The sequence below is a fragment of the Pleurodeles waltl genome, chromosome 12 (genome assembly GCF_031143425.1).
Source record: "Pleurodeles waltl isolate 20211129_DDA chromosome 12, aPleWal1.hap1.20221129, whole genome shotgun sequence".
In the NCBI taxonomy this organism is placed as follows: Eukaryota; Metazoa; Chordata; class Amphibia; order Caudata; family Salamandridae; genus Pleurodeles; species Pleurodeles waltl.
Genome location: NC_090451.1, coordinates 591,247,344 through 591,319,432, shown reverse-complemented (window position 1 = coordinate 591,319,432; position 72,089 = coordinate 591,247,344).

The following is a 72,089-nucleotide window of genomic DNA, read 5'->3' as shown; positions in this document are numbered from 1 at the left end:
CACTTTATGCACTATAGGTAAGTCACCCCTCCGGCAGGCCTTACAGCCCTAAGGTAAGGTGCACTATAATGCATGTGAGGGCATATTTTTACATGAGCAGATATGCTCCTCCTGTGTCTTTACAAAACATTAAGACATAGTAGATGTACAGGGAAGCCATAGCAAATACATGTGCTGGACACTGGTCATTAAGCGTTGCCCAGCTACATGATAGCCTTTCAGAATACCGGGTTGTTTGGTATCAAACAACTCAGAATAATAATACCACACTGGTGCCAGTGTTGCTTTTATTATTACATGTACCCAAAGGGCACCTTACAGACACCCCCTTCAAAACCCAACAGCCCTGGCATGGTTGCTGACTGTTTTTTACCAGTCTGCCACCACCAGACACAGATCTGGACTCCTGGGGTGAGAGCCTCTGCTCTCAGGAGCCAGAACACAAAGCCTTTCCTCGGTGGAGGTGTTATACCTCCTCCCCCAGGCAGACACCCAGGCCCAGCAGCCCGCTTCAAAGGCTTTACTGCCCCTGAAAACTGACCTCTGACTCTGCTTCTAGCAGCAGATGGTCACCAAAAGTTTTCCCCCACTTTGAGTGGGATACCTGGTGGGAAAAACGTAGTCAGAGTAGGAGGAGGGCCCCCCTCCGCCTGCACCACCCCTGAGGTGTGGCAGGCGAGGGGGCTACACCATTTCAGCTTCGTCCATCTTGGATGACAGGAAAATAGCCAATCAGAGTTTTAGATGTGAACTCTTCCCACCGGAAATGGTCACATAATAGGTGTAGCCACCCTAAGGTAGGTGGCACATTGGCCACTAAAGGTGCTCCCCTTAGCAACCACTAAATGCAGTGTTTAGTGACATTCTTAGACCTGCAGATCATATTCAGCGGACACAAGAAGGCCAGCGACAAAGAAGACCAAAGGCTCGATAACAGAAACTCCGCTGCAAGACCTAAAAGGTGCCAAACCCTGCCTGCTTCACACCTGACTCGACAATTGTGGAGGTCGACTGGACATCAAACAGACTCTAAGAAACCCCAGAAGAACTCCAGCCTTCTGAAAATTGCTGAGACCCTCTCTCCAGCGTGAAGGCATCACGCCCGCTCCCAGCAGGCAAGAACCAATGAAGTCCATTTCACTGACACGCTGCTGACCAACAAACCAGACAGAGAAACCAGATCCAATTCAACCAATCGGACCCAGAGGACAAACCCTGCAAATGTGCCAAGTTTGCTGGCACTTGAAACTCCAGTGGCTGCGACATGCCATTGCCCGGGATACTGGACCCCCAACATCGGACATCCAGACGAAAAGTCAACTCCGGACTCTCTTAGCACCAGAAGCAAGCACCAGTAAAGAGACTTCAGGACACCCAAGTACCACCCCCCAGAGTGGCCCTGCTGACATGCAAGCCATCCTCAAAGTGACCTGTACCTGGCTCCAAAGACTCCTCGACACACGGCCCTCGGCTGACCTACCTGCACTGCACCCGGCCTCCATGGCCCCTTCATCGGAAAACCATCTGTGATGCAGGGGTCCCTAACCCCTGGCAACCTCTACACTCCAAGGGAGACTACCGGACTTACCTTTAAGTACTCCTGTGCAGTGTGTTTCCAAGTGGTCCCCTTCTCCATTCTGCATCAGCTCCAAGACTTTCAGCTGCTGCCTCCGTTTCAACTGGGAACCATCCAAACTTCTCCGGCTGGCCCACAGGGCTTCTTGGTGACCTCAACCTAAAAATAGAAGGTGACACTTGTGAGATCATTGCCTGATGTTATATGTATTTTTAAAGATTTTTCCTATTCATTCCTATGTTGCATAATTATGCACAAAAAGACTATTTTTGCTAAAAATCATAACTTAAATAGTACTTACCCGATTTTGATGATCCTGGTCTTTTTGGACTGTCTGCACAGTGCACATCTTTTTCGTACACTATATAGAGAGCCAGCCTCCTATATTTGATGGTACAGTGGTGAGATACAAGACTTTGCATTTGCTAATACCACTTTGTCACTGAGGGGCAGATGTATGGAAAGTGGCGCTGCACCAAGTGCAGCACCACTTTCTCTGCGCCCCTTAGCACCTCATTACTGCCACCATGTGTGCGCCATATTTAAGATACGGCGTACCATGGTGCAGGGTAGGGGGCAATAGTGTCATTTCTCATGACGCTATTGATGTACTCTGCCGGAGTAGCACCAAAATATTGGCGCTACTCCTGCAGAGTACATAGGGTCACATTCTAGAGAATAGAAGTCCCCTTTTAATGCCTGCTCTTCAGTAGGCATTAAAAGTGCTGCAAAAAATGGTGCAAGGAAATCTCATAGTCTTCCTTACACCATTTTCTGGCTCCCCTAACGGGTAAAAGCCCCATTTGCATACATGATGCCTGGCACAGGCATAATGTAGCGCAAAGGGTTACAGAGTACGGCGCGGGGATTTCAGCCTCGTTGGGCCACATTAACGTAAAAAATAATGACGTTAATATGGCTCAAGGTGGCGCTAGGGATTATAAATATGCCCCTAAGTGAGCACACAAATAACTCCAAAAAAAATTCTATTTTTGCATTTTTTACCATTGGACTATTTTTAAAATTGTTTACATTAATTGCTAGGGCCCTGGCTAGGACCCTAAAATAATCGATTAGAATTGTAAAAGTATTTACTATAGTTAGGCCTTAGAAAAAGGTTACTATAGTTAGGCCTTAGAAAAAGTTTCCCAAAGTTTGAAAAAGTTTTTGGAAGTTTGCCAAAAGTTTTCAAAAAGTTTAAAAGGTCCCAACTTTACTAAGCAAAATGTCTGATGCAGAGACCCAGGCTCAGGAGCTCAACTTGGACCCTTGGATGGGATTGAGATACCCCCAACTAAGGGCTCTCTGCAAAGGTTACAAAATTCACACTGGTGCTCATGCTACCACATGAAAGCTTTTGGCAGAATGAGACTGCTAGCCAGGTGGAAGAGGGGGAACCCTCAACAACAGGGAATCAAGATAACTTAGAAGAAGCTGAGGAGGAGGAGGAAGTAGGGTCTTCTGTCTGAGAAGTAGGAGCCCCCTCAGAGAATGATGTGGCTCTGGCTAGGTTGACCAGAAGGCTCGATTTACAAGCTCAACTTTTGGGGATAGAGATAAAAAGAAGAGAGTTGGGCCTACGACCTATTGCTGGATGCAGCATTCAAGTAACTAGAGAGAAAGAGAAATCTTTCAATCTAAAACTTCTAAAAGGAGTTGTCCCACCGGTTACAGACGATGATAATATCACCAAGTGGTTTTGTGCCTATGAGAGAGCCTGCATAGCCAGGGAGGTAGATGGAAAAGATTGGGACTCTCTGTTGTGGGAACTGTTCTCAGGCAAGTGCAGGGATAGGCTCCTGACCTTGAATGAGGCAGATTCCAAGTACTTTGACCTCATGAAAGCTATCCAACCAAGCACTGATTGATTCAACTTAATCAGTACCCACCTGCTGCTGTTGACATGATTGAGGTACTTCTTTTCAACTTCTAAGACCCTGCAAACAGAAGGTGTGTGACTGGCAAAAAGTGCTGTTAGAAATGGCATCTCTAGTTGGCAGTGGTTTGCACCCTGTCCAAGTAGGGACCCTCACACTAGTCAGGGTAAGGGAGTCACACAGCTAAGATAACCCCTGCTCACCCTCCTGGTAGCTTGGCACGAGAAGACAGGCTCAGAGGCAGTGTGTAACGTATGTGTACACACACACACACATACACACACCCACACACACACACTAACACAATGAAAACACCACAAAAGTAGAAAAAAGTTTAGAAAATAGCCAATATGTGTCCATGAGTACAACCTGAATCAATCAGTGCTTGGTCTCTGCTCCACAGATTACAAATTGTAAGCAACTGCAGGCTTTAAGCCCACTGTAAGATACCAGAAGTCTTGAAAAGACAGTGCATGCACTGTCTAGTCGAGACCTAAAAATGACTTTGATTAATTAACTTTAAATCATTTTAGTTTTAGAAAGAAGCACAAGCCTAAACTAATGTGCAAGTTTCACCTCTCTTTCAAGGAACGACATTCGTTATCTGTTGAAGGAAGATCAAATCCAGAGAAGTACAAAAATTTTTTATCTCCTCTTGCAACAGCCAGTATAGGTGCTGGAAGTGGGGGTGCAGGAGGAAGGGGGGTGGGGCAGTGCTGCAGGACCTTCAGAAATAACCTTGGTGGGTCAGAAGGTGAATGAACAATAGGGATACCTTAAATTTTGTTTGTTGCGTTTCCTGGAGGTCAAATGTCATGCTATATATTCTGACAAATTGATGTTTACTTTATCTTTCTATAACTGCAATGTGAGATCTAGCAATCTTGGAGTACGGAAAGTGTGAAAGTAAAAGTTGCTGAATGATGTTTTTCCTCATGCAACAACATTTAAATACCTGTAAATGGACTGCATAAATATTCAGCAATTAAGAAAGCACAAATGAAGCACTTTTTTGTAATTCTGAATCAAGACGGAAACAAACCTTTTTAATATCAAATCAAGAAACTTTACTCAGAGATATGGAAATGATAATTATTCGCTGAAACCCGATTTCCACACATTTTCATTTGCACACAATATAGTTTCATCAGTAGAACGATCGGTGAATAATGTGCTGTCTGTAAATGACAGTATGCTACTATACCATGCTGTAGTAATATATCTGTGACCGTATGCTCTGAAGTACCACACCCTTACCACTCTCTTGCTGAACGGGTGTGGCTCGTTTACTGCACTTGTTTGTGAGATGCTTAGATTTTTCACATTACCTATGACTTCAGTAATATAACACTGATGGCAAGATCCCCACTCTGAAAATATTTCCAGCACCACTGTGCTTAATTTGAGCCAGTAAATTCCAGCACTCTGAACTGGCACTTAATTGTCAACAGTGGCACTTATGACAGTCTGCCACATGGTGGAGGTGTTTGTCTAATTTAGAGATAAACATAGTTGTTTAATAACTCAATATACATGAATACTGACTGCCACTCAAGCCATTCTCACAGCTTGGGTGCCATGGAATAGTCTGAATTGTCACGTTTGTAGGGGTGTGATAGTTAGTAGTCGTGTTGGGAGTGTCATTGGTAGCACTGGCGTTGTTAACGGGTGGTGCAAGCTGCAGAGGCCTCCTGACAAAGGCCCTGGCACTTATTGTTTTACAAATTAGGCACTGGAAACAGCACTTAGTTCTGCTCACGTTGTCAAGGAAAACCCATGGCTCCCAGTTTGTCCAAAAAGAACAAATTGAGCCAAGAATACAAAAAACAACAGCAGCACATTGGCAATGGATACAGATGATTTATTACTGATCTTCAAACTGTCCTGAATGCGGTCTTTGATGTATTTTCAAAGTTTGGCCTGGATTTAAAATGTTCTGTTTACTTTGGTAAAATCTAGTGATTCTCATGGCAGGGCTAAATGAGACGTTAATACGTCTTCACACATGACTATTCATGTTTGGACATGTGGTGCTTTTAACTGCTTACTACAAAAGCTGGCTTTGGCATACAACTCTAAAGCTATTAATGCACAACTCAAGAAGAAATAAAATCACAGCTGCAACAATAGAAAACAGTTGTTTGCTATTGCAGTTCACAAAATACTGACACAGGAAAAAAAAACATTAAAAAAACGATCCATCTCATTCATCTGACGATGCAGCTGTGCCATGCTTGCAGTTAAAGAGGAGGCTTGGAAGCCAAAAAGCCTCCCAACAAATTGATTCAACTGGCAGCCATAAAACTAAGGAAAGATGAGAATAGGTAAGTTAAGTACAGACATCCAGGCCCTGATTTACTAACCTTTTGCATTGTGGATGCGTCACTTTTTTGGCTGTGGCAACACAAAGTGTTATTTGTGAATTACAAAGCAACACAAATCAGATTTGTGTGATATTGTTCCCAAAAAGTGACACAAGGCAACACATTTAAGGATTGATTTTGTGCAGGAAGGCATTCCTTCCTGCAAAAAATCCAATCCTGCCTGTAACAAATGCACCCTTGCACCGTGGTGCATGGGTGCCATTGGTGGAGGGTCCGAGAGATGGCGCTATGCTGCCTCACGTGCGCCAGCACAAGGAGAGAGCAGAAACTGGCAATATCTGATTTGCGTGCTGCACTGTATAGCATGAATACTGAGTACATATCCCATCCCACCCCAAGTGTAAGAAGAAAGACGTCCATTTGGTGAGTGGGCGGAGCTTGGGTCTAAGGAGAACAATTTCATGTCTCAGAGAATCCTTCCAAGCATCACGGAAACAGAAGCAGAGACGCTGATACTGCTTTTGGAGCGAGTCTCTAATCAAGTCTTGGAGGACTGAAATTATTGGGAAGGTCCCTCATATAAATCTCACTACACATAAATTGAGACTGTGCTCTGTCCAGACTAAGTTTTTGCACCCTTTAATTTAATATATTGCTGGGAAACTTGAGAGCTTCTGTTGCTTCAAGATGGACTCCGTCCTTAGCTTCACTAACATACTATATTATTACTTGAATAATATAGTAATGGAGGACTAAGTTATGTGGCATAGTTGACTTCATTAAGTGACAAAAGAAGGTAAATTATGCAGCGAAATGCAGCACATTCTGTGGAAATAGTATTTCATAATTTTGTCATTTTAGCTTACAATAATACTGTTGGGGCAAACATTTCACGGCATTTCTACCAGTTTAATACACAATTAAAGCAACCAGCAACAAAAAGGTGGGCATAAAACTTTTGCAAACGGTCTGCCACTGTGCAGCACCAGGTGTGATATTTTGTAACTTTTGATCCATTTGATCTAGAAACATTTTTTATTGTATTGTATAGTATTGTAATCGTATTTATATAGCGCTTACTACCCCAGACGAGGCGTTGAAGCGCTTTTCGATGAGTAGCACGCTACTCTGGAACCCAACAAGAATTAGTGATGGATTAGTATCGGGAAATAATGAGTACAGTTTTAGTATTATTATGGGTTCATTTGAGCCGCGGATATGAGAGTTTATTAGTTAGATTGACTGGAGTAATATAGGGGTGGAGGAGGAAAGAAATCCAGAAGTGTTAATTGGGAGTATATCCTTCATTCACTCAACCCAAAGGCTTGTAAAGGGGGGTGGAGGAGGGTGGAGGAGGGAAGAGTATGTGGAAGGGTTAGGGAGAGCATAGTAGCAGGGTGAGATAAATGCGGGAGAATTTAGTAGGGTTTTGTGGGAGGTCACAGTAGTAGAGTGAGGTTTGGTGAGTTAGATGTGGAAGCGGAGGGAAGAGCTAAGGCAGAGTTATTTAGGAGATGAAAGTAGTAGAAGGGATTTGGGATGAGTCAGAGTGAGAATGGAGGATAGTTTGATAGAGACATGACATATGATGATGAGTAGATAAGTGTAATAAGATGAGAGCAGGAATTCATAGATATCTAGCATAACAAACCACCCAGGAGCCATGCAATGATCCACGAACATGCCAAGCACAGAAACAAAATATACACATACATACATATATATACACACACACACACACGTATGCACATACAATTCATAATTAGAACCATGGGTAAAAAATACTTAGTCAAACAGGTTTAAAGAGTGTGTGTGTATTTTATTGTTATGACATAGTAGCGATACATATTTTCTAAAGAAACTATAAATAAATAGAAATATACACATAATCTGAAAAAATATTTATAAACATAGGCATATGCAGTTCATAGTTGTTTGAATATGGTGGGTATGAAGGAAAGAGCCAACTCTTGAGTAGTTTTCTGAAGACAAGAAAGTTATCTGTGGCTCTTATAGTTGGGGGTAATGAATTCCATAGTTTGGCTGCTTGGACGGAGAAGGATGTACCACCTATAGTCTTTTTCTTGTATGGTGGTGTTCTAAGGCAGGGTGCCAATTGTGAGCGGAGGTTTCTTTGTTGGATGTATTTGTTAATTTTCTTTCTGATAAAAAGCGGTCCTGTTCCATGTATAGCTTTGTGGGTGATACAAAGCAGCTTGAAAGTGCATCTTCTGGCAACGGGTAACCAGTGTAGTGCTCTCAAGGCAGGGGAGATGTGGGCTTGCGACTTTACATGTAATAGTAGCCTGGCTGCGGAATTCTGGATACGTTGTAGTTTTTTCATAACAGATAGAGATGATCCATGGTAGAGGCCATTGGCATAATCCAGTTTGGATAGTACAAGTGAGATAGTAGCTTGCACCTTGTGTGGAAATCTGAAGTGGGGGAAGATGCGTCGTAAAGTCTTCAAGGTGATGAAGCTTGTTTGTGCTAATTTGTCTTTGTCACTTGGGCATTCATAGTTAACTTGGAATCCATGGTGATTCCTAGGTTTTTAACTTCCTTGGATAATTGAGGAGGTGGTCCAAGATCGTCAGGCCAGACGCACAGAGTGTCCTAACTTTTCCAGTCACCACATATGAGTATTTCTGTTTTGGAGGTATTTAGTTTGAGATGGCTCCAGGTCATCCACTGATCAACGGCTCTGAGGCAACTGAAGATTTGTGAGTTTTCAATGTTTTTGGGGCATTCTAATTTAAGTTGTATTTGTGTGTCATCTGCATAGTTGTAGCATGTGAGATGGAAATCATTGATCAGTTCTGGTAAAGATATGTAGATGTTGAAAAGCAAAGGTGAGATGATTGACCCTTGGGGGACCCCTGCTTTTGTGAGGTAGGGTTCGGACGAGAAGGGGGGCGAGTGGATGATATTAAATCTTTTTTGAAGATAGGAAGTAATCCAGTCGAGCGCAATCCCTTGTATGCCGGCTTTGTGGAGTCTTTGATTTAGGGTGTCATGGTCAACCGTATCAAAGGCAGCCGAGAGGACCAAGAGAAGTAGTGCAGCAACTCCATTGCGGTCGACTGTGTTTTTAAGATCATCCCAGATTGCTATGAGTGCCGATTCAGTGCTTCTTCCTGGGCGGAATCCAGTTTGGAAGTCTGAAAGTATAGAATTGTCTTCAATGAATTGTGACATCTGGGCGAATGCTGCTCTTTCTATCAGTTTGCCCAGGAAAGGTCAATTTGTGATTGGTCTGTAGATGTTGGGGCCTTGCGGGTCTAGGTTTGTTTTCTTTAATAAAGGTTGTATGTATGCCTTTTTCAGGTCTACAGGAAAAGTTCCTGAAGTTAAAGAGTTGCTGATGATTCTTCTTACAGGTGTGGCAGCAGAAGTAGATAGAAGAATGTTCTTGAAGATTTGTGGTGGGCAAGGGTCAGAAGGGCAACCAGAAGGTCTGCTTGCTTTGACCAAATCCATAAATTCATCCTGGGATATTTGTTTGAAGGACTGTAGAGGTTGGGTTGGTTTATTCTTAAAGGGTATTTTAGGAAAGGGGATGGTGCTGATGGTTTTATTCTGTTTTAAATAGGAGTCCAATGTGTCTGCCTTGGTTGTGTAGTAAGTTGCCAATTTGTTTGTGAAATCTTGAGTAGTGGGATGACTTCCTTCCATGCATGTAGGTTTTCGAAATTCATTGAGAATTTCATAAAATTCCTTGGTTGTAGATTGAGCATTTTGAATTCTGAGTGAGTAGTATATTTTTTTAGCTTTTTTGATTGATGATTTGTATATCCTGTTAAGTTTGTGTAGCTGCAGTTTGTCTTGACTGTTGTTTGTTTTGAGCCAGGTCCGCTGCAACTTTCTGATTTGTTGCTTTATCTTGTTAAGTTTTGTGTTTCTCCAAGGTGTTGGTTTTCTTTTGTTGTGTTTAGTTTTTCTGAGTGGTATTAGGATATCAAAAGCTTCCTGTAGCCACTCATAAAGTTTTAGCACAGAATTAATTGTATCTAGATCGGTGTTTGCTGTTAGTTGTGTTTCTAAGTGATCCAAATTGAGTTTGCTCCATGGTCGATAGGTGTATGTATGTAAGTAGCTGTGGGGTGTGTTGATTTGTGGAGTTGTATGTCGGAAAGTTATCATATGGTGGTCTGACCAAGTGATTGGCGTGATGCTATGAATAGTAACTAGTTCAGGCTTAGCAAAAATGACATCTAGGAAGTGATCAGTGATGTGTGTGGGATTGTGTACAATCTGATGTAGGTTCAATGCGACTAGGCCAGTGGTGATAGCTTTTGGATGAGGCATATTGGGTTTGTCAAACCAAATGTTTAGATCCCCAAGAATGCATAGATTGGAGTATAGAGTAATAGGGTTTGAGACTGTGTCTAGAAAAGCATCTGGGAATGTGGAGTTGTTAGGTGGAGGTCTGTAAAGGAGGAGAAAGTTACAGGAGGAAGTTGGAGTAGGGTGGCATCTGGTAAGGAGGGCTTCACAACCTTGTATGGAGATGTTGTCTGTTTTACTGAGGTTCATTACCTGTTTGAATATAATAGCTAGTCCACCTCCTCTCTTGCCTATACGGTTTTGAGTGATTGTTTCATAGCCCGGAGGAACGGCTTCGTGCAACACTGGTGCCATGTCATCTTCCAACCAGGATTCAGTTATGAATAGTAAGTCAGGTTGTGTTTCTGTGAGCAGGTCGTAGATGTGGTGCTTGTTTTTTTAGAGTGATCGAGCATTTATGAGCTAGCAGTTTAGAAAAGGTGTGTTAGTGGTAGTGTTGTTTTGTTTAGGAGAAGGGTAAGTAGTATAATGTGAGCTTGAAGCAGGAGTGTTGCTAGTTGTGATAACTGTTTGAGGCTCACAATAGTCTTGCTTTTCAATATAGTTTTCCTCTTCCAGCAGATTAAGGAGGCATTTTGTTGGGTCTGTGTGTGTGGGTGGTGGACTTGGTGGCTGAGAGAGACATGAGGAGTGTACTGTTTTTTGTCGGGTAGATGTATTATGTAACAGACAAGGGGATGCGAGGTTGCTATGAGTGGCATGTTTTTTATTTTGTTTGCGTTTGTTTAGTGTGGATGGAGTATGGGTTAGGGGTGGTGGAGGAGGATGTGGATCATGATGTAAGGCTCTAAATTGTGCAATGGAGGAGAGGCGACTGAATGAAAGATGCTGGGTTGGGGTGCTTGAAGTAGGTGTTTGTGAAGAGTGAGAAAGTAGGGGTGGAGATAGAATGGAATTTGTATTCTTTGTGTAGTCCTGAGGGTGGGAGTGGGTATGACGATAAGTGTAATGTAAGTTTGTGTTGCTTTGATGTGCTGAAGTTTGTGGTCGGTATTGTTTTTGTGGAATAGAGAGAGGGGATATTGGTGTAGTTGTTTTTGGTGAGGGATTTGTATGTGAGTTAGTGCTGGTAAGTGGAATTTGAGTGTTAGATGGGGTGTTGATGTGATTTGGAGATGAATGTACGAGGTGTGTAAGAGGTGATGGGTGTGTGTCAGGGGAGTTAGTATTAGTTGTGATGACTGGAAGAGGTAATATGTGTGGTGGAGTGAAATGTGGGGATTGTATGGTTGTGTGTAATTGGTGAGGAGAGGGGAAGAGTGTTTGTAGATGGTGTGTTTGAAGGCAGGGTTTGGGCATTGTTATGATGACAGGTGGCCTGTGTGGAGCAAACAGCGGATAGGGTTGTTGGTTAGTATGAGCAGAGAGTGTGTATCTGGAATGCTGAGACTTAGAGAAATGTATACTGTAGTTTTGTCTTGTGTGGGTGATGGCAGGTTGTGTTAGTGGGAGTGGACAGAGTAGTGTTGGCTGTAAGAATGCAGGTGTTTGACTGTAGTAGTTGTGGGGGATATGTGTATATGTGTTGTATATAGGGTATTGTGTTGGTTGATGGGGCAATGCAATCTATCTGTGGTCAGTTTGTGATGCATGAGTTGGATGTCTTTGTAGAATATGTGTTTGCATGTTGAGGGATGTGTAGGGGCTGAAACCATTCCCGGTCAATTGAGAATTGGGCAGCATTTCTGGCCATAGTCCCTAGTCCCTACCAGTCTAGAACAGGCCCAAACAGGCAGCTGCCCTTGTCCTCTCCGCCCATTGACAAGACGCCCGGGCTGAGACGTCCTGAATCCTAGCCTTTTATCGCCCTACTGGCCAATAAGAAGATGGTCCTAACCCTAGCCAATCCAATTTCAAGCCCTGATTCAAACAACTAATGGGAGACCCAGCCCTAAACACCAATCATAGCCCTATTCCTGACCACCAATCACAGCTCCAGCCCTAAAACCAGCAACCAATCAGGATCCCAGCCCTATCCACCAATCACAGCCCTAGAACCAACAGCCAATCAGAATCCCAGACCTATCCACCAATCACGGTCCTAGAACCAACAGCCAACCAGAAACCCAGACCTATCCACCAATCACGGCCCTAGAACCAACAGCCAATCAGAATCCCAGACCTATCCACCAATCACAGCCCTAAAACCAACAGCCAATCAGAATCCCAGACCTATCCACCAATCACGGCCCTAGAACCAACAGCAATCAGAATCCCAGACATATCCACCAATCACGGCCCTAGAACCAACAGCCAATCAGAATCCCAGACCTATCCACCAATCACGGCCCTAGAACCAACAGCCAATCAGAATCCCAGACCTATCCACCAATCACAGCCCTAGAACCAACAGCCAATCAGAATCCCAGACCTATCCACCAATCACAGCCCTAGAACCAACAGCCAATGAGAATATCAGCCCTAGAAAGCAACAGCCAATCAGAATCTCAGCCCTATCCACCAATCACAGCCCTAGAACCGACAGCCAATAAGAATATCAGCCCTAGAACCAACAGCCAATCGGATTCCCAGCCCTATCCTCCAATCATAACTGCAGCCCTTGAGCCAGCAACCAATGAAAGACCATCTCCCAACAACCTATCAAAACATCATATGCAACAACCAATAGAAACTTATATAAGGAGCAAGTTAACTGAAGTCCAGTCCCTGTGGTCAGGGGGAAAGGCAACTGCTGCTCTATTCAGAATCTCCTTGGATACATGGATACAGACAGGCTGAATCCACACTTCCAAGCCAGCAGAGTCTACTTTCCAGGTAAGGGAGAGATTATTTAAGAAACAAACACTGCAATAGTGCTGGGCGCGCACTCTAAAATCGGGCTTGTTTAAAGGCAAATATACAGGGGGGGCAGACAGTTTTTAAGCACAATTTAAATCACAGAAACAGATTAAAACTGTCTCCTAAAAACACACTCTGCAAGATGTATGTAGCCTTTTTAGTTAGAAGTGAAAAAAGGGAGGGGGGGGGGTGCCACAAACTAGCAAGGCAATTCACACAGTCACGGCAAAAACTAATAAAAAATAAAACACCACTTTAAAAGAGGCCAGGCTGCCTGAAACACAGAGAGTCCACAGTAAAAACAGACACAGATAGCTGAAACAAACACTTTTGAACAAATAATACTATTTACCCAGAAAAATATCAGGACTCCTTACCTAGGTCTTTTTCCAATCCTTGAACACTGGGCTGTATCAGGACACAGGGGAGATGCACAGAGGCTCACAAAATGGAGGTGGCGGTCTTGAGCTTCCCTCCACAAACTTAAGGGGCCAGAGCAGTTGGGGGGGGGTCTCATGTGCAGCAGGGACTCAGGGAGCCAATCAGCTAAGTCCAGTCGCTGTGGTCAGGGGGACAGACAACTGCTGCTCTATTCAGAATCTCCTTGGATACAGACAGGCTGAATCCACACTTCCAAGCTAGCAGAGTCTGCTTTCCAGGTAAGGGAGAGATTATTTAAGAAACAAACACTGCAATAGTGCTGGGCGCGCACTCTAAAATCGGGCTTTTTTAAAGGCAAAAATACAGGGGGGCAGACAGTTTTTAAGCACAATTTAAATCACAGAAACATATTAAAACAGTCTCCTAAAAACACACTCTGCAAGATGTATGTAGCCTTTTTACTTAGAAGTGAGAAAAGGGAGGGAGGGGGGGGGGGGTGCCACAAACTAGCAAGGCAATTCACACAGTCACGGCAAAAACAAATTAAAAAAAAACACCACTTTAAAAGAGACCAGGCTGCCTGAAACACAGAGAGTCCACAGTAAAACAGACACAGGTAGCTGAAACAAACACTTTTGAACAAATAATACTATTTACCCAGAAAAATCTCAGGGCTCCTTACCTAGGTCTTTTTGCAATCCTTGAACACTGGGCTGTATCAGGACACAGGGGAGATGCACAGAGGCTCACAAAATGGAGGTGGCAATCTGCAATTTATCTAGCAGTGGGTAATTATAAGGCATGCGTGATGAATCCATAATTATATGGAAAACACAGAGTCCTTGGAACTGCATATGAGTAGTTCCAGCAGCCCTGACTTTAAATACCCTGACACTGAACACTGATTGAGCTATTAAAAAATGTATCAAGGTTTTCTAACCAAGTGCAATTATAGTGAATGAAAGAATCATGAGCACTGCCTAAACGTTTAGCATCCACACTGTTACAACTTGAAGTTCTCAAGCATCTGGCAACCTAACAGAAACATTAAATGGTTATGTGGTTGATTGTCCATGTGAACCTCTTATCCAAATAACCATAACCTGTTCAGAACGGGGTCACACATTTACATAAAGAAGCAATTCAGTTCATTGTATTAAATAAGCATTTTGATAGTGATGCAAGTACCACCATACCCATTTCCTATTGGTATTTTACAGCAGGTTTCTTATTTGCCCAGGGGCGTCTCCTTCTCAATGGTGAAGGAGTGTTGCTCCGCTCCGCTAGCTAAGAGCCAGCAGCTGAAAACTAAAACAATAGTTTACTATGGCTTTACTTTTCAAGTGCTGGCTCAGCCGGTGTGTGAAGGGAGGGGTGAAGCTGGGCCATGGGAGAGGAGAGGAAGATTGGAGTGAGTGCGCCGGTCAGTTTGGCCGGTACTCTGGGAACTGGCATGCACATTTAGGTTTCTTTAACCTGACTGTGTTTCACAGCCGGGTTGGAGAAAGTGCACAGACTCCCATGCAGTGTCTGAGCGGCAGACCAAGCCTCTCAGACCAATCCTGACAGTGCATCATGCTAGGTTTAGCAGTAGAGCAGTGCCAGAATTACGTGGGGAGCCTGTGCTGGTGCCCCATAGACTGCTGGGACACAAACACCATTGGAAGAGGAGCGTGAGGTGAGTGGCGGCAGGAACAGTTAAGTTCATTTTTTAATTTATCTTTTATTTGTTTTAAGCCCTCCCGCCACCGCTCCCCCTTGAGATTTGTGGCAGCCGCCACTGCATTTGCCTAGATTTAAGACACGTTACATGGAGAATGCTGTGGTTATCAGGAAAGTTATGGATTGCCATGCTCTGTTTTCTTCCCACAAGTCGTTTTAAAGGTGCGTATTTTATTCCAGGATCATTTATAATCTATTTGTTGAGAGTGACAATGTATTAGAATAAACCTTTTCCTCTGTGCCAGGCCAGCTGGGTCCAGGAGACATAAAAACAATGCAGTGCTGCAGCAGGTCTACTATGAAGACAGGAAGAGAGCCAGGTCTCCTTTAGCTTGATGGAAAGCTCAAGGCAGTTGGAGTATGCCTGTCTGCCAGTATGCTTAATGGTTATATTGATGACTCGTTGGATGATGAATTGGGTGATTGATTTTTTTGACAGAATCAGAGGAAAGAGGCTGTTGCCAAGTGGGAGCTGAACATTGGCAACCCTTAGGGGCAGATATGCACATGCGTCATGGACAGTCAAGAGGTGGCTGAACAGAAAACCAATGACCAGTTAGCATAATTACCTACACAGATACAGGCCCTTGACATATTTGCCATGTAGGAGAAGTGGCCTAGAACCTTGGCTGTCTTTGAGAAGGTTGGGAAATGCAATGAAAGTAGTAAGAGGCCATCCTGTTGGGACCATCAATCCATCAATAATAAGACAGTGTTCAATGTCCATGAAGTGTTAATGGGAAGGGCCACAAGAAATAAAGAAATACTATCTGCAGCTGTTGTGAATAGTAATGATTTTGATCTTAGATTACTGCAAGCGTCTAGCGAATACAGTATGCTCTATCTCTTACCAGATGCAACTTCATACACACTTTGAAAGCCAGGTGAATGGATCCTCATAAAAAAAGTATTTGAGAGTCTGTGGGGCTAGGTTTCCATTCCACACAATGAACAGGCCTTGAATACCTAGTGCTGAATTACATGATACCCACATACACCCAATTCTGTTCACCTTCACAGGCGCACCCTTCTGTGTTGCACTCATAAAGAATTGGAATTTATTCCTCAACATGGTTCATATAATCACTTAGGGAACAAGAACAACAAAAGGCTGCAGTTTTCTAGACACCTTACAGAAGTATTTCTGAAAGGGTGGGATACAAAAAGGGTGAGTGTTGTATTTATGGTGTCTAGGAAAATGCCTGTTTTTGCATTAATGCTTCCATTCTTTTGGACTGATGCTGCTGTTTTTGACTCTGTGCACCGGGGCCCTGCTAATCAGGTCCCAGTGCATTTACTTCGACAATTAAAACATTGAAATAGTTTTCACTACTGATTATCTATTTAACCAATTTCCTGATTCCTGATGCATTTAAGTCCTCAGCATATTGTACAACGTGTACCCAGGACATACAAGTTAAATGTCACTGGTGGACTGAAGCACACATAGTGCTATTGCTGGAGTGACAGGTCAAAACCTGACTATAGGCCTGCCACCAGTACAATGGCTGTGCAGGTATAAACTGCAAATGTAGTCTGTCAAAATAACGAATTTTCATAGGCTTAAACCTTCCTTTTAAATATTAATAAGTAACCCCCAAGTGAGCCTTAATGTCCAGTAAGGCACAACGCATGGTATTTAAAAGTATGACATGAAAGTTCAATAAAAAATATGTCCTCAAAGTGACAAGTCCCCTAAGCTGTTTACACTGTAGCAGGGTTAGCCATGCCATGGAAAGCATAGAGAGTTAATATTAACATTTAATTACAAGATCTTCACCTAGGAACCAGCTGAAAATGTAAATTATTGGACTTTTCAAAATATTTATTACAAATCCAATTCATTGGGAAAGTGAGATTTGCACTAAATATTTGACAAAAGGTACTTTTAGAAAAGTCACCTTTTGCCTGCCCAAATGCTCTTAAAGCCTATTTGCATGAATGTTAAACTGCCACCCAGGAGCTGAATAGCACTGTGCTACGATGTAAACTTTCTCCCAAAGCGGAGACAAATGTCTTGGTTGTGGGAAAGTGTTCTGCTCCTCTAACTTGATGGCCACCTGAGCAGAGCCTAGGAACTTAATTATCCTCAAAGAGGTATACCCTGTCATAGGCAGATGTAGGTAACACCTGTGCATGCCCTGGCTTTTGTCTTTCTAGCCAGCCAGGACCAAAGCCCGGTGGGAGAGGAGCTGCTCGAGAAACAGTTTTGGGTGATCACAGAAGAGGGGTCACTCATTTCCTTGGACACATCCCTAGGGTGGACACAAGAGCTCTGCATAAAGGAAAAATGTTTTTGCATTAATACTTCCATTCTTTTGGACTGATGCTGCTGTTTTTTACTCTGTGCACCGGGGCCCTGCTAATCAGGTCCCAGTGCATTTACTTTGACCTTTAAAACATTGAAATTGTTTTTACTCCTGACTAGCTATTTAACCAATAGCTATATTGGTTTTAGGTAGGGACGGCCACTGTGAGGTTGTTTGCAGTACAGCACACTGGAAAGAAACTGTTGCAAAAATGAGTAGGATTACCTCTGGGAACTTTATCTTATTGGTTAGGGAGGATCTTGGATTCATCCCACCACAGGCTCCTGCCTGGCATAAATGTGGCACCCCTGGGCATCTTCTTCAGAGCACTGTTGGACCTGTGGAAAACAGAAGAAGGATTGCACCTGTTGTTGAGACCTGTGAGGAGACCCCTTAGGGCTGAACCTGCTTCCACTGGCTCCTGCTATGTTATTCACCAGGACAGACGCTGAAGCTGTATTTATGATGTTGAAATCTTCGTGAGCTCCAGCCTGTAGCCTTGCCCTCACTAGGTTGTTGAAGACCAACCACAGAACTGACGTTGAATGACCCCCGATCGACTTCAAAGTCATTTTAGGCACAAATCAAGAACTTCTCCCTCTTGAATCCTTCCCACGTCCTCCTGCAATTCGTCACTGTTTACTTTTGGTAATTACCAATAAAAGCCGTCCTTTATTTAAAGATAGTTTTTTCTCAAAGGTCCCCTTTTGACTTTGCTAGTGATTTTTTAAGTAAATGATTTTCCCCTTGCTGTGCTCTGTTTTATGTGAGCTTATTGATACTGCTCAGAGCAGGTGTTAAAATGAGGCTCCCATTGATTACAATGGGCCTTTGATTAGCGGCAACATTTTTAATGCTAATCTTGCAAAGCGCAGATCTAGCGTATATTAAATACGGCGCACACATGGTGGCTTTAAGGGGGCGCTAAGGGGCTCACAAAAAGTGGTGCCATAAATATGCCCCTTTGTTTCATGATATCTAAAAGATCATTTCTGACCTGAATCCTCCTCCTTGGCAGAATGGCCACTCCCAGATCCATAAGCATCCGAGCTCTAATGTATTCTATATTCCGGGCTGATAATAATCAATACTTTTTTCCAATTAATCATAAAGCCAGGATCTCGTAAAGCCTTCAGTACTATCTTCATACCTTCAAATAGTAGCCACGTAGTGGGACGCAAATATGCAAGGGCGCATATGGCAATGTAGGTAAACTACTGACTGGAACTCTTGACAGAAGTGTTATTGCAAAGGTGGTCAGTTACGCACCCTCTGGGGCCAATATATATCTGAAGCTGGGATGGCTTAATGTGGCCTCACACCTATGTATGTTTGTATGAGAGTGTGCATGTTTGTGAATGTTTAGCATTAAAACAACTGGCAACTACAAAGGGAATCCCTAGAGGATTCAGATGCATATTGTTTAGGCACTTTATAGTCCTGATGAAGGATGTATGACTTGTTTGGGCCATCATAGACGGCCTAAACATGTAGACCACAGCAGAGACATAGAGGTCATTATTACCCTCAGTCGTTTCAAACAGTACTACATTAGTAGTAACATTTTTAATCTTTTTCAGGTTGACCATCATTAAATTGTGTCCACATTGTTATATCCTAGATAATTTTAGATTCCCTCATCCCTGAAGTATCAAAGAGCTTCCAGATGTCTGGTTGAGCCCACCCTAATGCACAGAAATTCTAGGGTGAGGGTCAATGATGAAGCATGATATGTTATTCCATGGGTAAGGACCCTTTTATGACTTTACTGGTTATGCATGCAGGGTCTAGGAATTAGAGTCTCTTGACTCACTCCTCCTGGGGGTACTTTTCCTTGCTTTATGACTGTATAAATGTATACATTAACACATATGTTCAATTTGAGTGAAATGAAAGATTATCACTTTGCCCAGAATTACACTAGCCTACTATAATAAATGTTTTGGGAGAAAAGAATCGATAACGATGGCTTGTTGATGCAACTAATCACTGTGGCTTTATGGAAGAAAATCTGGCTGCAGGTGGATGAATGTATAATTCGGTTAGGGGGGCGATGGACAGATGGGCAATGGTGACTGAATGCAACTAGGAGTAATTAGGTTCAGGATTAAGTAGGAGTAAAGGCAAATAGAAGTAAGTAGGAGTAAAGTAAGAATAAGGTATATTTGAAGAAAGAGTAGAAGGAAACAAATATAGAAGCAAAATGAGGAATAAGAAGGGGTAACAGTAAAAGCAAGGAGGTGTAAGGGTAAAACTAAGAGCAAAGGTAGAAGAACAGATGTAAGTAATTGTAACAGAAGCAGAAATGAGAAGCAGATGTAGGAGCAAGAGTAGGCTGAACCCTGCCACCACTCTGGTTGCGTTGTTTTGAACCCGCTTTAGGTGCTCCAAAGGTTTCTTAGAGGTGGCCACTATAATGGAACAACAAGAATTCAGGTGAAAATACATTATAGCCAAAGCCTCCATAGCTTACTTTTCCTCTGACATCTTTGACAACAAATGGGGTGCAGGCAGGTATAATAATCACAAGGTCAAATAGAAATGGTCAGCCTGGCTCTCCAGACTTGTAAAATCATAAAAATTACCTCAGGGTTTTTACTTTCCAAGAGAGAGATAGAGTGAATTCTGGTAGCATCACATAAATCCCATTTGCTCAGGCATAGACAAAGGGCCCGATGTACAAAGCAATTCTGAGGTCGCAAAAGATGAATTTTACAGTTTGCAACTGCAAAATGGCCTTCTACAATGTACCATCCTTATTTTGCAAATCAGTATCCTGTTACCGACTCACAAAATAGGGATTATGACTCGCAATTACAAAGAGGCGTTGCAAGGGCGTCCCTTCCTAATTGCAATTCGTGCGCCCATGTATGATTGTTTTGTGACTGTGAATACAGTCGCAAAACAATCGCAGTTAACACCAATTTTAAATAGGTGTTAAACCGTTTGTGAATGGTAGCAAAAAAATTTTTTCAGAGCTGACAGTGGTCCCACGGACTGACCATTGCCTACTCTAAAAAAAAATTTAAAAAAAGAAAGAAAAGACCTGCCTCATGAGTATTAATGAGGCAGGTCCTTTGCAACCCCTTTGGGAAACGCTAACAGTGTCTCAGACACTGTTGTACATTACAAATTGTGACTCGCAAAAAAATGCAAATTAAAAATCGCAATCTGTAATGGTCGTACATCGGGCCTAAAGACTTATCACCCCGTATGTTGTAGGTTTTTGCATTTAAAACAAGCCAGCTAGTATACATACAGTTATGAATGTTTTCTAGCAAGCATACTTAAATAATGGTGTCTACTGCAAAGTCCTCACTCAGTTGAAGATAGAGATGAGTGTCATCAGCCTATGCATGGAACCCTACCCCCAGTCTTGTAGCAAATCATTCAATGACTTCATATGCATGTTGATCTGTTTTTGGGAAAGGGGGAAAGAGGAGGACGCCATATGTCAATGGCACTTAGATGGTTACACAATAGCTGAACCAACTCGTCCTGTGTGGAAAGATTGAATACACTGTAGCACAGTGGTAGAGACATAAGTAGCTTGTTAAAGCCAACTACAGGAGGGTTCTATGACTATCTGTATAAAACGTGGCCTATAGGTTGAGAAGCACTAGCATTGCTGCCAGCCACTTGTCCACCACTTGAAGCATTCTTTCACAGATGTCTGACAAAGTTGTTTCTGCGCTTGGGTGTGGGGGAAAACTAGACCGCATGTGCTTCGCCTCAAAATGATTTCACAGTTGCCTGACAACCACATTGCCAAGGATTCTTGTCAAGAACGAGTTCTGGCAATAGGCCTATACTCACAGCCTCACCCACAATAAGTAATGGTGGTTTGAGTAACAAAGTGACATAAATGTGATTGCGGCAGTAAAGAATCCTTCCTAGGAGAAGAGAACGGTTGGTAATTCCCGTAGTAAATGGGAGGACCACTTTTTTAAGCTCTTTCAATAAGGAAGAAATACAAGTTTCTTCATCCCTCCAATTAGTTGCTCTGTTTCCAATTCTTTCCTCTATCTTGGTAACAGTGCCTTAAGTAACGCGAAGTTAGGCTATGGTAGATTAGGGGACTTGTAATTTTAATCTAGTTTTAGATCTCGGAAAAATCTGTGATGCAAAATAATTCCTCTTGGTTTTTATTCTATCACAAATGTGGTGGAGGCGACAGTCTGTGGGATATGGGAGATATGTCTATATCTCCTAAATCCTATGTCTATAAAACATATGTCCCTAATACAAGGGACCCAAGGATATGAAAAAGTTTGTAGAAGCCACCAGCAACCTTGCCTCAGCGGTAAGGATCAAGGAGGTAGGGGTGGGGTGAAATCTGACACCCTTACCACCTGAACCACCAACATGCCATATGCAACAGACTTTCTTGTGGGCAGGAGTGACGTTAAGTAGGCCTTGTGTTTGTCAAGTCTGTTATTTAATGCTGTTTTTGTTTAGCCCTACAAATCACAGGCATGTGTTGAAATTCACCTAAAATTGCCTTATTTGTCTCTAGCGAGCAAAAGATCTTTAAACCAATGTTTTTTCAAGCGTTCGCTCACGTTATCGCTCATGAGTTCATTGTTTGGCGTGTGTGCTGTGACGGCCTTGTGGCTTAAACCATGGCATGAAAGCATGTTTAAAGAAGATCCCGATTTCTGTCGGACCACATTAAGTTCCACAGTTCATTATGATAAACTGTCTGATGGGAGATTCGGGTGCCTTTTAAGTGGATTGTATCAGATAAGCCACCATTGAAATTCTCCAGATGACGAGTGACGCATCTAATTTTCTCCCTCCTTCTATAAGAATGGCTTCTAAAAGCAGATACTCTGAAAAAAGAAAACTCACCCTTCAGTGATATAGGAAACCTAAAACGGCGACTTGAGCTACACAATGTCAGCACACAGGTCACATTCGAACTTTCTGACTGGTTTTAAAGCATTCAAGGGTAAATTTATTAAAAATAGTGCACTGCAGAGCCACATTTACTAAACATGGCTTGCTGCTGCCCTTTTCCCCATCTTTTTTATAGACAGACTCATAACCAGTACAAAACAAACCCGTTGCAATTTCCAGGGAAGGCCAAATGCTGCACCAAAAGTACTTCACAAGTGTTTTTTTCACAGTGGACCTCAAGAACGAAAGTGATCATGTGAGGCAGAGGTAGAAAGCACTTTGAATGTCATTTTTTAACTAGACAGAGTTAATTAAACAAATGTGACAAATTAAAAAAATAGTCTATACAAAGCTATAGTAAAATCAGAGGGAAACACAATAACGTTGATGAAACCCACTGCAAAAACACAACATTAATTTTAAGGAGCCACATAATTTCCAACTGGCTGCTGAACGAAACATGATATCAAACTGCAATTTAGCCTTGCTGTGAAGCAAGGATAGAAATATGTCAGACCCAAACATAGGCAATTTTTTCAGTTTAGTACCCAGTGAAAGTATTTAGCCCATCGGTATGAGAAAAGATTGTTTAGACTGGAATGCTTGCTTGTGTTTGATTAGATAAAACAAGGACATTTAGTAACACTGTAAACAGGCTCCCCTCTCAGAGTCTGCACCCTTTACAACTATAGTGAATGGTGGGTGTGTAGGGAGAAAATTATGATTGCTTTAGAGGAATGTATAAAGCATTTACAGCAATTATTTAGGATAATAATAAAATGTTTTCTTTGAGGATGTTACTTTTTATTGTATTACTTTTGCTGAGCTTCAGAAACAGCAAACAAGCATTGCCAAAGACAACAGGGTTCACTTTGTAATTGCATTTATATTTATATAGCGCTTATTACCTCTGGCGTGGCGTCTTTAGTATATGCAGGTACACAGATGCACGCATACACACCCCAACACATCTATAAGATATACATACTTTCACACACACTGAAAGACATTAAGGAATTTAATGAACACTGACCAATAATCTTAAAGACACCAATCCACAGAATCAAATGTTCGTATGTGAACTTGGGTAGCATGAGAGCATGTGTGATGTGCAGCAAAAAAACTGTCAGTGCGTCTCCTGATGGCAGCCGTCTGGAGGGGGTGAAGGGGTTCCTATGGACCCCCCAGGCATCCCCTTGCAGTACAGTGACACACGGGGAGTCTGCTTCAAAGCCACTCTGTATTTCACTTGAATCTGCTGCCCCCAAGTTAGCATAAGTTCGCAGCTGCCCTAGGGATAGCGCATTCAACCTAATAGAGGACATTTTTTCTTTTTGTAGAGGGCACACCTTTTGAAAGGTGCTCCCAGCTGATACAAGGAAAATGCACCGTATGTGTAATATGGCACCTGGTGAAAATGATTTTTTTGTAATCAGAACATAACATATAATAATACTAATAGTAATAGTAATACATATTTCTTTGGGGGCTTTGGGTCAGCCATTATATTTTGGATTACCACACTGTACTACGTGCTTAGAGTGGGACAATGAAACAGAGCCTTCCATTATTGGCTTTGGTGCCATTCTTATTCACATTTAGATAAGCCCACTGGCTAAGCATTTGGTTGGAGAAGGGGTTGAATAAAATTTGATATGACCTGTATGCCCAGATAAAAGCCTGCAAACATTTTCACAGGTCAGTTATGAGGTTATAATTCCTAATTGTCATTATAGTGGCAAAATGAAAGCCTAAAATAGTCCTGTGCCTTATCGGAAGCCAGTCAATGAACCTCCGTGCAATAGTTAATGACTAACTCTTTATAAAGTCACATACAAGATGCACTGCGGCAAGCTGCACTAATTGTTGTATTTGGTGCACCACAGTATTACAAAACAATTCCTAATTGGTATATTTAACTTAACTATAAGCCCCTAGTATGTGGTACAAAATGTACACAGGGGCTTTAAGTTAAAAGTCACTAGTGGACTGGAGCACCTATTGTGCCATTCACTACAAGTTAAAACATGGATTCAGGTCTACGATTGTTACCTGACTGTGGCAGTTTAAACACTGCTATTCAATCCCTTTTAAATGCTAATTAGTGACTGCTATGTAGGCTTTCGCGTTCCCAAGGCAGGGTGCATCGTATTTAAAATAAAGACACTTCGAAAATTAATGTTAACACGCCCATACAGTGACTGACACCCAAAAGCTATTTTGACAGTGGAAGGCCTACCTCTCCTATGTACAAAACTAGAGTAGCGATTGAAATGGTAATGCTGTATCTCTGGAATTGTACTAGCTAGAAAAATAATTAAACATCTATTTTTAGTACCTGTTGAAACCTGAATTCATTGGTGAGGTCAGATTTTTAACAAATATTAAGGACAAGTCACTTTTAGAAAGCTACCTCTCCCCTACCTGAAGGCGTTTGAGCCTTAATTTGCATTTGTAATCACAATTCTGCCAGCCAGGGATTAGCATTTGAAATATGTGTGAAATGTTTACCATATGGAAATAATATGCTGACCTAAATGGGAAGAGATGACTCATCTGAACCTCACCTATATATGCAGGGTAGGGGACCTGAGCATCCTTTTTGACATTAAAGTATCAAATCCTGCTTCACAGGTCTGTAGAGTTTGCATAGAAACATTTTGGGGCACTCACGAAAGGCAGCAAACAGGATGCCAAGATAATGTTTGTGCACACATTTTGTGGTTGCCGAAGGACCTGCTTTGTTCCCCTGGCTTCTGTCTCAAACAATTCTTGTATATCCACTGTTGCTGGAAGGCCCTAATTTGTTCTACTAGCCTTCTCTCTCTGGTTTAGTTGAGGGTACAGTGGCTGCTTCGAATTGGATTTTGGTGTTAGATGTGGGAGGACAATAGGATTACCATATTACACTCCCACCTGTACACCCAGTCTTCAGAGCCCATATTTAGCTGGGTTGAAGGCTTTCACCATCTTGAAAATGCCCAAAATGTGTTAGCGTGGCTCTGAGAACTTTTACCTCATAGGTTAGGGTGTTACCAGGATTTTGTCTTTAGTGTCCCCTTTGTTTTTTAATTTTTACTTTATTTTTATATTTCAGTTTGGGATTTTTATTATTTTGCATTTCAACTTTATTACTGTTTTTGTGCTGCATAAATACTTTATACATTGCCCTAAAAGAAGCATGACTGCTCTGTGCCATAGCTACCAGTGCATTGAGGTCAGGTTAATTTAGTGACTTTGAGGGTTCATCCAGACAAGAGGTGTGATTATCCTTTGAGGTAGATAGTCACCCCCCCTGCACCCCCCACCCCAAAAACAACAATCCAGTATCTTCAGTAAGGCAATAAGAATGGGATCCACATAAAATTCTCTTTGGAACATAGAAAGAAAATTTGTCAGCTAAAAACTCCAGAGAGTGCTCATACAATGCCCTCTCCTTTCGGCAGTGGTCATTGCTTTAAACATAATCCTGATTTTTACGGGCAGTCAGTGAAGCTGGCTCAAGATAGATGATATAGGAGCTCTTTTGGAGGTGTGACTAGTTAGTCTTCAAGCAGCATTCTGTATCAAATTCAATGTTTTGATAAAAGTCTTCTGAAGCAGCCAGATAAATGGCATTCCCATACTTCATCTTTGACTCAATCAAGGCATTTATTATAGTGACATAGTGAACTGACTCAAAGGATGTCAGTAATCATTTTAATATTTTTAGATGCCAGAAACATGTTTTTGCTTCATAGTTTACATGGCACATCAAAAAGAGTTTAGAATGAATCAAAATATCTGGTGAGCGAACAGATTGCGAACCACCTCCAGAGGTGAAGGACAGCGACCTATCATTTCCGGCCATGACAGAGAAATTGAAGATGCTGGTTTATTGGATACCAGAAACACCTACGTTTTGTCGGGGTTCAATTTCATGCAGTTGACAGGCATCCACCAGGGAATGATAGATAAGGAATAGGCCAGGGTGGCTATGCTGTCGGACAAAGAAGAAGCTAGATTAAAAAAATAAACGATCAACTGGATGTTACATGCAAAAATATAAACAGGGGCACCAGCAGCAGAAAATACTTTTGCTAAGGATAGTATATAGATGTTAAATAGTGAAGCTGATAATATGGTGCCTTGAGGGACAAAATAACTGATAGTTCTTGAATTTAATCGAAAAGGTAGAGTAGCCATAATCTGCTTTTGATCTGAGAAGAATGATACCAGCCAGCCTAAAACCTTGCCTAGAACTCCTATGTTGGCCAGCCTTACCTTCAAGATGTACCAAAGACTGAGGACAGATCTAGTAATATTTGGGCGCTGAGTCCTCCTTTGCCTACAATTAGATTAAAGTTGTCAAGTAGCTGAGACTATGAGAAGTTCAGTGCTTCAGCCTTAACAGAAATCAGTTTGTGATGGATTAACCATCTCAGCCAAACTCTAAATCAGGCCCTTAGTATTTCCGAATTAAGCATAGACGTTTTCAAAAGAGGTTTGAATATTGCTGATTTCCAGGTGGTAAATACTATTCCTGCTTCCAAGGACCTATTAAAGATGCAAAGAAAAATATTTGGGCTAAGGAGCATAAGCTGCTACATCCAACTTGCAGGAGAAATGTCATCTGGGAGCATGAGGCATGTGCATTTTTAGACTAGTCTGTGACCGGCAGCAATTGATCAAACATATGTCTGCACCACCTATTAATCTCTTTGATGGCTTGATTGAAGGAGAACCCCATTGCAGGTGATTGGAGTTCATTTATGACCCTAAAAAGTTATTTGGATTAATTTGGATTAATTTAGTGCTTTTAATAAATGTCACGAATAATATACTGATTTTGCTGCCGTAATGCTTTCTTCATAAAGCTGGATAAAAGGAGTCTTTTCAATATTAAGAGATGTTGCATAATTTTTGTGCCACTTATGCTCAAAGTTTTTGCTTGCAGCTTAAATTGACATTGTATCTGGGTTGACCAGGGTTTTTGGGGCTTCACATTAGACGTCTTTAAAAATGCCTAAAGGGGTTGGGTTTCAGACAACTAGCCTTTCTGGCCATTTGCCAGGCCAGGGCTTGGACAGGCACAGACAGGCTTGACTTGAACATGCCTTTGTCTCTATGCCAGTGCACCCAATTTGTGCACTTGCTACATGGGCATGCAGCAGCCCATCTTTTACTTTCACAGTGAGTCCAATTGTAGGTAATCTCATACTTAATGTATTTTATTTTTGTATTACAGTTGATGTGTCAACGGAGTTGCCAGGCGGAGACCAAACCCAGGTGAATTTCTGTCTGGGGACTCATGCATGGGAGAACACTGATTTTATTAAGTGGGTAGCAGCCAGTCGAATGAGAGGTTGTGTGACACCGAAGTACATTTATGGACTAATATATCCCTCAGACAAGTCCCCTTTTAAAAACAAATAAAGGTTTCTCTAGTTGGTATAAGCCTGTATTAAGTATGCACCAATGTTTAGTGATGATTATCTTTATACTAAATCTAGCCAAATATGTGGTTAGTCCTCCAGGATAACATTAGGTTTATTGTTGCATGATTTGTTCCTTCTCATTTTGATAATTCTGGTGGGATACTGTGTTTCAGATAACTTTTTAAGTAGATTCTCAGACTGACCATCGTAACAGCTTCTCTAGGTGCAGTGAGGCCTAAGATATTGACCACATGGGAAAATTACTTATAATGCTGCATGAATGGAAGCTCTCTATTCTCAGCAGTCTTTTACAATCTGTGGTTCATAAAATACTTCTGCAATCAAACCACCATGCTTACGCCTGATTTTGAGATCCAAAAAAGTGAGGTCATGTCTGCTCAACATGTGTATGAATGCCAAATATTGATCTTTGGTATTTATACGTTAGATGAAACCCAAGGCTTCCTTTTTACTGCCAGTCCAAATCATAAAGATCATAAAGATGATGTAAATATAACAATAGCACATCTTTAGATTTTCTTTTTATAGGATGAAGTGAGATAGATTTTTTGTACTCAAAGCTATGCATGTAGAGACTACTAAGATTTGAAGCAAGATTGCTCTCTATAGATGCCCCTTGTATCCGAGGACTGTAAATTTCTTTCAGTTGATTATGGACGATGTAGTTTTGGATGACATTGTTGAACAGACTAATTTGCATGCTGAACAGTATTCGAGGGACAAAAGTGCCAGACTTAAGCCCGCTCTAGAGTTACCCGGTGCACTCACACATATCTAGATGAGTTGAAGAGATTTTTGGGTTTAACTTTTTTGATGGGCTTGATTAGGAAGCCATCGCTGTCTTCATATTGGTCTACCAGTCCCTTGATGCCAACGGCCATATTTCCTGCAATCATGAGTCTTGCTCAGTATTTGCTTCTGCTTCGGGTGCTGCATTTTGTTGGTAATGCTTCAGTTTTACCACAAGATCACCCTGATTGTGACCATTTTGTTTAATATTCAGCCTGTCCTTGATCACTTTGTAGATTGACTTTCAGAGATCTTTGTTACAGGGAAAGAAAAAGATGTGGATGATTCTTTAGGCAGTATGTTCCTACCAAGAGTGTATGTTATGGAATTAAGATGTATATGGTCTCTGAGACTAGTACAGGATATACCTATAGTTTCAGGGTGTTCACTTGTAGGGATTCCACTATTGCATCCCCTGGTTGCCTGTCCACGTTTGGAGTTAGTGAGAAAATTGTGTAGGAACTTGGTAAAGGACATTTTAAGAACGGTCACCATTTATGCGTAGATAACTTCTACAATTGTGTGCAGTTGTTCAGGGCACAGTTAGCTCTAACCTGAATTGTTATCCAAAGGAACTTGTTTGTAAAGAAAACTTAAGAGGGGACAATGCAGTGCCTTGTGTAGTGATGAACTGCTAGCAGTGAAATTTGCAGACAGGAGAGATGTCTACATGCTGACTACCGTTCATGATGAAACTACTTCTCCTGTGACTGTTTGGGATCTGGTTGCTAAAGTGTGCAAATCTGTGTCCATTTTAGACTACAATAAGCACATGGGTGGTGTAGATCGAGTAGATCAGAGGTTGGAATCTTACACTGCTGTTCGTAAGGCGTACATTTGGTATAAAAAGTTGGTTATCAATTTGTTTAATATAGCAACCTTAAATACTTTTGTTCTATTTAAATACTGTTCTCCAGAGTAAAAGATGACATTTGTTTGGTTTCAGCAGTCTGTGATAGGCAGTCTTGTTGTAGTGGAACAGACAAACGCTAGTCCACACTCTCCCTCAGCCACCTGCCAGTGTGATGACTGTGTAGGTCATGTGGGCGTATGAAAGTGATGAACCCTTGAAATGAGCTATCTGTTGATGTGAGTGTTGTAATGTCCTGGGCCCGCAGCTGGCAGCATGAATGCTATTGTGAGTGTCCCTTATGAAAGGACTGTAAAGCGGTTGGTGTTATAACGTGGCTTTACAGCTCACAAGCTGTGAGTCATTGGTTCCGTTTTTTAATCTTTCAGTTATGAACATTGCATTACATTTTTGAGAAACCTCTTGTTAATAAAATTTGACATTTTGAACCATCACTCACTCTTGTGCTAAATCCAACTAGTATGTGTGTGTGTACTTGTGGAATAGATGGTTGTGTGGTAATCTTTGTCTTTTTCTGTCATTCTGTGCCAGGGTGTAAATTGTCTCTTGATGTGAGTTTTGCAATGTTCTGGTGGTGTGAATGGCCTTGGGTGAGTCATATATGAAAGGTGTGTGAATGGCCTGTAAAGCGGTTGGTGCCGTGACTCGGCTTCACAGCTCACAAGCTGTGAGTCATTGGCTCAGTATTTTAACCTTTCAATTCTTAACAGTGTATGTGTCTGTACTTGATAAACAAATTGTTGTGAAGTAATATTTGTATTTTCTATTTTTCTCTGCCAGGGTGTACATTGTCTCTAGGGGAAATCTACCAACTCTAGATATTTTCATAAACTAGACACCCAGGGGAGTACAGAGTGGTATGCTTCTCATGGAGCCCAACAAGTTTTCGTACCCACAATACCCTGCAAACCTCAAAATGTGATTGAAATCACACATTTTCCTTGCATTTCTGTGCCATATTCCTCTGGAATCAGAAGGAAACCACAAAATTCCTACAACCCAGAGTTTCCCCACTTGTCCCAATAAAAATGCTGCCTCACTTGTGTGGCTGGGTCTAGTGCCTGTGAAAGGAACTGCTCAAACTAGCATCAATGGGAGTCCTTGCAAAGGGACCCCTCCATGACCTTGTTCCGATTTGTTTTGGTGCAGGCACTATGCCCAGCTACACAAGTGAGGTACCATTTTTATCAGGAGACTTGGAGCAATGCTGAATTGAAGAAAGTGTGTGGCTCCCTGCGGATTCTAGAACGTTCAATCACAGAAATGTGAGGAAAATGTGATTTTAGTCAAAGTTTAGGATTTGCAAGGGATTCTGGGTAACAAAACGATGTGTGAGCCACACAAGTCAGCCCATCTCGGATACCCCTAGGTGTCCAGTTTTCACAAATGAACAGGTTGGCTAGGTTTCCCTAAGTGGAAGCTAAGCTAGGGTCCAAAATCTAGTGCTACCCACACTGGGAAACGAGGGTCAGTTTTGAGTGGAAAGATGTGCAGCATCCGTGTCGGGTTTTTTATCAGGAGACTTGTGGAAGCAAAGAATAGTAGAACATTTGATATTAGCAATTAGATTTGTTTGCATCTGTGCCTTTCAATTGTAAACCAGTGTATTAGAAAGATAACATTTTGAAAAATACCCTCCAAATCATTTGCTAGTACAGGTACCCACAATTTCAGAAATGTAGAAATAACTACTCCTCCTAAACTCTATATCTTGTGTCATGTCAGAAATACAAAAGTTTCCTTGATACATTTCTTTCACTCTGCCTATCTTGCTACAAGAATTGGTCAATACTTGGTACTCAATGAAAACCCATTGTATAGTGCAGCTTAGATGTTTGCTCTGGGTACCTTGTGTTCTTGGAGAACCTACAAATGCTGTATATCCCTACAACCAGAGGGGCCTAGGGGACGTAATGGGATTTTGCTTTTGTCAATCTGCCATTGTGACAAAAAGTTATAGATGAAAATGTTGTCACAAATGGCCATTTTTTCCTACTAATTTTCAATATTTCTTTATTGCAGCAGTTATTTTCCTTGGGAAAACCTTGAGGGACCCACACTTGCTGAATTTTGTCAAGTTTTCACAAATGTGTAGCTTTTCTGAATCACCCATGGTTTTCACACTGGTTTTCACCCCAAATTAGATGTAGGTTGAAAGCACAAAAAATAGGGAAAAAAGCCAAAACTGCGGTCCAAAATTAGGTTTTTTGATTCAGCTCTGCATGTTCCTGAAAGCTGGGAAGGTAGTGCCTTCAGTACAGTAAACCGTTTGTGGATGCAATTTTTACTGAAAAACGACACTTTTTCGGGAGCCTTTTTCCCTATCTTTTTTTAAATTTTGATATATTTACTAGGTCTTGTCTAGGGGAATCCACAAACACTTGGTATTTTTAGATTCCCCAGGATATTGTAAAAAAGGACTCAAATTTAGCATGGGTACCTAGAAAAAAAAATAGTTTTGGAGCCCTAAGTGCGAACTACCCAAAATAGCCAAAAAAGGGCTCAGCTTGGGGTGGTCGCAGCTAAGGGGGTTAAGTCTTCCATCATATCCAGCTCCTTAATGATAGCCTGCTCAAAAGTGATTGCCTCATGTGTGTAGAATGTAGAGAGTTTTACAAATAGGACTTGTTTCTGGACCGCATTTTGGTTGTTTCTGGCACATCATTCTCAGCAGTCAAAAGCAACTAGCCCAGGAGCCCATAAGAAGAACGACAAGAAACTTTTGTGACTCATGACGCATTGGGCGGAACATTACAACCAAGCAATAAGCTTTGCAGCCCACAGCGTTTATGACTGTCCTAAGTCTGTTTGTGCTTGCCTTAATTGATGATGAGGTGACGCCATATTCGTGCATGTGACATCATTCGCTTCTGCTCGGTTGCCTGTATTGAAGCAGAAGGTACTGGCCAGCTCCTGGCTGTCTTCTGGAAGTTAGGATACTATTTTCGAAAAGTTAAAATCACCCGGAAGCACTTCCTGATCAGGGAAGATTTTCCATTACGTGTTCTTGTTAGCACTCTTGCCTTTGGTCGCGCTGTTGGGGTCAATCTTCTTGAATTACTCCATTAGAGTTTTCTCAGAGGGTTACCCAGGCACCCTTTCAATCTGGTCTTTACCAGTATCGGGAAAGAGGAAGCCTAGTTATTTTTGCCATTGCCAGGTAAAGGTATGCTACAGAAGTTTTATATTCACTGCATGCGTTGTTGCTTGTGCCTTCTGCATTTAGGATTTGGACTGAGTATAAAGTGTATTGGGTTCTTGTGATCGTCATTTATGTGATCCATACAGTATTTCCAGTTGTTCAGTTAAGAAGTTGCCAATGCCTATTGGCAGTTTACACTACTCTTATAAAGCCAATGGTCATAGTATTGCTACAGACATTAGCCTAAGCATACAGGAATGGTTTAGTACAACCTCAGGTATACCTAAATATATTTTTTTGTTGTGCGTAAATCTGCATGTTCCCACACCTACACACCTCATTCAGCTGTAAAAGGAAGAATCAACAGGGTAGGGGAAGTGACCATAGGGATCCTAGGTCTTGATAGACCCAGTAGTGTGCTTCGTAGTAGGTGGCTGAAATATGTTAAATATTGGATGAGAGGACCAGTTGTTATTCTTGGCCTCCCCAATGTTTCTTTTTTAACTTTACCATAGGAAACTACAGTAAATCTTTTTAGTTTACTCAAAGGTAATTATAGAAGCCTCATCCGATACCAGAAGTCCACTACAAAAGGATTTCCATCAAGGGCCTCTACAACCGGAGTCACCCAGTTGACAGGTCGCACTGGATAGGCAAGGACGAGAGCCGATTATGAATTAGGAAACCTTGGTGGGTGAGGGTCTTGCTTCCTTTTAATAGGCTTCTTACAGAGTTAGGTCGAACTACCTTCTCTGTTTAGATTCAACAAATACTTATCATTTTTGCATTCTTCTTTGCCTCTGGTCTCGTTGTAATATAAATATTGTGTCTGTATGTACTACGGAGAATATACAACAGATCAATAACAATTCCTCTCACTCCCCCCCATTATTTATGATTAATGTAGTGATGTCAACGCCCATTTAACCCTTAACCTTTCTAGACGAAATCACTATGAGGGAGCCCTCGATTATCTAATGCTAAACCATATCAATCACTATCAATGACTAACCTGGATGCAAACATTCAAAGTTAAATCAAGGAGAATAGGTTAGTAAAGGTGGTAGAGCAGCTAGTTCATACTGCTACAGCAATCTATATCTAGTGATAGTACATTGCACAATTTACGTTTCCTTACCTATGGCATGCACAGCTTGTCAGTATACTTTGGTGTGGGCATTAAGACATTTAGGCCCATATTTATACTTTTTGACGCAAGCCGGCGCTGGTTTGCGTCAAAAATTTTACAGCCTGCTAACGCCATTCCTACGCACCATGCGGGCGCCTTATTTAAGGAATTACGTTAGCCGGCACTGCGGACTGGTCAGAGTAAAAAACAATGACTCAAACCAGGCAGCGCCGGATAAGGGGAAAATAGGGGTTGTGCGTCAAAAAATGGTGCGAGTCAGGTTTGAGGCAAAAATCATGCCTCAAACCGGACTTGCGCTATTTTTTGACGCACAACCCCCATTGAAATGACTCCTGTCTTAGCAAAGACAGGAGTCCAATGGCCATACCCAGGGGACTTCTGTCCCCCGGGAATGGTCATTGGGCACAGTGGCATGTAGGGGGGGCCAAATTAGGCCCCCCTATGCCACTTAAAAAAATGTAAAAAATACTTTCCTCAACTTACCTATACTTACCTGGGATGGGTCCCCCCATCCATGAGTGTCCTCCAGGTGTGGGCGAAGGTGGCAGGGGGTGTCCCTGGGGGCAGGGAAGGGCACCTCTGGACTCCTTCCATGGTCAGAGACCATAGAAGTGAGCCCACAGGTCCCTTAACGCCTGCCCTCACCCAGGCGTTCATAAACGGCGCACATCAGGCTGTGCGCCGTTTTTTAAGGCCTGCCCCTTCCTGTGCGTCAAAATGACGCTGGAGTGTAAATAAGGCGCACAGGCCTTAAAGTAATTTTTTGGGCGGGAACGCCTACCTTGCATGTCATTAACGCAAGGCAGTTTCCCGCATCCAAAAAATTCCGCATACGGAGGAATTTTGACGTCTGCGGGCTTGGGTGTCACAGTTTAAATATGGTGCACGGTTTGTGCCGAATGTGCGTCAAAATGTTTGACGCACATTCGGCGCAAACAGAGTATAAATATGCCCCTTAGGCCCATATTTATACTTTTTAGCGCCGCATTTGCGTCATTTTTTGATGCAAAAATGGCGCAAACTTGCAAAATACAATAGTATTTTGTAAGTTTGTGCCATTTTTGCGTCAAAAAGTGGCGCTAAAAAAGTATAAATATGGGCCTTAATACTATTGGTTGAGTTATGTGTGGAAACTTCTAGAATAAAGTTTTATAAAAGTTCTATAAAGTTCTAGGATAACTGGGTACTGGGCAAATGTATTTGAATTGGGATACATTGCGATACACAGAGCCTAAAGTTAAGATGCTGTTTAGATTTCTGTAATCTGGAACCCTGAAAGGGGAAACAAGACAAGGCTGCCCCCTCTCACCCTTATGTTTGTGCTGGCAGTGAAACCACTGAGCTGTTGCATGGGAGTGGTCTTCCAGTGCTGAAGTATAACAGTTGGAGACATGAATCATACAGATCATAACCCTCTTCCCCAAAAAGGGAACTTGTGCAGTCGGTACCAGCACTGCTAAAAGCACTGCTTTGCTTTGGAGTAATTTTGGGTGAACTCCAGTTCTTCCAATGGCCCATGGTTCCGGAAGCCAAAAGCAGAGTTTGTCCACATGACATAGCACAGACATCAATCACAAACATACAGGTGAGAAGTTGCAACCAATCACAGGGGGCTTACCTATATTAACCCACAAACAATGTGTGTTGGGGTTTATACCAGATAACAAGAAAGGCAAGATGACCCACAAATGTGCAACACTCTAGGCAGCATTGGCACCAATACTTCATACTTGGGTCAGAAAAATGATAGTCAGGGCCAAGGTGGAAGAGGATGTGATGAAAGCTGCGAGAATCAGAGATACATTTACTGAAGTCCTGGTAAAATGAAGTTTATGGATCTCCCAGATCATTTACAAAGATTTGGAATAGGGCAGAGCCACAAGAATGCACTGCCCTACACCAAAATCGAAAGGGCAGGAATGCACAATATTTACAGGATACAGTGCATTCCTGTCGTTTCAGCCAGCGCTGGTGCACAATTTGGTGCCTAGCACCAATGCAGGGACCCTTGCACAATGGTGCAAGGGTGTATGCATTGTTGGCAGGACACCTTCCTGCACAAAAACAATCCATGGAGGCATTCACATGGAAAGAGGAAAAAACTAGGAGAAATAGAAACATTTCTCCTTGTTATGCTACTCAGGATAGGTGTAAGGCTTTGGCGCTGCCCCAGGTTTTGTAAATCTGGGTATAGGAAAGTGCCTCTTTTTGACATGGTTACCCCCCACTTTGTGCCTGGTATCTGATAGAATTTTGACTGAAAGATTTATTTTCCAAAAACTGCAGTTGTTTCCTCAACTGGGCAAAACCTTTAGCACCTCCTGTAAGTCCCTAGCAAATGGTACCCTTGGTACCTAGGGCTTGGGGTACTAAGTAGGGTCCCTAAGGGCTACAGCCCAAATTGTGCCACCATAAGTGACCCCTCACCAAGTACATGACATGCTGCCATTGCAGGCAGTGTGTCTTGGTGCAGACAAAGCAAAAAGATGACATGGTACCCAGCCTGTCTGACGTGTCCACTAATATTGAGATTTAGCAAGGCAATTAAGCAAGTTTATGGGGTGGGTTTCTCTGCATGAAGATATGGGTTTAGAAGGTCATCCATGAAAGTAAAAAAATCATAAGGTAAGGTATTAATGGGTTATATCTCGCTGACCAGTCTTTGTCAGCCTGCCACCTGAGACACCGTTCTAGGTCCGTAGGGTGAGAGCCCACTGCTCTCAGGAGGTCCAGAATAAATGCCTGTCTGGAAAGAGGGTGTAACAACCCCTACAACAGGATGATCTGTTGATTAGCCTTCCTAAAGTGGCAAGCCTCAAGGGGCTGCAGCCTTTGAAATGCAAATCTGCCTCCCCTCACAGGAGAGGATGCCCCTCCCCCTGTCCAGACCCCAGCAGACAGGCAGAAAAATTAGCTAGTGAGGTAGGCATGCCACCCCCAGGCTAGTACCACCCCCTAAGGTGGGTTACTGCCAAGTGGGTGTGGTTTTTCAGAAGTAGCCATCTTGGTGATTGCATACTTTGGAATTCTGGGACAGGGTTATGCTCACTTCTCACAGGAAGTGGTCATATAGGGGGTGTAGTGACCCCAAGGGTTAGTATCCCATTGGCTACTACCTTACACACTCCTAATGCCCATAACTTCAGTATTTAGGGGAGCCCCCAGCACCAGGGAAGCAGATCCCTGCTGACCTGAAGAAGAAGGACACTCCAGAGATGCAAAAGGCAAGAACTGAAGATCCATGATGGACTCAGTGCATCCCTGCCAGCCTGCCTGTGGACTTTGACATTTGTGAGAAAGGCGCCTCATCCTCCAGCTGCTGAAACTTCCAAAAGCCCAGGAAGACTGCCAGCCTTCACCCCAGGACAAGGAACTCCCGTGGAGTACTGGAACTGCACCCCTGCATTCTTGCAGGCACACAAGAACCCCTGAAGAGGATTCCTGACTGCCAGAACCTCCAGCAGACAGCTTCACTGCACAATAGCCTCCCAGCCAGTGTTGAAGTGGGTCAGTGGTACCAACCTGGTCCCCAGCCACTCCAGAAACAATTTTCATCGTGAGTTCCTCCACTGCAACCTTCACACCAATGCTGCTGCTTCTTTGTGCAGGCCTCCCCTCAACTGCAAGCACCTCCGGTGACAGCAACCCTTATGGTCCTCTGCACCTGGATGCCCTGGACTGAGGAGAAGAGGACCACTGGCGTCTCTGCATCTCCCTGGCTTGTGAGGCTTGAGTCCACTTGGTGGCACACCCACACTGGTTCCTGAGTCCAGGCCTGCAGTCTGTTCTGTGGCACCTCCTTCAGTGCCACCAATGACAGACACCAAATGGTCCAAGAATCCTCTGCACGCGGACATCACAGACCAAGGAGAAGAGGACCACTGGTGTCCCTATGTCCCTGAGCATCGGAAGACCTGAGACTACTTGGTGGCTCACCCTTTTCCTCCCACAGATAACATTGCAAAAATCAAAAAATGCACTCTGTGCACTTTTAAAGTGAAAATAATTAATATTTAAAAACATAGTTACCTAGATGATTTTTCTCTGATGCCTTAACATGTATTAGGATACTTACTATTTTTATAAATTGGCGTGGATCTCCTCCTTGAGTCGTGTGTCTCATTTATTAACCAATGTGTGTATTTGTAGTAATCTTGCACTTCCCTGTGTTAAGCCTAAGGCTGTTTGACCACACTACCCCTAAATAGAGCACTTTGGGATTGCATAGCAAGCCCTATTCACTCGCTTGGATGGATACCACATAAAGGGCCATCTTCCTACACTGGGGCAGCGTCACAATCCACCGGTGTTGGGTGGGAACACCCTCTGCAATGCCCATGGAATGCCTCATTGACGTAGAGTAAGGCAACATAGCCCTTTGCCCTGTATTTCCTTACTTCATATCTATGAGGCAATGGAAAGCCACTCAGGGTGGTTTTGCAGTTCCTCATAGATATGATTGAGAGACCTGCACCATCAGAGCATCTAAAAAAAAAAAAGTGACGCTTCTGCGGCGCAGGCCTCTTGGAAATAAGCCCCTAGACCTGTACGAACGCGTGTATTGTGTGCATTGACAGGATAACATAAACTATAGTATTAATATTATGATTGTAGAAGTGGAATTGAGTATGGATGGCTTGCAGGGCATGGACTATACAGGAAGCAAAGTCCTCTCACACACTACTAGTGGAGACAGTACAAAAAAATACACAAAGCTCAACAGACACACTCAGGCTTGGTGATAGGAATGGTCTTCGGTGGGCTATATAACTGTGAACTATAGCATGCACAGGACCTATTTTGATGGAAGGGGATTATCTTTTGATCTAGCAGATATTAATAAAATATGTGTTAAGGCCTGTACTGTCATCCCTCCATATGTTATTCTTTCGGGAATGGTGTTGTGTTCATGATAGAAAATTCCATTACAGACCACTATATTATCTGATTGCCTTACTGTCTGATGAGAGCAGTCGCCACTTGGATGGAGGCCAGCGGCATCAAACGTAACACGGACAAAACAGAGATCTTCATAATCGGCTCCACCCCTTCTGCCTGGAACGATTCCTGGTGAGCCTCCGCTCTGAGAAACGCCCCTGCCCCCACGGACCACGCACGCAGCCTGGGCATCATCCTGGACTCTTCTCTCTCCATGACCGCCAAGGCAACGCCGTCTCTTCATCATGCTTTCACACCCTCTGACTCCTGCGGAAGATTTTCAAGTGGGTTCTCTCCGACACAGGAGAAAGACAGTCACCCACACACTTGTCACCAGCAAACTGGACTACGGAAACCCACTCTATGCCGGCATCACCAAGAAACTTCAATCAAGACTACAAAGATTCCAGTATGCAGCAGCCAGACTCATCCTCGACATCCCCCGACACAGCTGCATCTCTTCCCACATCAGAGACCTACACTGCCTCCCAGTCAACAAGTGCATCACATACAAACTCCTGATCCACACTTGCAAGGCACTGCACGACATAGGACCTGCATACCTCAACCACCACCTTGCCTTCTACGTACCCAACAGACATCTGTGTTCCTTCCAGCTTGTCCTTGCAGCCATCCCCAAGATCAGGAAAAACACAGCAGGAGGAAGATCCTTCTCCTACCTGGCAGCCCGGACATGGAACACGCTACCTCTCAAGCTCAGGCAGATTACATCACTGAAGCAGTTCAGGAAGGACCTCAAGGCCTGCCTCTTCGACTGAGCAGCACGGCCAAAACCAGCGCCTTGAGACCCTATGGGTGATTAGCTACGCTCTACAAATCTATGATTGATTGAATATCTCATCCTGGTGCATTTCGTTTGGAGATGTGCACACCTTGTGAGTTCTCCATGTAATATTGTTTAAATGTACAACTTGATATTTTAGTGGCTTAGCTGCATATTTCTAAGCGGTTTGCACCATGCTTGCACCAGGCAACATGGTATATGTGTGGCGCAAACCACTTAGTCATATTTTTTAAGCCAGGCAAAGCCGCTTTGCCTGGCTTCAAAAATATGGAGTAAGGCAAGGCAGCGCAAATCTCTTCATTGCCTTACTTTGCACAAGGAAGGCGTTGTGTGAGTGTTCCAATGCAACTCCCATGGTTTTTTACGCATTTCCAGATTTATCAAACCTGGTAAACCTGGGATTGTGCCAAAAGGATACACCTCCCAGAAAAGGAGTAACGAAGGGAAATATTTTTATTTCTCTTCGTTTGTTTTACTCTTGCTATGTGTGCTTCATTCTACAGCACGCACACAAAGAGGAAAAAGTCTCTCAGGATTGTTTTTGTGCAGGAAGATGTCCCTTCCTGTACAAAAACAATCCTGCATACAATGCAGGCACCATTGCAGCTTGGTGCAGGGGTACCCATGTTGACACTAGGCTGGCAAAAGGGTGCCAGAACAGGGGGAAAGGAATGCACTGTATTGAATAAATACTCTGCATTTCTGCCCTTTCCGTGTGATGCAGGCAGTGCGGCAAGGTGACTTGCTGCAATGCTCAGTGCCACAAAACCCATAAACATGGGCCTTAGTTATTACTTCTGTATTAAATCATAACAATATGCAACAAGCAACACTACCTCCATCTCCCTTCTTGTCAACACCAGGAAATCCGCTGGTGGACTAGGAACTATGGTTTGAAGGGTTTGAGGCCTATGTAGAGGCCATTGATGGGGAAATGTTTACCCAAAAGCTAAAAACGACCATTAATGCACCACTCTTTGTGCATAGAAGGGTGGAAGGTACTGAAACACTTACCTGTGTCTGTTGTTATGAGTAGGGTGATGCTTTGGACAAATATGCCTCTGCCATTAAAACGATGGATACGCGGTTTAAGAAAAAACTCAACATCATTATAAAGAGGCACAAATTCTACATGAGGAAAAAACTTCCAGAGAAACCAGTGTATAGTTTCATGAGTGATCTCAGATATTAGCTGCAACTTTTGAATACAAAAGCTTTAAGGACAAAATGTTAAGGGATCAACTAGTAGAAAAAACAAATAGCTAGGAGATCCAGGAGACCTTATTAATGATGGAGAACTTTACTTTGGACAAGGTGCTCGAGATAGCCAAAAGTATGGAGACTACGGCATTGCACATGGGTCAAATAGCGTTGGAAATGCGAATCATGCAGTGGTTTCAGACAGTGCAGTAAAGAAAGGGCAAAGAAAAGTGGGTGCTAAACGGAAAGCGTTAGAATGCTGTAGATCTAGCAGCAGAAATCATTTGGGCAATGCCTCCCCTTGTCCAGCTGTGAATAAAAATTGTGCCAAATGCAAGAGGATGGGGTCACTTTGCAAGAGTGTGCAAATCAAAACCAACTAATGTTAAACCCAAACCAAAGAAAATTCTCTCAGTTGAGAGTGATATAGAAGGGAACTCAGATTCTGATATCGAGGAAGAAAACGTAGTCATGATGATAATAGATTCAGTTGAAGCAAGCACTCCACAAAAGCCCCATGGCAAAGCAATGTGTTAAAATTAGATCTGAATAGTATTCAGAGGCCATTTTGTCAAATTGGGATTTTGGGTGTTCCCATTTCCATGATGGCAGAGTCTGGATACTTTTTTTACTCTTATTGGTCCAGATGAGTGGGACAAATTTGAGCGTGTCACATTGAGGAAATCTCAGGTCAAGGCCATGGTCTACAGGGGTAAACCAGTGGATGTTTTAGGTGAAGTTTATGGCATTTTGAGTTTTAAAACGAGCAGTACCCAGCCAGAATTTATGTACCAAAGGATGGATCTTGCCTATTAGCATAGTTGGAGCAAAGTAGTTTGGGAATCATCTTGGACCCGAACAGTTCAGAGGAAGTTTTGCTTAAAGATGAATGCAAGTTTATGTGTACGGTGGAGGAGGGTGTTTGAGAAACAGCCTTTCCTAAAGTCTTTGGTGAAAAATTTGAGAGAATCAAGGTTTTTTTCATATTGCATAATGTTGAAAGAGGGTGCAAAGCCAGTGCTTCATAAACCGGGATGTGTGCCTTTTGCCATGAGGAAGGAATTGGAACAAAAGTTGGAGTCCTTAAGTCAGCACGGTCTCATAGAGCCCATTGAAAGTTCAGAACGGTTGTCGTCTGTAGTGTTAGTCAGAAAGGGGAATGGAACTCTAACAATTTGTATATATTTGAGAGACTTGAATGAGGGCATATGGGTGAATAGATATCCATTGCCCAACATCACTGAAATGTTAGGTTCATTGAAGAGGGCAAGAGTTTTCACAATGCTTGACATGTCATCTGCCAACCATCAAATCACCACGTAGAAGGAAAGTTGCCATTTGACATCTTTTGTCACCCCTATTGGTGTGTATAGGTTTGTAGTGAATCCTAGTTTGTTTTAACGGGATAGCAGGAGTTAGCTTAGCCGTAAGCTTGTAAACTTGTGCCCCCGTCACCTAGTGACTTTTAACCTACTTAGCTTGCTCTGTCTTAGCCCATTTAATTATTTATTTCCCCTAAGATGGCTGCCTTGTTTATAGTTAGGCCACTTGTTATGAGTTTTATTATCAGTGTCACTGCGCCAAGGCGTCAAGATCAAGCACGAAAGACAAACAAACAGTAGGTGTTCACACTTAGGGATTTTCCCTCTCTATACTTTCGAGGGATTGTTGATATTAATTGCCGTCCCAAGCATGCCTGTTATCTATTGTTTTGGAATACACCTACGTCAGGGGACCTTGTAGATCTGTATAAATACATCACACTTTAGACAGATAATGAGAGGGATTCCGACCAGAGGGCATCGCCACCATCGCTGATACCGATGCTGCAGTCGTCTTGACGCTGACCCAGTCTTCGTGTCCCTACGGAGTCTGAGATAGAGACCTCATTCCAAGGTAACGAGGGTTGGGGGCTCCTCTCATGGACACAGCTTTGGCAGATTAGGTTTAGCGAACCAAGCTCTCCTTTAGGTAGGAGGTTAGGGTTATTCACATGAGGGTAATAGGGCATATTCCATCTTATATATCTTTTTTATGTATTGCAAAATGGTGGGGGTCTTCATAACAATGACTCTCTTCTTCAAAATACTGTTACTAGCTATATTCATTATCCTAATCATTGCAGTCCATGCAACTTATCGCAAATTGCAGTTATGGTAAATAAAAAGCTATTATAACTTTACTGCATCTGTGTCATTGCCTGTGTTTGTATGAGACATAATATATCTGTGAGAAAAGGGTAATCTCCGTTTAACCACGACATACCCTGAGATATCTTACTTTGAGTCCATGCGTAAGCGACTGCCATAAATCACCTTTTACTATTGTGTTTCTGGTGAGGTACTGCTAGTGAGCCGGTAAGGTTGGGACAACAGTTGCGACTTGTTGTAGGAAAGACTCAGTCGCCTACAAACAAAAGTACTGTTATCCTTAAACCAGCAGTCTTGCTCAGAGCAAGAGTCCAAACTATGACATGGCGCCACCAACGATGGTGTTTAGGCACTAATTTACGGATACCCTGACTATCACTGTCTCACAGACAACAGGTACCCTAAGTACCATTATACGGAGATGTCCGTGGTCTTTGTGAGATTCCTCCTCAGCTGAACAGGTAACACCTAATTAAGCTGTAGGTTGTTCGAGCTCAAACTCATAAAAAGGAAACAATTTCCCCTATTTGGTGTTTCGTTTCACTAAACAACTATGGCTAATACCGTAGACATTCCTGCATATGCTAGACATGAACTTCCACAACATTTATTAGCGCATGGCCTTACAGAAGACGGTGGGGATGTTACTCTGATAACAGAGGCAACTGAAGCATATCAGACAGAAACATTTTACTGTTGGGTCACCTTTCCTGAGGCAGACCAAAGAACGCACACATTTCACACATATGAAATTGCAAACGTACCTGTACGGTACGAAGCATACCAGTATCATGAAATATCGCTCACATATCAAGAGCATCAGAACTGGTTTGAAGGCGCCCTACCACATGTACTACAGAGAGTGAGGCTAGGTCCTTTAAGTATTGAGGGACCTACATGGCCTATGTTTGCCACATATACACCTCACCCAGGCATACAGAATATGCCGATAGCAGATTTAAGAGTTTTGTATAATGAATTAGTGGCATTATATAGACGATTGGTTCAGTTCGTAATGCGAACATTGAACACAACACCAGCGCGTCCTGCACCGCCAGTAGCTGGGGGTTATCAATTGGCTACTGGGATTAATCCACAAACAGTGCATACTATTATGGGTAAAGTACCCACGGAGCGGGAAAAAATACCGTTCTGGATAGCCCAGAAAACTAATCAGCTGGAAGCTGTGTTTCCCCATACAGGACCACAGGAAAAACATAGATTGCTCACTATGTGCTTGCCGTTTGGGATGGTTCCCTCGGTGAATGACTGTGCCACATGGGGTACAGTCTTCGCTGCCGTGTATACTACCACACATGGTACCTCGACACTTGCCAATTTACCGGAAGTGCTAAAACAAATACAAAATGAACGTGGGGCTGCACCAGCCCTGGATCTGGGGATCAAATTGATGCGTAACTTTGACGCCGTCTCCTCGATAATACTGAGTAATATTAAAGGGGAAGCGGTGGCACTGGCAATACGCCAGCGTCTCCGGGAAACTCCAAATGTGGAACAAGAGAGACAGCTACCGAAAATAATTTCTGATACCTATACTAGTGTATAGGACGGGATAGTTTGGGAGCCAAACCTAAAAAATTGGAGTTACAAAGTACTGCCCATAAGGAAGGTACGAAGCAGGCACAAGAGGGCTCTAAGAAGCGCTGGGACAAACAAAAAGATTTCAGAGAAAGAAGAAATAAGAGGGCTGATTCTCCACATCCAGAGTACTCCGAAAGGAGGTATAATCTCAGAAATAGGGAACACATTAGACCTCCTGACAGATATACCGATTCACGTCCCTCTCGTTCCTTTCAGGACGCACCGGATAAACGTAGCGAGAGAGGGGGCCGTCCAGATCGACGTCCGGAATACGTGAAAGAGAAGAAAGACTCACCACAGTCTACCATTAAAAAGGGAGAAAAGGCTCCTCAACAAAAGCAACAGTTTAAAAAGAAGAAGGTGGCAGCACTGACAGTTAAAAATGCCAGTAGTATTGAGAACACTGTTGAGGAACAAGAAGTGGGTCGTGACTCTGTTGGACAGTGCGGCAGAGGTCACGATATGTTGCCGGAGTCTGAAAGATCATCTGGATGCGACAGCAACTAGCGATTACATCGCGGTTGAGACAGCGGATGGCCACGTTCTCCCACCCAATAGGGTTTATGATTTAACAATTCAGATAGAGGGAGACGTGGAATGAATTATTAGTGTAATATTTTGGGATGAACTTACTAGTGATATCCTGTTGGCTGAGAGAGACTGGCCACCTGAACACGTCTGCAAGCTCCCACATGGGGAAGATGTCATTTTGCCTTCTTTTTCCGATCTTGTTCCCGAAGCAGCCAAAGAAGCCTATGCTGCTGAATGGGCTTTAGCGCAGGCACCTGGACTATACCGTAATCATGTAGGTTGGGACAAGGACTCTCCTTGTCATGTTATTCCCGTTCGGTCTACACCCCAACCACAGCCTCAATACCCTGTTAAACATGAAGCGAAAGCTCCAGTGAAGGAGATACTATCACAACTTGAATACCAGGGAGTAATTGAGCCCTGTACATCGGCAATGAATAATCCACTATTCCCCGTTGCAAAGCCAGATCATTCATATAGAATAGTGGTTGATTATAGGCATTTAAATAGTCATACACGCACATATGCTATACAAAATTCACACAGCACAGCACTGATAAATAATATAGTGCGTAAGAAATATAAAACTACATTGGATATATCTAATGGATTTTTCTGCCAAAATTTAGCACATGAAAGTAGGGACCTAAGTGCATTTCATTGGGCTCTCAGAAACGCTTTTGTCGTTTACCTCAAGGCTATAAAAATAGCCCAGGCCTGTTTTCAGCCCATGTAACATCAATTTTGCACAAGCTTGATTCCGATGCATTGTCCTATGTGGATGAAAACTATCTCACTGACGACACCCTCGACATTCATCTTGCGAGGGTCGATCGGATCATTTCGGGATTTGCAGACCTCAGTTATAAATTAAATTTTAAGAAAAGCAAGATAGCCTTTCTTAGCGTATTGTTCCTGGGATATGAGCTATCGAACGAGGGGAAGAGCCTGGCCCGCACTTCCTAGAAAAGTGTGCTCAACTAAAGCCTCCGACCACACTTAAGAAATTACAGTCATTACTGGGTTTCTTTAATTTTGGCAGAACATACATTCCAGATTATGCAGAACGCATCAAGCCACTTTATGACTTAATTCAGCCCATTTTTTCTAGCAGACGATGGACGATTGAACACACACACATCCTTAGGGACATGCAACGGGATATGATAGAAGCTAAATATTTACACACACATGACAATAAAACAAATTTGGTCATCAGAATAATTGCTGGTGCCCTTGGATTTACTTATGTCACCTTTAATGAGGATGACACAGTGCCGATAGCTTATAAATCACATTTATATTCAAACGCTGAGAAACGTTTTGCACCTACAGAAAAGATTCTGACAGCAGTTCAAATGGCCGTCATAAAAGAGAGGCCACTTGCTCAGGGGAAACGCATTATTGTTGTCTCCCCGGTGCCAGCCTTAGACGCTGTCACTAAAGCGAGCGTTCCAAACGCTAAGGCATTACATCCACGCTGGATACAATGGGCGACGTCTCTGACTGCCACTGATGTCGATTATGTATTTGACCCAAGACTTCAGACACAAGAATTTCTCCAGTATGAACAGGAGCACCCCGCTCCTCTACATATCTTGCCACTAGACAGTTATAATACTATCATTTATACTGACGGATCAGCACAACCGGCTGTAGGTACAAGACATCAATACTCGGCAGCATGCGCAGCCGTGTGCGGAGTGATGGAAGATGGAGTTTTCCACCCTCACAACACCTACACACAGACCTTAGGGGACTGCACAGCCCAGTTGGCTGAGCTTAAGGCTCTTCTTCTAGCGCTCGAACATACTGAGGCAGGAAGCCAGACTTTGATAGTCTGTGATTCATATTACTGCGTCCAGTCATACAATGAATATCTCAATCATTGGAAACTGAACGGGTTTAGGGATTCTAAAGGGAACACCATTAAACACAAAATGTTGTGGGGAAGGGTGGCTGATCTTAAGGAGAAGCTACCATGTGTCCATGTAGTTCATACATTAGGACACCAACGTGTAGCAATACCGGCAATACATTGGCTGATGAAGCGGCCAAAGCTTCAGTAGCTACGGCTTCTGTGGCTGCAGTGACTCCATTCTTGGACGAGATTGGATAATGAAATACTGATTGCCGTTAAAGCTTCGGCTGCAGGCAAGACTCTTCCGAAAGGATACCCTACAAACTATACTTACCATATCAGTGCACAGAATGTTGCTTATGCAACAATTCCTGGGGTTGGAGATCAAGTGATCCCTAATGAAGACCAGTGATTAGAGCTGATTACAGCCGCACATGCGGGTGTCGCTTCTGCACATGCTGGTATACAGGCCACGATAACAATTTTACAGCAACGATACTGGTGGCCTGGTCTATGCAGACGAACTAGACAGTGGGGGTCATTACAACCCTGACGGACGGTGTTAAAGCTGCGGAAATACCGCAAATAGGCCGGCGGACAAAAAAAAAGGGAATTATGACCCTGGCGGAAACCGCCAACAAAGACAGCCACTTTAACACACCACCCGTCACGGCGGTGCCAACAGACAGGCGGAAGACCATGTACCGCCCACAGTATTACAACCCGCCACCTTTTCCGGGGCGGATCCTCCGTGGATAAAAACACGGCGGAAACAGCTTTTGCTATGGGAAAAAACTCACCTGAACACATCCCACGAGGAACGAGGACTCCATCGAGCCGGAACTCCAAATACTCCCTGCCCTTGTGTTTCCGCTCCTCTACAACCAACAGCTACGTAGGCGCCAAAGACAGCGGTGAGTACTGCACCTACGACACGGGGAGGCAAAAGTTAGGGGGACACCCACCAAACACCCCCACCCTCGCATATTACAACATACACACCAATGCATTCACAAAAATCACAGTAACAACCCACAATCCCCCCGGAAGAATGAAAAGACAATGCGATATTCGGTCAAACATTGTAATGTGGCAATATACATGTCATTCAAAAATATACAGATATATATTTGAAAATCAGTCATAATTATATACAATACGAGAAGTAGTGCAGATATGTAAATAACAATGTCCATGCACCAACAGTCCAAAAATGCATGGGCGAGGCCCACAAAGGATACCTGACCACAATCAGAGAGAACACTGCCGGGGCATCAGATAGAAATACTACAGGCACCTCAGGGGGAAGGGAAGGGGGGGCACCTCAGCCAGATGACTGCAAAGCCAGATCCACGACGGGGCTCCATGCCCATTGATGTATCCTAGGGAGTACAAAGCCACAGTCTCTCAAGTCTCTACAGTGGGTGGGTTGCCCACTGTACCATCCTGGGGAGTGCAAAGCCACAGTCTCTCAAGTCTCTACAGTGGGTGGGTTGCCCACTCTACCATCCTGGGGAGTGCAAAGCCACAGTCTCTCAAGTAGATGCAGGTCTCTACTGGTATTGGGGGGGACTGGTGCCCAGACTGGATGAGTCTCCCCATGAAAGTTCCTGTCCTGTCACTGTCCCAGCTGCACATGGGATAAGGATGCCTGATGTGGCGGGCCATTCATTCCTACCCGGTGCTTGCCCTGTTCTGCGGTGCTTTGACATGGCGGTCTTTGCCCTGTTCAGCGGTGCTTTGCCATGGCGGTTCCGGACTGTTCAGCTGTGCTTTGCCATGGCGGTCTTTGCCCTGTTCAGCGGTGCTTTGCCATGGCGGTCTTTGCCCTGTTCAGCGGTGCTTTGATATGGCAGTCTTTGCCCTGTTCAGCGGTGCTTTGCCATGGCGGCTCCGGACTGTTCAGCGGTGCTTTGACATGGCGGTCTTTGCCCTGTTCAGCGGTGCTTTGCCAGGGCGGTCTTTGCCCTGTTCAGCGGTGCTTTGCCATGGCGGTTCCGGACTGTTCAGCAGTGCTTTGCCATGGCGGTCTTTGCCCTGTTCAGCGGTGCTTTGCCATGGCGGTTCCGGACTGTTCAGCGGTGCTTTGCCATGGCGGTCTTTGGCCTGTTCAGCGGTGCTTTGCCATGGCGGTCTTTGCCCTGTTCAGCGGTGCTTTGACATGGCGGTCTTTGCCCTGTTCAGCAGTGCTTTGCTATGGCGGTTCCGGACTGTTCAGCTGTGCTTTGCCATGGCGGTCTTTGCCCTGTTCAGCGGTGCTTTGCCATGGCGGTCTTTGCCCTGTTCAGTGGTGCTTTGCCATGGCGGTCTTTGCCCTGTTCAGCTGTGCTTTGCCATGGCGGTCTTTGCCCTGTTCAGCGGTGCTTTGACATGGCGGTCTTTGCCCTGTTCAGCGATGCTTTGCCATGGCGGTCTTTGCCCTGTGTGGCATGACGTTCTCTACACTGGGCATTGGTGTGTGGCATGACGTTCTCTACACTCGGCATTGGTGTGTGGCATGACGTTCCATCATTGCCCAGCGGGGCTGTGGCAGCCGGGGCCCTCCAGGGCACTGACTCTGGCGGTGGTCTCTGGACCAGTGACGATACTTGGGCCCTCCTGGGCTGTGACTCTGGCGGTGGTCTCCTGACCAGTGACGATACTTGGGCCCTCCTGGGCTGTGACTCTGGCGGTGGTCTCTGGACCAGTGACGATACTTGGGCCCTCCTGGGTTGTGACTCTGGCGGTGGTCTCTGGACCAGTGACGATACTTGTGCCCTCCTGGGCTGTGACTCTGGCGGTGGTCTCCTGACCAGTGACGATACTTGGGCCCTCCTGGGCTGTGACTCTGGCGGTGGTCTCCTGACCAGTGATGATACTTGGGCCCTCCTGGGCTGTGACTCTGGCGGTGGTCTCTGGACCAGTGACGATACTTGTGCCCTCCTGGGCTGTGACTCTGGCAGTGGTCTCCTGACCAGTGATGATACTTGGGCCCTCCTGGGCTGTGACTCTGGCAGTGGTCTCCTGACCAGTGATGATACTTGGGCCCTCCTGGGCTGTGACTCAGGGGGTGGTCTCTGGACCAGTGACGATACTTGGGCCCTCCTGGGCTGTGACTCTGGCGGTGGTCTCTGGACCAGTGACGATACTTGGGCCCTCCTGGGCTGTGACTTTGGCGGTGGTCTCCTGACCAGTGATGATACTTGGGCCCTCCTGGGCTGTGACTCTGGCGGTGGTCTCTGGACCAGTGACGATACTTGGGCCCTCCTGGGCTTTGACTCTGGTGGTGGTCTCTGGACCAGTGACGATACTTGTGCCCTCCTGGGCTGTGACTCTGGCGGTGGTCTCCTGACCAGTGACGATACTTGGGCCCTCCTGGGCTGTGACTCTGGCGGTGGTCTCTGGACCAGTGACGATACTTGGGCCCTCCTGGGTTGTGACTCTGGCGGTGGTCTCTGGACCAGTGACGATACTTGTGCCCTCCTGGGCTGTGACTCTGGCGGTGGTCTCCTGACCAGTGACGATACTTGGGCCCTCCTGGGCTGTGACTCTGGCGGTGGTCTCCTGACCAGTGACGATACTTGGGCCCTCCTGGGCTGTGACTCTGGCGGTGGTCTCTGGACCAGTGACGATACTTGTGCCCTCCTGGGCTGTGACTCTGGCAGTGGTCTCCTGACCAGTGATGATACTTGGGCCCTCCTGGGCTGTGACTCTGGCAGTGGTCTCCTGACCAGTGATGATACTTGGGCCCTCCTGGGCTGTGACTCAGGGGGTGGTCTCTGGACCAGTGACGATACTTGGGCCCTCCTGGGCTGTGACTCTGGCGGTGGTCTCTGGACCAGTGACGATACTTGGGCCCTCCTGGGCTGTGACTTTGGCGGTGGTCTCCTGACCAGTGATGATACTTGGGCCCTCCTGGGCTGTGACTCTGGCGGTGGTCTCTGGACCAGTGACGATACTTGGGCCCTCCTGGGCTTTGACTCTGGCGGTGGTCTCTGGACCAGTGACGATACTTGTGCCCTCCTGGGCTGTGACTCTGGCGGTGGTCTCTGGACCAGTGACGACGGTGCTGGCGGTTGTGTGTCGACCGCCGGAAATGATGGCGCACTTCTCCGCCTTGACACTCACAACAGGCTGGGCAGACTTCCTCTGGCCCTTCCCCACCTTTGGTGGAGTCATAGCTCGAAGCCGAATAAAAAGCATTTAGAGCAAAGTGCACAGAGGCTCTAAGCTGCGAGCAGAGGAATAAAATACATCCAGGGCAAAGTGCACAAAGGCCTTAAGCCTGAAGCTAACGCGCAAAGGATACATAAAACTGACCACACTAAACCCTCCCCTTGTTGGTAGCAAGTGGTTCTAATAATATAAAAATATGCCCCAGATACAAAAAATACATCAAAAATATTTCGACAAGTTCAGAGGACAGCAAAACAGAAAACTAATTAAAATTGGGAAGCATGTGACGTTAAAGCCAAATTTGATACAAAGTCAATTTAAAAAAAAAAAAAATCCAATTCTTAGTCAGAAGCCACGGAAAGCAGGAGATCCTCCACTTCGACAGATGTCAATATCGGAAAATCCATGCCAAAAACTATCATGGAGCAGGTGTGTTCCAAAGCCCCAGAACCATCCTGGGCGGCACCCCGTGCAGGGCCTATGAATGAGACAATACCATCTTCCTCCAGGAAGGGAATCTCATAAACTGCCTCACGAAGCAAACGCAACCTTAGTGCACAAGTCTGGGAATGAGCCCTAATTGGGAACATCAACAGATCAGCATCGACCACTGGGGGGCGCTGCAGTGAGAGACAGAGAGCCAGTGCATGTTCAAACGAGCACCAAAGGCACTGAAACACGGGTTGCACACAAACCAAAACCGGTCGGAATGACAGAGACCAGTCACACTCCAATTGTCCCAGGAGTGTTGCTCCAAAATGCTGCATTATGCTTTCACGACACAGCTGCACTGACGGGAGCACCAATATGGGATCTCGTCGCGGTGGGACAGCCATTGCGGAAGAATAACAGCAACAGCAAAACACCAGCCAACAAAGCCAAAGTAATCGGAAATCCCCCAAAAATGCTTCCGAAAATAGAATGAATAGCCGAAGGTATTAAACCGAATATGGAAGAGATGGTATGAGCAAAACCAACACCAACGGCTTTGAAAAAATGTGCAATTCCAGCAGTGCTGGATGCATTAAATATACGTCCTACGAGTTCACCAAAGTGACTCGGAAAGTTAGTATTTAAAAGGGACTGTATTTCCGCTGATGACCTTGCCACCTGAAGTGCGTAGGTCTCGCTAGCAGATGTAAGGGCCACATGCTTTTGAAACAATAGAGCTTTCAGTCGACTCAACTTGTCGAAATTCACCTTGGAAGTAGCAATATGAGGGCAGATGTCCGCTACCTCCCTAATATGAGTGGGGGGAAACAACACATTCCCGCAGCACGTAACGGCCTTGTTGACAACGACCACGTAAACTATTCTGGCACGCATGCCACAACAGGGTTCACTGTTAAGAAGGACGTAGCTGCCGTTTGAAAGCACCTGGAAAGTGTTTTTAATTACCGGGACTGGAACTCCCTTAAGATAACAAGCTAAGTTAGCAATCGAGGCATTACACGCCCCATGCAATGACAGCTGTTTACAAACCATCGAATGGCTATCCACAACAAATTGGTGGATTCCCTACAGGGTATCTTCTATAGGGAAATCCCTTCCAAACCGAGATCTGTTGACATCCCTCGTAGGCATTTAGTACAATCAGGATTGTGTGCAAGCAAGATCTAATTTAAACGAGGCTGTAAAAAACTCTACTCAAGGGGCTATAAAAGAGGCCCGACTTAGGTATGCTAATGCCCTGAAACAAGCTAAAAAAGATTGGGATAATGAGATATGGCAGAAGCTGCTTGAAGCAGTTAAACCTCAAGATGATAGTTCCTTTTGGCGGCTGTTGACCTCCAGCTCGAAAAGGGGTAATGATGACATTGGCATGTATATTCAGCCCGAAAGATGGGTGTCCTATTTTTCTGGAATTTATGCTCTGCCTGCACCGCAAGCTCTGGAGGTCCCTGGACATGATGAGTGGTGGGCTGTTACCAAGACTTCAACTGAGAGCATTGTTTTTACCTTAGCCGAAACAACAGCTGCAATTAATTCTTTGAGGTCAGCTAAAGCCCCTGGTCCAGATAAGATTCCAGGGGACCTGTTTAAATCAGAACCAAAGATATGGGCATGGTACATTAATTTATTGTCTAATGCCATAGCAGCTGGTAGCCCTATTCCAGATTCTTGGCATGGTGCAGAAATAATTCTGATTCACAAAAAGGGTGATGTAGGTTTACCTGCAAATTATCGACCAATCAGCCTTATCGATATCCTTCAGAAGACGTTTGCTAAGCATGTCTTAGATAGGCTTACTGATTGGATTCAGGATAATCATATTTTATCCCCCTTACAGGCCGGCTTTCGGACCAAAACTAACACCATGGACCAAGTCTTCAGGCTGTCATTACTATTTTGGAAGTATGTCACCCTATCTAAGCAAAAACTCTATGTTGCTTTTGTAGATCTAAGATCTCCGTTCGACTTTGTCCCAAGAGAGAAACTATGGGGAGTATTAAACAAAATCGGTATCCCAGGAAACTTAGTGCATTTAATTAAAAGGTTACATGAAAAAACATTTGCACAAGTTAGATGGGGCAATCGGGGGGAACTCACCGACAAAATAGATATTAGGAGAGGAGTGCGCCAGGGCTGTGTTCTTGCCCCAACTCTATTCACATTGTTTATTAACAAGGTGGTGCAAGTCGTTACCAACTGCCAAAATGATGCTCCATCCTTGAATAACCACAAAATTCCAATCTTGCTATTTGCTGACGATTCCCTCCTGATCTCCAGAACTCCTATGGGTCTCCAGGTACTTGTGGATAAGTTTAGTTTGTTTTGTGGTGACTATGGACTTGAACTTAATCATAGCAAAACTAAACTTATGACCCTGGGCTGTGGTCCCACTAAGAGATATTCAATTTTCTATAATGGAACCCCCCTAGGCATGGTAAGGTCCATAGATTATTTGGGGGTGAGAATTAGCAACAATCTGCATTGGGGGGCCCAAATCGATAAAAGTTTAGCTCTTTTGGCCCAAAGATCTGGGGCTATTCTACGCTTCCACAAGTCTACCTCTGATAGAGTGATTACTCCAATCATTAAAATCTACCGAGCTAAGGCACAGAGTGCTGCGGTCTATGGGGCAGAAATCTGGGGGTCCTCGAACACTGGCAAGTTGGCAGTGGGGGAAAACAACTTTGTAAGGTCAACTTTGGCTTGTCCTCGTAATTCCCCACTGCTGCCAATGTTCTGAGACCTTGGCCTTTCACGCATCTCAGATGTAATTGCCCTACGACCACTGCTTTTCTGGGTCCGTGTATGGACTACCCCTGAGCTATCTACATACAAGGAGTCTATTCAAGACATTCTACATAGACCAAATGTTCTTACCATTCCTTGGTTTAATCACATCTCAAAATGGTTTCATAGATTGAGTCTTAGCGAGTTTTGGAGCCATCCAGAAAGTATAAGGAAGGATCAGAAGAACCATTTGAAAACTGTTTACTGGATATATGTCAGGGAAAACTATCTGCTGTGCTCAACACACGGCAGATTGACCTCACAATTTTTTTATTTCAAATGGTATCCGTATCTGGAACCATTCATGGATACAATTCTTGACCCATTAAGTAAGAGTTTATACATTCAGTTCAGATATGGTTGCCTGCCTCTTAAATCTTATGGTAGTACACAGGGTTTGACTACAAGATCTGATCCTTGTCCTACTTGTAATCATATTTCAGAATCTATTGTACATTTTATGTTTATATGCCCTGCATATATGATTGCGCGACGGAAGTGGTTACGACCTGTGTGTAGAAATATAGGGATAAGACACTGCATGGCTGCCTTAAGGATCATGATGAGGGATACTTCCCTCCCTCTATCTTGAGCGGTTAGCAAGTATATTGTAGCTGCTTGGCATATACGTATCAGTTCCCTGGGGAAAAACGATGATGAGGAACAAATTTTAAAAGGAAAAAAAAAAAAAACATAAGAAAAAAGTGTTTTAGCTGCTACATTTTAATTATGCACCTAAGATTGAAATAAAACCCCATGTTTAATTTAAATGATAGATATTAGGGGGTCAGGTGCATTTTGATTTTGATGGCAAGTAATTTTATGTGTTTTAAGGCTGAACATATGTTATTCTATTTTATTCTTATCCCTTTTTTTAACTAAACTTCTTTCTCTTTTTAACTCAATTGTTGGTTGTTTGCTTTTATGGTTGAAAGTAACCAAATAAAGCTATGTGACTTGAAACCATCGAATGGCTGACAGAAGTTTCGCATTCGCTACTGCTAAGAAAAACCTCCCTCATACCATTAAGACATCTGTATAGAAAGGGAAGCTCCCACACCTCATGTATGTAACTGTCTCCCAACCGTTCATATCTACCCACCGGAATGTGCTTTAAACAAGAAGTAAATTGCAGAGTGGAGATAGGCAAATTAATAACCCCATGAATCAGCCACTCAGCTGACTGAATCTCAGCCACAGTAAAAGGCAATTTCTCCAACTTTTCAATATTTAACATAACATATGTCGCTTCCTTCTTAGCCATCAGCTGTTGTTGACATGTCAAATTAAAGGAAATAAATATCTCCCTGGCACGAATGTGCTGCCACGGATCGCGACCTGCCTTCAAGGTCTGTAGAATCCAACCCAACTGCATGATGGACCGCGTTTGACTCTGCCCATGATATAAAGAAGACATATCAGATTTAATAATGTCTATAGCAGAGGAAACAATGTTGTCAATCATGTATACACGGTCTGAAAGGGTATGCATCCCATTATCCACAACAGACAAAGCCTGTATCAAATTTTCCTGATCAATTTGCCTCAACCGGGCCGCTGCCTCTTGTTGTGAAAGCTTCCAAATCTCATTCTATACTTCATACAAAAAACGTTACTTCCGTGGTATTCTTGGTCCTGACAAAAAAATCTTGTAAGTCAGTATCATTCGACAGTAACGTGAGTTCTGTCTTAACTGCATCCAGCGTGGATGACTTCAACCATTGTTGACAAAGTTTCCCCACGCTGTATGTAGTAATGATATCAGCATGTTCTGGTGATATGTAGTGAGGGTCTGCCCTACTAGTCCTGAACCCCCCCGAAGAGGTGACAAAACGCTGATGACACCCATTAGTGTCTATGGGCCACAATAACCACCCGCCCGGACGTATCAATGAAGTGTTAAGCATACCATTCTGGACCCAGTCTGTAAGCTCACTAAACGTGGCATTAAGATATTGCTGCCAATTTTTCAATTTGGAAGGGACAGGTATGCTAGGCAAATTCAAGTCTCTAATTGTTGCTAAGCCCAAACAGCTAGTCTGTTGTACAGTGTCATTCAGGAAAATCATTTGGACAGGAATAATACATGCCCTAAACAATGTGCCCCTACCCCGCATTTGCCAATTCTTCGTTCCCCAGACACTTTTCAAATCAACAGTTTTGGACCAGTATTCATACCCCTCAACAGAAAGTTTGGATACAAACAAATTTGAATACAGTAATTTAATATCAGTCAATAACATTTGCTTATTAGTATGCGGAGTAACCTTATAATAGTAAGACTTAGCACCCTGTTGATGATGCCCAGAAAAATATGCAAATTTATCAGAATACGTGTTAGAACTCCCCTGTGGGGGAGTCGGGCAATGTCCCCATTGCATATATTCAAATATCGATTTAGGGCTACTAGCTTTATGAATAAAGTGGTGTCCATAATAATTGTAGCAAAACATGTCACCATAATTATCTCTAAATAGGTAAGCATCTTCATTTTCATAGACAGTATAATATTGCAAAGCCGTCAACATAGAATCCACTGTCTTTACGTCCCAATCATCAGAAACAATGCCTGGTATAACGATATCATTCATTGACAATTTGATAACATACGGTATTTGAATTATTTCAGTGGGACCATATATATCAAACATCACTCTATCCCACACAATCCCATCTGAAATCAGCACTGCAGAAATGTTCACAAAGGACAAGTCCCTTCGAACCATATGTGACGAAAAATGTGGTTTCAACACCATCTCCACGTGCTCAATGTCAGATCGTTCAGGAAGAAAATGACCATGTATCACCAGAAAAAAGGTGACTACAAACCCCAGCCAAAAGAAAAGAGTCATCATAGTCATAAAAAGCCACAGGTAGTTCCAAGGAACAACAAAATATGTGTTTTTGAGCCAACACAGCAGCCTACGTGGACCCAGGGCTGGTGTGGAAGAGGACGAGGAGTCCGACACAGTATCACCAGTGGTGTTGAAGCAGCCAGAGGCAGTTCTCGCAAAAGGTGCAACCGTAAACAAAGAAGTGGATGGTGGCTCTCGCCTTGGCACGCTATAAACCACATGTTCAGTAATATCAGTAGAACTTACAGCAACCTGATCAAAAGAGTCCAAATTATTCGCCGTCAGTGGAACAATCGCAAGATCAGCTTCCACCCTCCCCAAGCCCGGAGAGGAAATAGCGTCGGTGCAAATCACCTGCAGTGGGACTTCTTCCCCAGTAGTGAGAGGGATTCCGGAACTACTGGGTGTCCCTCTTGGTCTGCTGTGCAGAATCGGCCACATGTTGTAACTTGACATTGTCAATGGAAACAAAGCAATTTCCTTTGGCCCCTTGCAACGGTGGCAAAATTACAGTTCTTGTGCCTTGGATCCCTAGCACAGGCACAGGCACCCGATAGGAAGGACCAAACTCTTTTTTCACTGCGACCTTTTCACGCACTAGATCCCCAATCCTGGGAATCCAACCAGTAGGCGTCACTGGTTCATCCTTAATTCCTGTAGAGGCAGCACTGGCAGAAGAGTTATCTTCACGGAACTGTTGTAAATCCTGCCAAACAGTGACACGATCATTTATGTCAAAGGGCGTATCTGCCGTCTCCACACCAGGACCATCTAGATCAGGAACATACATTTGTGTTCCAAACAGGCACTCATATGAAGTACGACCCCCCAGGGACCTTCTAGGCAAGTTATTAAGTGCTCTCTGTACTCCATATAGGTGGGCTAGCCAACTACAACCCGTACCTATAACTCTGGCCGTTAAGGATTGCTTTAAATCGCGATTTAAACGCTCCACGACAGAATGTCCCTCAGGATGAAATGGAGACGAGAACTGGAGCTGGACCCCCAACGAAGCCATGGTGTCCCTGAACGCCTTAGAGGCAAAAGCAGGGCCCTGGTCCAAATGAAAAGCCGCAACTGCATATGTATCGACAAAGATGCGCAGATCTTTAATAACAGTTCGAGCGTCAGCTGAGCGCTGTGGCCAGACCCACACAAATCTGGAGCACGAATCTACAGCAACCAATATATATTTGTATGCACTATCTGGTGACAGCGGACCACAATGATCCAAGTACACACACTGTAACGGTTTATTTGATATGAGAAGGGGCGTCTGCTGCGGGCGTCTAGCAGTGGAACCTTTAATTTGTTGGCAGATATCACAACAAAGGACATACTGCTTCGTCTCCTTATAGAGACCAGGCCACCAATAACGAGCCTGTAAGAGGGAAATGGTGGCAGCCACGCCTGCATGTGCAGAAGCCGCCCCCTCATGTGCTGCAGTTATTAATCGAGCTCGCTCAATTTTATTGGGCATTTCACGTATACCAACGCCTGGGATCTTAACTACAGCGTTCAGCATACCACCCATACAGTAACTATATTTAGAAGGGAATCCTTTAGGAAATGGCGTGCCATCAGCCGTAGCTTTTATGGCAGCCAAAATCTCTGTGTCTGGTTTGGAACTCGAACGAGTTACTGCGGCCACAGTGGCAACTGCCACTGCCGATTTTGCGGCTTCATCAGCCAATGTATTCCCAGCAACGTGTATTCCAACGCGCTGGTGTCCAAGTGTATGCACAACATGGACTTTAGGAAGCGTTTCCTTCAGATCCGCAACCTTCCCCCACAGCAATTTGTGTTTAATGGTGTTACCTTTGGAATCTCTGAACCCATTCAACCTCCAGTAGTGCAAATATTAATTGAAAGACTGAACACAGTAATAGGAGTCACAAACCAGCAATTTAAACATTGCCGGATCTGCGTGTTCCAAGGCTAACAACAGAGCTTTAAGCTCAGCCAACTGTGCCGTACAGTCTCCCAAGGTCTGTGTTTAAGTATGTTGGGGGCAGAACTCTTCCCCCTCCATATAGCCGCTCACCACCGCACATGCAGCAGAATACTGTTGTTTAGTCCCAACCGCTGGTTGCGCAGAGCCATCGGTATACATGACCACCTGATATTGGTCAATAGGCAATGTGCCAGCGGGAACTGGGTACTCCATTTCATACTGAAGAAATTCTTGAGTCTGCAGTTTAGGGTCAAATACGTAATCTACATCAGTGGCTGTCAAAGACGTTGCCCATTGTATCCATCGCGGGTGTAAAGCTTTCAAATTAGGAACACTCGCTTTTGTAACAGCCTCTAAGGCTGGAATCGGGGAAACGACAATGATGTGTTGGGCCTGGGCAAGAGGTCGTTCTTTAATCACAGCCATCTGTACAGCAGTGAGAATTTTCTCAGTTTGTGCAAAACGCTGTTCTGCAGCAGAACACAAGTGCGACTTGTATGCTATCGGGACTGTCTCACCCTCATTAAAGGTGACATATGTAAACCCGACGGCACCAGGTATAACACTGATGACCAGATGCGTTCTATTGTCCCGAGTGTGTAAATGCTTTACTGCTAAGAGATCAGTTTGCAAATCTCGAAGAATATGTGTATGCTCATTCGTCCAAAATCTACTCGAAAAATTTGGGCGAATCAACTCGTATAATGGTTTTATACGTGTAGCGTAATCAGGAATGTAAGTTCTGCCAAAATTTAGAAACCCCAATAACGACTGGAGTTTCCGAACCGTATTAGGAGGTTGCAACTGAGCACATTTTTCCAAAAAGTGTGGCGCTAAGCTCTTGTCCTCATTCGACAACTCATATCCCAGGAAAATGAAGCTGAGGAAGGCAATCTTCGATTTTTTTAAATTAAATTTGTAGCCTATTTCAGCAAATCCCACAACAATGCGCGCTACCTGCCTTAAATGTTGCAGCAACTCATCGTCCGTCAGATATATATCATCAACATATGACAAAGCTTCAGGGTCCAACTCGTGCAGAATTTTAGTTACACGAGCCGAAAATAGTCCTGGGCTATTCTTGTACCCCTGAGGCAGATGACAAAACTTTTTTTGAGAGCCAAATGCACTAAAGCTCGTATAGTCCCTACTTTCGGGCGCTATATTTTGGCAGAAGAATCCATTCGAGATATCTAATGTTGTTTTGTATTTCTTACGCACTATCTTATTCATGAGCGCTGCGCTGTGTGGATTTTGGATTGCATACGTGCGTGTATGTCCATTTAAATGTCTGTAATCCACTACTATCCTATAAGAATGGTCCGGTTTAGCTACTGGAAATAAGGGATTATTCGTCGGCGAGACACAGGATTCAATTACTCCCTGGTACTCCAATTGTGTAAGTATTTTCCTTAACGATGCCCTCGCTTCAAATTTTATAAGATATTACGGATGCAGCTGAGGTTCGCCCTTTATCGGAATTACATGATAAGGTGAATCCCTATCCCACCCCACATTATTTCTATATAAGACGGGTGCCTGCGCCAGAGCCCAGGTTTTACTATAGGACTCTGCAAGTTCTCCCGGAACAAGTGGTGAGAATGAAGGTGTAATCACCTCCTCCCCAACTGGACAGTCACGAAAAAAGTCAGGGGGCCAATCCTGTTCGGCCAGCAGAATGTCATACAATTTGACCACACGGTCCCAAAAGATGGCGTTTATAGTGCGCTCAATGTCCCCTTCTAATTGTAAAGTTACTGTATATACTCTATCGGGATCAGAGACACGCATTTCTGCTGTTTCGACTTGTATGAAGTCATCAGTTGCTTTCTCCTCCAGATGCTCTAGAAGATTCCGGCGAACTATTGTGACCTCTGCCGCGCTGTCTAACAGTGCTAACGCCCATGTCTTGTTCTTCAAGAGAACTCTCTTCTTGAGTGGCATGTCTAACTGAGACTGCCGCCACCTTCTTCTTTTTAAACTGCTATTTTTGTTGGATCGGTTTCTCTTCTTTCTTGACAGAAACCTCTGTTGAGCGTTGTTATTCCTGTCTCGGTTTCACGTACTCTGTTCTCCGCTCTGACCGCCCACCTCTCTCATTTCTCTTTTCCGATGAGTCCTGAAAGGAACGAGATTGGCGTGTATCAGTATATTGATATCTATCAGGCGTCTTCAAATTATCCCTATTCCTGAGATTATACCTAGTCTGTGGGGTCTCCGGTAGCGGAGATTGTCCCCTGTCTTTTTTAGGTGTTTGTTGTTTTTTCTCCCAGCGCTTTTTAGTACCCTCAGGTTGCTGTTGTTTTGTAGTATATTTACTACTCTTACCCTGTAATTGTGTTTTTTGCGGTCGAGCCCCTAGGCTATCACGACCGATACTCGAATATGTTTCTGCTATTATTCTCGCCAGCTCCCGTTCCTGATTAAGTTGCGGGACGTCTCGAAGACACATACGCATCGCTAGTGCCACTGCCTCTCCTTTGAGATTACTCAAAATAATAGAAGAAACTGCGGCAAAATTGCCCATCCGCTGCATCCCCAAATCTAAGGCTGGAGCAGCCCCATATTCATCTTGAATTTGTTTTAGCACTTCCGGTAGATTAGCCAATGTCGGTGTACCGTGTGCTGTAGTGTAGAGCGCGGCAAACACCGTACCCCATGTATTACAATGATCTACCGTAGGAACCATTCCATACGGCAAACACATCGTCAATATTCTATGTTTATCCTGAGGTCCCGTATGGGGAAATACTGCTTCCAGCGTATTAATTTTTTGCGCCAGCCAAAACGGAGTTCCCTCACGTTTAGCCCGTACTTTGCCCATAACTGAGTGTACAGTGGCCGGATTGATACCCGGAACCACCGCATGTGGTTGCGTTGGAGCAGCACGCGCTGCGTTAGTATTTAGTGTCTGCATTACAAACTGAACTAATCTCCTATATGTAGTCGCCAAGTCGATATATAAACGACGAACTTCAGCCACTGCCAAGTTAGCAACCGCAGGATATGGTGTGTATGTAGCCAATAAAGGCCAGGTAGGACCATCATTACTCAGTGGACCTAACCTAACTTGTGCTACTGTGTGTGGGAGGGCGCTATCAAGCCAATTATGGTGTTCTTGATAAGATAAAGGTATCTCTAAGTATGCATATGCCCTGTATTGTCCAGGGACATTCGCAATAGTGTAATCATGAAAAGTGTTAGTACCCCCATCAACTGCTGGAAATACGACCCAAGGATAAAAAAGCTCTGTTCTATAAGCTGCATGGGCGTCCACCACAAACGTGACCGGACCCCCCTGGTTCGTCAGACCATGTGCTATCAGATGTCCTGTGAGCGGTTGTCGCATATTAAGCGCTATATTCACTACATTAGGATTTGCCATCTTATAAACAGCATCAGGTCAGAGAAGGCACACCAATATCGGGGTTTTCCTTTCAAAGTTCAAGCTCGAACAACCGACCACAAAATAATAGGACGTACCTATATTGTGGTGGCGGAAACCCTCAGCGCCACGGACGTCTCCGTTAACGGAACCGAGGAGTCAATATATATATGAGACCGAGAGAGTCAGCCGGACCTGAAAATTAGAGCCAGACCAATCGTTGGCGGTGCCATGTCGCGTTGGCTCTCATCCTAAATGAGGCTACTGGATTTCTAGGTAGCAGGATCGTTCACGGTGTGGGGGACTGAGTCTGACCCACTTGTGAGGACCTCTGTCACCCTAAATCCGGTTTTTGCTCCGGCTAACTAGCAGTGCCTCATCTCTCCCAAAGGGAAGGGATGATTGGGCAGCCGAGCGCATTACATCTTTGGAACTTCTCAGGGAAGTCGTGGTCACTCAGATCCAAACCAGCTTTCTCATTTACAGTATGATCTCATATACAAATGACAAATGGTAGTTTAAGTTTTATATATTGTTTTAATAAAACGACTGTATTTTAGATATTAAGGCGTGAGCCGCAATAACCAGAACCATACAACACAGTAGGATTGAAATTGTCACGAGGAGAGTGAAACAGATGAATAACGCTATCATGGTGTTAACAATTTCTACTCTCTCTCTCAGCTAGTTCTATTTCGAGCACAGCATGTTAAGCTTCTAACTTGCCTTTCAGATTCCCTGGGAAGCCATCAACCCTCATACCTGAGCAAAGGCCTGTGATCTGGTTCAGCATCTGCAACAAGGCAGTCAGCGTCTAGTTGTGGTTCCCTGGTTGGAATCTCCCTCTCTCGTGTATTGGGACAAGGAAGTGTTTTTATAACTAACATGTCAGTGTGATCACAAAATGTCGCTACGCAAGAATGCCAAAGACTAAACTCCTACCACGTCTATCGGCAATGTACCAGACTGTATCCTTGACTGAAGCACAGAGTGAACAAGAATGTGTTATTGAGAACTCCAGTGCTGAAGTAGGCTAAACAGTGTGATATAAAAAATAAAACAAGACCGTAGAACTGGTTATTTGAAAAATAACAGTACGAAGCCGAATAAAAAGCATTTAGAGCAAAGTTCACAGAGGCTCTAAGCTGCGAGCAAAGGAATAAAATACATCCAGGGCAAAGTGCACAAAGGCCTAAAGCCTGAAGCTAACGCGCAAAGGATACATAAAACTGACCACACTACAATGTCATCGTCACCTACCGGTTTGACCGTGCCACAATCCAGGAACTATGTACCCAGTTGGAGCCAGACCTGATGTCACCAATCCGCCATCCGACTGGAATCCCCCCTGACGTTCAGGTGCTGTCAGTGCTCCATTTCCTTGCAAGTGGGTCTTTTCAGACAACTGTGGCCATGGCATCAGGGATGTCCCAGCCTATGTTTTCCAACGTGTTGTCCAGAGTGTTGTCTGCCCTGCTGAAACACGTAAGGAGATACATCATTTTCCCTCAGGTGGAGGATTTGCCTACAGTGAAAGGTGACTTCTATGCCCTTGGACATATCCCCAACGTCATAGGTGCCATTGATGGGACCCATGTAGCTCTGGTCCCCCCCCACAGGAGTGAACAGGTGTACAGGAACAGGAAGAGTTATCATTCAATAAATGTCCAGATGGTCTGTTTGGCAGACCAGTACATCTCGCAGGTAAATGCTATGTTCCCTGGCTCAGTGCATGACGCCTACATCCTGCGGAATAGCAGCATCCCTGATATGATGGGTCAACTCCACAAGCACCGTGTATGGCTATTGGGGGACTCTGGTTACCCCAACCTTTCCTGGCTATTGACCCCAGTGAGGAATCCCAGGACCAGGGCAGAGGAACGGTACAATGAGGCCCATGGGCGGACTAGGACGGTGATCGAACGCACCTTCGGCCTCCTGAAGGCCAGGTTCAGGTGCCTCCATATGACAGGTGGATCCCTATTCTACTCACCGAAGAAGGTGTGCGACATCATCATCGCCTGCTCCATGATCCATAATTTGGCTTTGCGACGCCAGGTGCCTTTTCTGCAGGAGGATGATCCAGATGACGGTGTTGTAGCCGCTGTGGAGTCTGTGGAGCCTGTGGACAGTGATGAGGATGAAGCTGAGGAAGAAGACAACGACAACAGGGAGTCAGTCATACAGCAATATTTCCAGTGAGACACAGGTGAGAACATTTTCATTTTTAGCATTACCTTAACTTTCACACGTCTACCTCTATCCTGTTTCTCGATTTAAATCACTATTTGGAAACTGAGTTGTACCCTTCCATTACGGTTTCACAGGTGTGGTTACCTACGTGTCAACTGCTTGCATCCTTCAAGGGCTTGTGATGTGTGACATAGGTATGTTAGCCTTACAATGGTAAACCCATTATGACATTGTCATTGATAATACATATTTACTAAATCACAGACTGACTCCAGATTGTTTTGTGTTTCAAGGGTGTTTATTGAAGAGCTCTGAAATGTGAGGGGTTTGTAAAATGAGGATGGGTGATGGCGGAGGAATGTCCATGGCAGAGTCCAGTCTATTAGTCTCACAGGTGCACTGCCCATCTGGGCACAGGAAGTTGAGCTGGTGCAGTTTAAATATGGACAGGGTAACAAAGTGGGACAGTGGGAGGACAATCAGGGTGGTCTCATTTCCTGGCGCGGGTCTTGCCATCTTGCTCTGTCCTGTTCCTGGATCTCAGGGACCGCTTGCGTGGTGGTTGTCCGTCTGCAGGGGGTGGGGTGCTGGTGTGTTGGTCCTGTGGCGGGGCGTCCTGTCCACTAGCGCCGGCGGAGGTGGTAGGCAGTTCATCGTCCTGGCTAGTGTCAGGGGCCCCTTGGAGTGCCACAGTGTCCCTCAAGGTCTGCTGTATGTCCTTCAGCACCCCTTCGATGGTGCCCAGGGCGGAGCTGATGGTCCTGAGCTCCTCCCCGAACCCCAAATACAGTTCGTCCTGCAGGCGCAGGGTCTCCTGCAACTTGTCCAGGACCGTCGCCATCGTCTCCTGGGAGTGGTGGTATGCTCCCATGATGGAGGATAGGGCCTCTTGGAGAGTGGGTTCCCTTGGCCTGTCCGCCCCCTGTCGCACAGCAGCCCTCCCAGTTCCCCTGTGTTCCTGGGCCTCCGTCCCCTGGACCGTGTGTCCATTACCACTGCCCCCAGGCCCCTGTTGTTGTTGGGGTGGCGGGTTATCCTGGGTTCCCTGTAGTGGTGGACACACTGCTGATTGACCTGTCCTGGGTAGGGAGGTTTGGGCCCGCTGGGTGGGTGCTGTGCTGGTGTTACCAGAGGGTGGAAGGTCGGTGTTGGGCTGTGCCTGTGGAAGGGGAACCGACTATCCCAAGGCCCACGATGGTCCGGGCTGGTCATCAGGATCAGAGCAGAGCTGCTCTCGTCACTGTGGGCCTCTTCTGGGGGTGGAGTGGTGTTGTCTGGACCCTCTGGTGTGGTGACGGTCCTTCGGGTTCCTGCAGGGGCCTAAGAGCATGATTATTGCATGTGTGTGTGTGTAATGGTGTGCAATGGGTGGGTGTTTGTGTACCCCAGTGCAAGCATTCCTGTGTGTGGGTTTGTGTGATGATGGTTGGGGGGGTGTTCTGGGTATGTGCAGTGGGCATGCTTTAGTGAGGGGTGTCCATGCTTAGTTGTGTCATGCAGGGCTTGGTGTTGGGATGGGTGGTTTGTGTTATGGGTAGATTAGTGAGGATTTGGAGTGATAGGGGAGGGTTTGAGGGTGGGGGTGTGTGATAGCATGCAGGTAGGGTGGGGGATATGATAGTTAAGATTTGACTTACCAGTGTCCCGTCCTCCACCGACTCCTCCGAGGCCCTCAGGATGCAAGATGGTCAAGACTTGCTCCTCCCATGTTGTTAGTTGTGGGGGAGGAGGTGGGGGTCTGCCGCCAGTCCGCTGTACCGCGATGTTGTGCCTGGAGACCGTTGAACGCACTTTCCCCCGTAGGTCGTTCCACCTCTTCCTGATGTCCTCCCTATTTCTTGGGTGCTGTCCCACGGCGTTCACCCTGTCCACTATTCTGCGCCACAACTCCATCTTCCTGGCTATTACCTTATTGCTGTACCTGTGAGCCAAATAGCTGTGGCTCTACCCGGACGATTTCCTCCACCATGACCCTCAGCTCCTCCTCGGAGAAGCGGGGGTGTCTTTGGCGTGACATGGGGTGGTGTGGGTGATGTGTGGGGTGGTGAGTGTGGTGAGTGTAGTGGTGTGTGGTGTTTTGTGCGTGGATGTTGTGTGCGTGATGGTGTTGTGTGCCTCTGTGTGATGGGGTTGTCTATTCTGTGCTCTCTCTCTGGCCTTCTCTGGCCTTCGTTCGTGATTTTTTGGTCATAGGGGTTTGTGGGTGATGTGGGTGTGTGTTTTATGTAGTATTGATTGTGTGGGAGTGGTGATTGTATGTGTATCAGGTGTGTGTATTTGGAATTGTCCAATGTGGCAGTGTTTTGGAGATGTGTGTGTATTTTTAGCGCTGCGTGTGTACCGCCAATGGAATACCGCGGTTGAAAGACCGCCGCGTGGAGTCGTGGGTCGTAATAGCATGGGCGTGTTTCTGTTGGCGTGGAGGATTTGTTTCCGCCAGTTTATCACTGACCTTTGGTGTGGCGGTGTTGTGTGGGTGTCTGAATTTGGGTGGATTCCAAGATGTGTGTCATAATAGCTGTGGCGGAATACCGCTACCGCGGCGGTGTATTGGCGGTCTTCTGCACGGCGGTAAGCGCCTTTTACCGCCAATGTTGTAATGACCCCCAGTATGTCCTTTGCTGTGACATTTGCCAGCTCTAATATCAAACACCCTCCGCAGACATCCCTCTTAGTGTCAGACAAGCCACTTCAGTGTGTGTACCTAGACCATTGTGGTCCTTTACAGCCTGATGGTGCATACAAATACATTCTAGTGGCTGTGGATTCCTGTTCTAGATTCCTGTGGGTATGGCCACAGCGGTCGGCTGACGCCCGGACTGTTATAAATGATTTGCTGATCTTTATCGGTACATATGCGGTTGCAACATTCCATTCGGACCAGGGCCCTGCATTTGCCTCTAAAGCATTCAGGGACACCATGGGGACGATGGGTGTTGAACTCCATTACTCCTCACCATATCATCCCGAGGGAAAATCGGTCGTGGAGAGGCGGAATCATGATCTAAAGCAGTCCTTAACAGCTCGAGTATTAGGTTCAGGCCGTAGTTGGTTACACCACCTATATGGGGTCCAGAGAGCACTGAATAATCTGCCAAGACGGTCCTTGGGGGGGAAAGTCTCCATATGAGGTTCTCTTTGGGATATCTATGTATGTCCCCGATCTTGATGCCCCTGGTATGGTGGCAGCAGAAACACCATTTGACATAAAAGAACGTCTCACTGTTTTACAGGAGCTTCAACAATTTTGTGATGATAAATCATCTGCAAGTGCTGCCACCTTGGGAATAAGGGAATTGGCGAAAACTTCGACTGGCTGGATTCCTAACGTGGGGATCTGGTTCGTGAGAAGATCACTGTGAAAAAGGAGTTCGGTCCATCATACAGAGCACCTGTACCGGTCTTGGGAATAAAAGGCACAAGGAGCGTCATCCTACCACCGTTATCCAGATCTAAATCGAATAGATTCATCTCCATTGATGACATCAAATTACACCATGTGGCCGATTCTTCACAGTAGACCAGGGGGTCCCTTGGGTGGTTCCCGATCCCCTCTCACTACCCAACAGGACATCCATCTACATAGTAGGATGAACATCACTGCTACTGACTATGCAACTATGTCAACTGCTGTTCCAGACACTTCCTCGACCATGGGGAGGGCAGAAAATGAACTTTTGTTGGTTCCAGTCACATCTTCGGTGACCACCCCGCTTCAAGATTTGGCTGTATTTTACACAAACACTTCCACGACTAATGATGTTGTCTATCAAGAACCTCCACGAGCGGTGGATCAGAATTCAGCGGGTCCTGTATTTTCAGAGACTTCCTCTGGCTATTTCATAGACATTGATGATTTTTCTTCGGATTCATCCTCAACTGTGTCTGACAAACTTACAAAAAATAGTAAGCTGTATCGATGGCTTAAAAAGAACTATTTGATCTACCCATGGAACTATCTATGGTTGTGTTTGACATTTATTGAATTATTTTTATGGATTGGTTTTGTGACTGTTTTCTTTTTGCTGATTAATGGTCACTATATTCCTGATCGCTCCTCTGTGGAGCCTGTTGATGAAATTTTAACACCACATCATTCTTCACATAAGGTCCGACGAGATTTGTCCCCTGTCAATATTACAGCTATACCAATTACTGATGGGATTGTATGGGACAAAGTTCCATTCAATATATATATGGGCCTACAGAGATAATTCAAATACCATACGTGTTCAAAATTTCAATGTCTGATGTTATTACACCTAATGTTGTCTCTGATGATTGGGATGTCCAAACAGTTGATTCCATGCTAGCTGAAATGAAGGACTATTCCGCTTTTGGAAGTGATGATGTATATGATTATACAATGAATTATGGGGAAATGTTCTGCTATAACAATTGGGGACATCACTACCTATACCGTGCAACTAGATATAGGCCTCTCTTGAACTACACACAGTGGGAACACTGTTCGACACCACAGGTGGGGAGTCCAAAGTATTACAGCGATAAATTTACATACTTTTCCGGGCATGATAGAAAAAAAGCAGTCGTATTATTTTAAAATACCTCCGGCACAAATTAGAAAACTTTTGCTAACAGATACAAAACTGATTTATTCAGATCCCTTTGTTTCCCGGCTCTCACTTGAGGGTTACAAATATTGGAAAAACACTATTGATTTAAAAAGTGTATGGGGAACACAAGATTGGCAGATACAGGGTAAGGAGGCTTTGTTTTGGGCATGCCTGATTCCTGTGCAAATGATTTTCTTAAATGACACTATTGAGCAGACATCCTGTCTGGGGTTAGCCAAAATTAAAGACCTGAACACGCCCAGTATCCCTGCTCCGACAAAATTTAGAGATTGGCAACACTTTCTTAATGTCTCAGAAGACAGACTAGATGCAATGGTTAAGGCTGGTACCTATAATTCTTCACTTTCCCGTCCCGGCGGGTGGTTGGTATGGCTCTCCGACACTGATGAGTGTCAAAAGCGTTTCTTGAACTCTTCAGGGGGTTTTTCCATTCACAGGCCTGACCCTCGCTTTCTATCAGGTCAACATACAGGTATAATTACAACATACAGTGTGGGTAAGCTGTGCCAGCAATGGGTGCAAACAAACACGTTAACAGCGGTTAAGAAACACCTGAACACTCTTTCTGACTGTATAGACTTACAGGATTTCCTGTTAGGTCCTAGAAAACAACACTCAAAACGTTTTTTATATGCTATGTAGAATGAAATTTGGAAATTTCCCAGATTGAGGCTGCTGCACGTTTAAAGCAACTAGATAAGGAGAATTTGGAAAAAACATTAGCTGTTGTCGACAATGGCATGAACACGCTGTCCAACAGGATTTATTCAGTATCAAATATAGTGTCGTCTGCCATTGATATCACTCAGACAGACTTGTCCCGGTTATATCATGGGCAAACACAGCTACGTTCCATCATGCAGCTGGGTTGGACATTACAGACACTGAAAAGTGGCCACATTCCCTGGAGGTACATTAATGGGAGTGAACTATTCACTGCTTTTAATTTTTCCAGGGAACAAGAGACAATGGCTAAAAGGAAGGCTAGTTTCACCCTGCTTCAAGGAGAAAAGTTAGATAAGTTGCCCTTCACAGTAGCAGAGAGTCCTTCAACTATCTGGCTCTTGCACGTCATTATTAATTTACAGATTTCAACGTTTCGTTTCTCGAGCTGCCTGAAACATCTTGCAGTGGGACGATATGAGCAGCTAGGAGATAGCTTTATTAAGGAAAAGTGGGAGTTGCCCTTTCACTATAGATGTCTGAACGGTGAACAGGAGGTCTTTCTTAGCGGAAGTGAATGTGAGACTGCTGTTCGTCATTCTATGATATGCAAACAGGTGTCTCTTCACGGTCTTTGCAATGCGGGGGTCGCAAATTTGGCCTGTTTTCTGAAGGGTACTCCCGTCCCCATTGATTCGTCCAGTATTTCATGTGCTTTCCAATGGCAGTTATGTGGTACTGAATGATCAAAGGTGTTGCGGCTTGCGACCTGGAATGGCCTACGTAATCTCAGTCACGAAGGTCGTTACGTGTTGTGGACATGTTTTGTTTCCCCCCACACGAGAGATAAGAGTATCTGAAATGTGTCCCCACATAGATACTATTAATGTGAACTATGACAAGTTGAGTAGACTAGAGGTGCTATTGTTTCAAAAACAGATCACCTTGACATCCGCAGAAGAGACGTATGCTCTCCAGATTGCGAGATCATCAGCCGAGATGCAATCCCTTTTAAATACCGATTTCCCCAAACACTTTGGAGAACTGGTATCCAGAATATTCAATGCTTCAAGCACCACTGGGATTGTTCATTTCCTTAAGGCTGTCGGGTCTGGTTTCGTGTCCATCTTCCAGACTGTCTTTGGAGTCATCCCATCAGCCATCCATTCTCTCTTTTCAAGTGTGTTTGGTGGCTTTACAATTATTTTGGTTTTAATTGGTGGACTACTACTGCTATTTCTTCTGATTTGCGGTGGTTATTTCTTTCCAGCAACACAGAGCAATGGAGCCGCTCCCGCCAACTCCACTGTGCCGTGAGCGCATGGTTCGGATCTTCGGTACACCTTTGCTGGTGGAACTGGAGCTTGACTGGTCGTTGTCATTCTGGCCACTTCTCTGGTGTGTACAACCGGTCTTCCGCTGCATATGGTGTCTCTTTGAACATCTGCCTATGGTCTGTCTTGCTGTTGCACCGACATCTCCTGTGGACCACGAACTGCTAATGTCCCCGATGAGGGTTCGTACACGGTCATGCCCCTTGAGACTGAGGTTGCTCCGCGAGGCCACCTATGTGCCTTCCGTTATAAGATCTAACATGGATGAGGACACTGCAGCAAGTATCGATGCACCAGTGAATATGGCTCACTTCTGCTCTGTGGATCCGTTTGTCTGCCCAGCACTAGACTTCACTTCGGACGATGTTGACTCATTTTTGAGGTCCTTGACTGGTGACTTCGATGACATTCTTCAAGATCCTGCGTATAACACATAATTTGATGAATTTGCTTACCATTCCCGATTCCAAATTATGCAATTATAATAGACGTCTGCTGTACTTGTCATGGTTGATATTAACATCTCTGTATGTGTTTTTAGACAGTTTTTGTTTTAACGTGTTTTCACACACAGCGATTTTTTCTTATCAGCTTCTTTTATTAGCTTGTTTTTTGCCTTTGGCTTTTAGTTCAGAAGCAGCTTTTTTAGCGTTTGGGCTCCTGTGCCTTCATCATACCTGTTACGGCAATGGGGAAGGTGTAGTGAATCCTAGTTTGTTTTAACGGGATAGCAGGAGTTAGCTTAGCCGTAGGCTTGTAAACTTGTGCCCCCGTCACCTAGTGACTTTTAACCTACTTAGCTTGCTCTGTCTTAGCCCATTTAATTATTTATTTCCCCTAAGATGGCTGCCTTGTTTATAGTTAGGCCACTTGTTATGAGTTTTATTATCAGTGTCACTGCGCCAAGGTGTCAAGATCAAGCACGAAAGACAAACAAACAGTAGGTGTTCACACTTAGGGATTTTCCCTCTCTATACTTTCGAGGGATTGTTGATATTAAT